The sequence below is a fragment of the Myodes glareolus genome, chromosome 3 (assembly GCF_982192425.1).
Source record: "Myodes glareolus chromosome 3, mMyoGla1.1, whole genome shotgun sequence".
Classification (NCBI taxonomy): domain Eukaryota; kingdom Metazoa; phylum Chordata; class Mammalia; order Rodentia; family Cricetidae; genus Myodes; species Myodes glareolus.
This window is the reverse complement of record NC_142028.1, coordinates 9,088,231-9,160,319: the sequence shown is the minus strand read 5'-3', so window position 1 is coordinate 9,160,319 and position 72,089 is coordinate 9,088,231. Positions and strand designations below refer to the sequence as shown.

The 72,089-nt window shown below is 43.8% G+C and overlaps 1 long non-coding RNA gene across 2 annotated transcripts; it reads left to right on the top strand.

Moving 5' to 3' along the window:
* The first annotated feature begins 17,165 nt into the window (after positions 1-17,165).
* Positions 17,166-61,984, top strand: LOC146895353 (uncharacterized). Of its 2 annotated transcripts, none has more exons than XR_015737397.1 (4): positions 17,166-17,386; positions 26,716-26,898; positions 28,837-28,934; positions 57,003-61,984. It is a non-coding gene; the product is annotated as an uncharacterized LOC146895353 (long non-coding RNA). The 2 variants fall into 2 exon arrangements; XR_015001070.2 differs by lacking the exon at positions 57,003-61,984 and adding an exon at positions 47,446-47,610.
* Positions 61,985-72,089: the final 10,105 nt, after the last annotated feature.

Here is a 72,089-nt window from a genome sequence, read left to right as displayed (position 1 = left end):
CAGTGTGTACACACGGGTGTGTGAGAATGTGCAGTGTCCAGTGTGTACACACGGGTCTGTGAGAATGTGCAGTGTCCAGTGTGTACACACAGGTCTGTGAGAATGTGCAGTGTCCAGTGTGTACACACAGCTCTGTATTAAGTGTTTGTCTTTAATAATGAAACAGAAACATTATCTTTTCTAATTGCTAGAAAGTCAGGGATTAAGCATTCAGTATGTTGCTTGATGAGCTCCATACTTAGTAAACTAAACTTTAAAATATTTCTTCTGGTACGCTATGGGGAAGAACACACAGTTACTAACTCATTACCAGAGTCTGAGGCCCCGAGTCAGCTCCATCAGTTTCCAGGCTGACTCCTGGGCGCCCTGGCCCTTGCCTCCAGCCCAGCACATGGAAGCCGAGGTGGGAGGGTGAGGAACCAAGGTAGTTCACAGTTATTCCAAGTTTAAGGTCAACTTGGGCTATGTGATCCCCATCTCAAAGAAACAAGCAAACAGACATAAAATGAATAGCACTGAAATAACCACTTTAGCTCTGCTTTATAATTTTTTAGATAATAATTTCTAATTTTTAGGTATTGTGATGCTTTTATTCTTATATAAAGTGATACATTGATCATAATTTCTCTGTTCTCAATAACAAAATTATATAGTCTAACTATAAGGCCTTTGTCAATATACTAGAAATCTTACATTGCAATTAAGTATTTCCATAAAAAATGCACAGAGCATAGACTGTACCATTTTAATCATTTAGAGATGCAGCTTAAGGGCAGTAATTCCATTCCCAGTGCTGAGAAACGACCATCTAGTTTCAGGGTTTTTTCCTCACCGCAAGCAGAGATGCTTCAACCATCAAACCACACCGAAGTTCCCCCATTCAGACCTGGCCTGGCCGTCTCTATTCTGCTCTGGGTCTCTGTGAATTAGCCCACGCTCACGCTCGTGGAAGCAGACCCCAGGGGTCAGTTTGTGACTTTCTTTGCACACCCTGTGTCCACTGTTCATCTCATTGCAGCACTGATGAGACTTTCCATGACAGTCGTGGATGAGGTTACAGACATCTATCTACACTCACATAGTCGTGGGTGAGGTTACAGACATCTATCTACACTCACATAGCCGTGGATGAGGTTACAGACATCTATCTACACTCACGTTCTCTGGAGCAGTTTTCCACTGGCGAGCACTTGGGTTATTTCTCCCTTTTGTCTGCTGTGCTTTACTTAATGCACCAATGAGCATTGTTGTTCAGATATGTGAGCCCCTTATTTCTGTGTCCCACAGGAGTGGAACTCCGAGTTCAGAATAGTTCTACTCCCCAGTCTTTGAGTAAGAGCCAAATTGTTTTCCCCAAAGGCTGCAATGGGTTCTAATTCCTCCACTGTTGTCACTCTCTGTTTCTCTGTGTGTTTGGCACAGTCATTCCATCCAGCTTTACTTGTCAATTCCCTGCTGCTGACAGAACACTGTGACCAAGGCCATCAGAAGTTTAGTGCCCACGAAGGCCAGGATAGCACTGTCCCAGGCGGCCAGAACAGGAAACTGAGATTTTCTGTTGTCACCACAAACAGGAGCACAGAGAACAGGATGAGAGCAAGGCAGTCACTTCCCTGGAGCCTCCCCAAACAGTGCCACCCACTGGGCAGCAAGTGTTCAAATGCCTGAGCCTATGTGGGCCATTTCTCAACACCGCATAAGTCTCCGGCGTAAATCTGGTGAGTAATCTTATTGTTAATGAGGCTAATGGTTGAACAAATGACATCATATAACAGAACCAATTTGAGTTTCTGCTTTTTATCAACTGGCGTTTTCGCCCCTCCAGGCAGTTAGAGATGGCACTGTGTAGTTAGCTCTGACTTTGATGTCTATCTTAACACAAAGAACACGGAGAGATGTGGTTGCTCCTTCCATGTATGCAGCCTGTGTATGACTGAGATGGAACCACTGTTAATATGGCCGAATGAAAACAGTGACCAAGGACCTGTGCCCACAGGAAGGTTAGCCAGGAGCCTGCTGATGCGTTCTAAGTTTCGAGTAACAAGCGATTGAATGAGATCAGGAGGCAATTTGAGAAGAAAATAAATTTAACCTTTTTAAAAGTTAGGATGTGGAGAGAAGCTGGTGAAGATGGGGGGTGAAAGAGTTAAATATCACTTGATATTCCTTGCCCTGGACATTGCCAGGTAGGTAGGGAGGGGAGGGTGTCTCAGCGGAAACCAATAAATAGCCGTATTTAACCTTTATTCTAATTGGATATCAAGTGTGACAAGCAAATTCTCCGGAGAATTGTCCTGTTTGTGAATATACTTTAAGATATAAAAATGATCAGGTTATGATTTGAGAAATGAGAGAGTGGCACATGATGAATTGGGGGTGAATTCGTGGAACTTGGGGCCGAGAGGAAGCTCAGGAGTAGGCAAAGTGATGCCAGCAAGATTGTGGGCGCAAAGGACTGAATTCACACCCCTGCCATGGTGAGGCAGTGAGACGTCTCCTATACATCGTGTTTGAACATTTGGTCCACACCTTATGTTACTGTTTTGTGAGGTTGTGGCACCTTTAACAGGTGTGACCTGGCTGGAGGAAGGGACTTACTGAGTGCTGGCCTGAAGGGTATAGCCTGGCCTTACATCTGTGTGCTCTCTTCCCCACTGCTGATAAATTGGTAATGTACCCCCAGCTTCATGATCCTGACAGCTGTGCTGGTGGATGGCTTACTCCCACTCCTTAAGTAAAGCTTAATCCTTCCTCTCTCAAATGGCTTCCACTCAGGTGCCCAGAAAAACCACAACAATACAAAAATTCAGAGTTTTTTCCTGTCTATAATATTCCTTAGAGCTATTTTGAGTGGCAGAAATCCCCAGCATGCAAAGATGGAGTTTGAACCCTTTGCTTGACCCCAGGCAGAGCCACATCCCAAGGGTGAAGAGCTAGTAGCTGTAAGCGGCCCTGGCAGTGCCTGCCCTAACTGGGCTTTGCCAAGATGACGTCCATCCGTTTGCATCCATAAGGAGGGTACCTATCATGTCTAGACTCACTAGTGCTTCCCATGTCAGAGGTAAAAGAAGAAAGAAAAAGAATTTTCCTCTCCTAATCATCCCAGCAAAATACTGAGAAGCAATGAGCTCTTCGATTGGTTAGCTAGCTCACTGCATTCACACCCGAGACAGCGGCCACATTGGAGGGGTCTCAAGGTTCTTACCTGTATAGTGGGCTTTCACAGTGAGGACCTGGTGATGGAACATGAAAGGTGGAGCAACGTTCCTCAATTAAAAACCCTGCTTGTCTATAGAAATGCTTAAACACGGCTTTCCGTGATGCTTTCCTAATCCTAAAATCGATGTCCTAGGCTGGTATAACTGTGTCTCCTTTTCAAACCTTTTGTCTGTTTTAGGGGACATTTGTGTTTGCTGGTAAAGTGAAGCTGTTGAACTCTGGCGAAGAAACGAAATCTGTTTATTTCTGGCACTTTGTGTCGCCAACATCTGTGTTGAGATGGCATGTGATCTTCTTCGCGAACAATCTCAGCTGCTAAACAAGCTCAGATAATAGAATCTTCTTGTCTGTAGTCAGTGTGTTGACAAGGAAACAAAGGGGGAATTGTGGGGTAAACACAGGGCAAGATTACACAAAAGGAGTTGTTAAAAATAATAAAAACACCCAGCAACAAGGGGACGCCTCCGAGGCAGCAGACAACAGACAATAGGGAATACTTTTCCAATTAAATCCTTGGCTATCCATATGGAGTCGCTAAACTTGGGCTTCATTGTTTAAAGTCAGATTTGGAGAGGTGTCCTTAAGCCACCTTCGCGTGCTTCCTCAAGTTGCTAGTTCAAGATGCTGTACCAGCTTCTTCTGAGTTCCCCCTCATGGCTGACTTCTCACGAGCATTCTCAAAACTTCCTCGAAGTAACTCTTTGGCCGCTAATACCTCACAGCCCCAACCGTCTGTCTTGTTAGCAGTGTATTTCAGGAATCTGAAGGTGGCCAAGGCATAGAGCACCTAGGATGCGGCAACCTCGGGGAGCAGAGAAAGAAGACAGGTGCCTCTCTTCTCCCCACACCGAGTCAGCCCTGGCTCATATTCTCTAATCCTTGCGTGTATCCAGAGACCCTGCTTTCTTTGGCTGTCACTTTACTGAGGAGGAAAGTGTCTACAACGACAGACCACAGTCTATGTCCTTACAGGTGATAGGTTTGTCTCTGCAAACAGCAACACACTGCTGTGGCCTGAGCTTCATTGCTGCTGCCGTGGTGACTCCATCCTATGGTCACTGCACAGTGGAGTGTCCAAGGAGAGCAAATGCGTTTTGTTCATTTGTTTTAAGATGAAGATGTTTTGCATGGTCTTTTCAGCTGTTGTCCTTTATTGCTGTAAGCCTTTATAAACTTTATGCTTAGGATAAAGTCAGTGTTAAATCTGCATACTAATTAATCCCCCATAAGTCAGGGAGCAAGGAGAGTGAAAAACCGTTGTCTTAAGCGGTCTTCATGGTGAGTGTCCGTATTTGTGAACACACCTTCTCTACTACTGCCCACCGACTGTAATACGTTATATGTGCACCTTCTCTCCTGTGCTTCTTGGCTCCCTTGGCTTCCAGGAACAATCCTGGCTCTTGTTGTTACCTTTTGATGTCATCTATGATCTCTCAGAGACACATAGATTGAGTGTCCCTTGTGTTGCAGTTGGTTGAGGAGCTGGAGACAGTTCATAGAGCAGAGGTTTGCAGAGAGACCCCCCCCCCCCCCCCGTGAGTAGTTCCCGATGGTGTATCTATCGCTACATGTCAGTTGGAGCGCAGTTAAAGAAGTTATTTAAACCATTAAACTTTAGCTTCTTAATCTAGAAGATGTGGAACATGTATTTCTCTGCCTGCATTGCAGGCTGGGTAGGAAGTAGGAGCCAGACCCACAAACCCCTTGCTAAGTGTGGGAAGACTGCAGGCACAATGGCGTGAGAAATCACAGAATGTCTGGTTGACAGACCCCCTATTAACCTTGGGAGTAAATACAGTTCCAGGGTGCAGGGGCTTAAGGTTGTCTGGGAACGTTGTCATTGTTTCCCTGGTTAAATTCTTATCCTGTTTCAAGGGAAAGGTTGAACCTGCTGTCCATTCTTGGCAAACCCCCAATATCGGCTCCCTAATCTTCCTGTCACCTATATTTCTTAGACGACCATTGTACTGAGAAAGTTTAAACAGTCGGAGGATAACTTGCAATCTCCTAACCCCACACTTGCCAGTCTACCTGTGTGTGTTCCTGCCACCTCTTTTTGGCTCCCCATTAAATCAGGGACAGCAGGGACACCTGTTTGCTGTGGACTGGATTTTTCCTTCATCTCTCCCTCCTAAGGACACTGGCTCTTCAATCGCACCCTCCCGGCTCCACCAGCATCTTCCCCATGCGTCCTGTGGGCCTTCTCCATCATTACGGGAGCATACTGTTGTATCGCGTATCTCACACAGAAGACAGAAGCCTTGGCCAGCTCCCTTCCTACCGAAAACAAGGTACCAGCTCTCCTCTCTGATTGACAGCCAGCCGCTCTTTTGATCATCCCACGTCTGTTTTTATCCCTTTTGGAACCAAGAGTAGTTTAGATGTATGTTTTTAAAGATCTGCCAATTAGATCAAAGTTATTAATTTTACGATTCATAGCTCATATAAAAGTACTGAATGTTTTTCTTTGATCTATCGGTTTTTGAGAAGGATGTGTTGAAATACCCTACGATGAAGGTGGGTATTCCTATTTTTCCAAGTAGCTCTAACAATTTTTGCTTCATATTTTCAGCACATATTTAAAAATCTTGGTCAGTTCAACATTTCATTCTTATAGAACACAAATTTTAGTTCTAATTTTTTTCCTTTAAGACTATAAATACTATTAAGGCTTATATCCCATTATATCCACTCACACATTTTTATAGTTTATTTTAAAACTTTTGTGTTGCTATACATATTTTAATTCTAATCGTACTTCATTGAGATACAATTATGTGCAGCTAATGAGGTATAGCTTGGGTAAGTGATGAATTCTATGTTACATGAGTTTTATAATCCTGATGACAACAAGACACGGCACGATTCTCTGACTTCCCTGATAACAAGACACAGCACGATTGGCCCGTCTGATCAGATTGTAAAGGTGACCTCCAGTGGGCTGAGGCTGAGCCATCACCATCTATATTAAGGATGAAAGGCAGGAGCCATCTTGGCACCTGTGTGCTTTCTAGCCCACTTTGGATCTTAACAAACTCCTTTTGCATAAAAAAATTGATTTGCTAAGTTTATCTGACTTTGGGGTTTTTGAGATATTTCTTTTTTTCTCAGCATTTCTATTTATTCTCCCTCATTCTGTTCTCTCTCTCTCTCTCTCCCTCTCCCTCTCTCTCCCCCCCCCCTCTCTCTCTCTGTGTGTGTGTGTGTGTGTGTGTGTGTGTGGAGGCCAGAGGACAGTCTTGGTTACCAATCCTGCTAAGCCTCCTTCTTTGAGACAAGGTTTCTCACTGGCCTGGTGCTCACTGGGAGGGTGAAGCTGATTGGGTGGGAGTCCCAGACAACTGCCTGCCTCCACCTCCCTAGTGCTGAGATAGAAAACATAGTTCCCTATACCTGGCTTTTATTCCTCTGGGATTGGGCTCAGGTCATTTTGTTCGCTGGGCAAGCACTTTACCTATCCCTCCAGCTCCTCTCTAGAGTTTTCTCCTCCTCCTCTTTCTCCTCTTCCTCTTCCTCTTCTTCTTCCTCTTCCTCTTGTTCTTCTTCTTCTTCTCCTTCTTCTTCTTCTCATTCTCATCCTTCTTCTTCCTTTTCAGGTACATCCTGGGAAGCAGCTTTAGGATGAGTATAAGAAGAATTTCAGGTGTGGGTCAGAACAGTGACTGAAGTTCCTAATGTCAGCTTATTACAGATATTTTATTTTTTTCCCCTAAAACACACAGAAATTTGTTCATTCACAAATCTTACTGTCCTCTGGAAAATGCATCTCCATTCTTCTTTCCTGTCATACTCTCCCACCCTTTTGTCCTGATGAAGTCAATAGGCTTCTGTTGCCTGCCATCAGTGAGAGCCTTTGAAAGAGACCCCAGGAGTGAATCTGGCTTGGCTTCCCAGTTCTGCCTCAGTGACTACAGTGACCTTGCACCAACAATTGGAGCCAAACCTTTCTTCATTTGCATTTGAGGTACTCACACCAGTCTTACCTGAGAGGAGCCAGACAATGACAGGAATTCTAGTATGCCTCATAACGTTCGTTATTAGGATCATGAAGTTGTAGTCCCCGGGTTGGCGCACCAGGTTTACATGCCTTCTGTCTCACACACAGACCTGTTGACATGTGTTAGAACTGTCTAGACCAAATATTAACAGAGCCTAGAGCAAACCAAGTCAGCAAAAAGAAGATTGACGGTTTTATTTCTTCTTCCAGAAGATTTTGAATGCTCAAGAACTGTGTAGATGCGCCTCATTTCTTCCACTAAGTTAACATCAGGGGCCCGTAATTTACCGTAATGATTGCTGTCTGATGCTGTGTATATAAACACGTATATTATCTGCTGATGATAATTTGGTGCATTTTCAAGAGTCATTTTGACTGTACAATTTGTACCTTACACATTTAATTGTGAACTTACTTCCTCATGAGATTTGACACCCGTGTGTCGTCGGCGTCATGTATGTTAAAGTCAGCAAGAAGAGACCTTTCATATGATGGACATTCCTTAGAAGGATGCAAATGCATTTACGAGACTTGGGTCAGCAGTTGCTTGAGAGGGGGACGTGCTCACACTTGCTCACACATGTCATCATTTTCCAAGAGTGGAGGTGCTGGGATCCCATAGACAGTCGGCTTTTCACAAGTACTGAATTTCTCCATCTAACATCATGTATGTATCATTAAAGATTTCTTCTTGTTTGTGTGCATGTGTGTATGTGTGCGTATGTGTGTGTGTGTGTATGTGTGCACGTGTGTCTAAGAAGGGGTCAGAAGCCCTGGAGCTGGAGCTACATGTGGTTGAAGTTGCCCGATGTGGGTTCTGGGAACTGAACTCAGGTCCCCTGGCAGAGCAGCAAGTGTTCTTAACTGCTGAGCCATCTCTCCAGTCCGTATTGTAACCATACTACCTTCCCATTCTTTCTAGGTTTGTACTCACTGTGCAGACGACAGAAATCTAAACCAGGCCGCCAAAGGCCAAGCTGAGCATTCCCCTCTAAGAAACAAAACTGTGTGTCTAAGGCTTTCATTTCCCGCAGCCCAGCAGGCTCGCTTTGTTTTGTGAGAGTGGGCAGTTCACTTTTCTGATGCTAGGGAGCTATGCCAGCCATTTATGTCTTCTCAAAGCAGGTTTTGAAACGGGCAAGAAAAGATAAGACGTAGCTTATCTTTATGGGCAGAAAATGGAGAGTTCTCCGGGGGTGGGGAACAAAGCGAATGAGGTTGGAAGTTCTTGGGTGTCTCCCTCCTCACCTCTCAGCAGAGCCACTTCCCCTGGTGATGCCATTTGTCTTTAAAAAGAAGTTCTGTTCAATAGAGGTGACAAAACCCGTCTGCTGCTGGCTGTTTGGTAATGCTCGGGTTTCGTGTGTGTGCCCCCAAAATGGGACACTGAGAAAGGCAATGATAAGAATTAATCTTCAGAGAGCCTGTGAGAGAAGGAGAAAGATAACACAAGACACACGCTCGATGGAAGTTTCCCTTCCGTGGTTCCTGTTTTACACCTGTCTCTTTACACAAAGGCACGTGAGCTGGACCATTCTTTGCTGAATATTCCTGGACACGGATGCAATGCATGAAGCCAAATGTTAGCTGCTTTATGTAGAAACATTAGAGTTTCTTTCTTCCTGATGGGAGTCCTGAGGGCAGACGCCGCTGCCATTGAAATCTCCATCCATTCTCCTGGGAGCCTGAACTCTGCACTCCAGGCTAGCAAGGAAGAGAGACAGTAGCAGGGATCTACGAGCCTTGGCCAAGCAGTTCTAGCAACTCGCAAAAGTGGCAGTGGAAACTCAGAGAGATCTGAGCAGCCAACAGAGAAAAAAATTAAAAATGGATAATTTCTAGATTCTTCGCTATGATCTTTGTCAATGCGAGGTGCAGCACACTGGAGTTTAACTCTCTGCTAGTAGGATAAAAATAAACGGTTTAACCTTTTAAGTGCTGGTAATTTGAGAGAGGCTTGCCGTTTTTAGTTCGAGCACATGCGCCTCTGGAAAGCTCGGAGGATAGAAATGGCTAACTAAATTTGGAACCTCAAAAAGGTCAGAGTAAATCTGGTGTTATCCCATTCCCCCTTTCTGTGGAATGCATGCTACATATTTCAAAATTGTGAAAAAGATTGTAAAAAGGACAAGTGATGACAAAACTTGAACTGTGAAACATTGTTACAGGAAAAGATAAAAAAAGAACAGAGTGTCTCAGGCTGATGATTTTAGCAGATCTTCAAACTGGAGTACTCATCCATTGTTCCTGGCTCGCCCTGGCGGATGGAAGAGGCCATGGGGCCATCATAGAGTGCTTGGTGCTATTTTCTACTTCCTGGTAAGCTGGGGGCCATGGGTGTTACAAATTTCCACTTCTCTTGCTGCTTGGCAAGACTTAAGCTCCTCCCCCCAGCTCCCAAAGTAGTAACTAACAAAGACTCCTGAATTAGTAACTAACAAAGCTTCCTGACTTAGTAACTAACAATGCCCCCTGACTTAGTAACTAACAATGCCCCCTGACTTAGTAACTAACAATGCCCCCTGACTTAGTAACTAACAATGCCCCCTGACTTAGTAACTAACAATGCCCCCTGACTTAGTAACTAACAATGCCCCCTGACTTAGTAACTAACAATGCCCCCTGAAGCTGTGTCCTTCTCTGAAGTTCTAACTTATAAGGAACATTGAGTTAAAATGACAGCCTGTCCAGACAAAGGTTCTCCCAGCCTGCTTCTTGGGGTAACACTTGCTTTCGTCTGGTACACACGAAAAGAATAGGGGGACACGGTTTCTTAAGTCTTATAATCTCAATAGGCTGCTCAAGCATGAGGAGGTGAGCTAAGTCGAGCAGCCTCTGGTCACGTGTGTAAATCCTCACTTGTTTAAAGACTGTGAGTGAGCGAGGCAGGGGTCACAACTCTGGCCTGGGTTCTGAAGGACAGAGGGGGTGCATCACACTGGTCCCCTAGCTCTTCCTGGGATAAAGTCTACCCTGCCCCAAGCAAGGGGAAGCAAGAGCAGATCCGGGGTGTCTCCTGGAACACACTTGTTCTGCTAGCCCTAGTCTGTCCCTCTGTTCTTGCTGCCGCACGTGTTGGGGTATTTTTTCCTGAGCATTCTGGTCCACTCCTTAGCCCCCTCCCTCCAGGGACTGCACCAGAGCCAATGCTGGCCCACTGTGTGCTTACACATCCCTTTACCGCACCTCACTCCGAGTCCCTTGGAGCTAGGGCTGCTCTTTTATTTAGTTTCCCATGTCATATTCTTAGGAGGACTCCATGCACATGCCCTGGTGTAAATCAGATTATCCGCAAAGGCAAACAGTATCTCCAGAAACTGGGTGACCCAAGTTCATTGCCCTTGTCGTTATGACCGTTTGGCTGTTTATAAAGACTTCTCCGCTCTGCCCCTCCTTAGACTCAACAAAGTTGCTTTCACTTGTCACCACTAGGCCAATGATGGAACTCAAAGAGCCACTGAAGTGCAGCCACAGATAGCCTTCCTGCGTGGGTTCTACTTCATATCTCTCAGTTACTTATCCAAAGTGGATGGAACCCAGCAAATGACAGTGCGATGTCTCTGCACCTGCCGAGCTCCTGCGGTGAGATTTCTTGTCTGCTTCCGATTGCCATCCTTCTCCTCAAGCAAAGGGTGGCTCCTAGAAGCACTCCTTAGCGGCTTAAAAGCCCAGCCATGGAGCTGGATGCTTCCTGTGTGTGGTACAGACATCCAGGCCCCTGACTGATGTTTCCCTGTGGGCAGCTCCCTGTGCCCCCGCGAACTCAGCTGATTCTAGCTGCCTCTCTGTACTTTACCTAATGAGCTGGCAAACTGGTTTTTATCTTAGTGGGTTTTCCTTGGGCTCAGTAAAAGGGATGATTTAATTACCTTTATTATTTTTCAAATGAGAGGTCCCCATGCTGCTTCTTCTGCAGGAGTGCCTTTTGATTTCTACCACAGGTCATTCAAATTGCTTTAGTTTCTTATGCATTTGGCATTACAAAAATTTCTCAGATTCACCTATTTTTTTTAAAATGTAATCTTTGGCAACACAGAATTTTTTTTCCATTTGAAATCAAAGTCAGGAAATGCTGTTGGGATTGCTCACTTCTCAGGAGACTCGGGTAGACGCCAGGCCCGTGGCTGCATGGCTGTCATGGCAATAGGTGTCACTAACCAGTAGACATTGTCATGGCGGTCACTGTAATTCTTTCATTCCCCATTCCAAGGCTCATCCCTATCATCGATTTGGAAGGATGATTATAAAAGAAAATAAAAAAGATTCGTTTTGAAATGAAATTGTGTAGGAGATGTAACCAGGGTGATCAAAGGATTCCAGGCTTATCTGAAGCCATGGCAGGCCAGTCCCTTCCAGTCCTCACAATGCCCACCACTGGAGACTTTGTTGGACAAAGCGCTAACTGCAGTCTTGCCACTACCAAGTGTTCTAGATGTATCTGTGTAGTCTATAATTAATGCACCCGTGGAGTCGCACAAAAGACTTCACACCCTGTCCGTTTTAGGAGAACAGCTGGGACAGAATTCACCTGGCAGATGCTGCCCAGGACAAGCCCAGAAAGACCAGGGCCTATCTAGAAGGCTTAACCCCTTCCAGCATGGACCTGCTACATTGAGATTTCTTTAGGAAAAGCAGTATTTGGCTCTATAAAAGGAATAGAGTCAGATGTGGTGAGGGCTGTAAGGAGGGAAGGGAGCTCGGTGCCTGGTCACTGGTTACATTTGATGGAAAATTAATAACGATGTGGAAGGGGCATGGAAACTACTGAGCTGGGTCACAGGCAAAGGGCACCGAACCTGGGGAACTGGATGAGTTTCTAGAAATAAAAACTGCTTTATCCCAATGCATTTCCTGCCAATTTGTATTTAGAGGTATAATTTTGTGAATTTGCATGGACCATCCAGAGAAATGTAAACCACAGTAAATTCTTAGAGATAAGCTTAGTTGGAGCTTTGATGTCCAGTCTTGGGCTAGGATGTCACAAATGCTGCTCTCCGTGAATTAATTACCTTAGAACCCTTTTTGAGGCACCCAAGATGAATGTCGTGTTGCATCTACCATGTGTAGAGTAGCTCGGGTGTTTCCGTCTTATTCATTCGTATCTGGGCGGCTCTGGCACTGTGGTATGGCTAGTGCGGACTGAAGGCTGGTAGAAACGTCAGCCTCCTGATGTAGGTGGTCAGTGTGATTTCAGAGCCTCTAGTCTTCAAGGGCCACAGCCTTCTCTCTTTGGCGTCTTGGGCTGATGCTGTATTAGCTCTCATTCTCCACCCTGTACTCTGGGGGATCATCAGACCTCAGACTATCGTAGTTCTTGATCAACCTCCCTGCCTAGGACAACATCCTCAGGTCTTCCCGTGCCTATACTGTTCATATATTACAATCTCACCTCAAATGACTCTTTTTTCTCTAGAATGCTTTTCCCAAAACCCTTCATCCCTGACATGCCGCCTTGGGTACTTCTCTCAATCCTGTGATTGAATACCTGACATAGGGGCATCAGAAGCCACTTACAGGATGAAGGGTCCCTCGACCTTGACTCCTCACTTGCAGGTAGCAAGGTGGGAAAGGTAGGGTGCTGGAAACCACTCAGATCATGGTAGCAGGGGTAGAAGGCTGCTCACATCTGGGTGGGTCAGGAATCAGAGAGCAGACAAGAAGCAAAGCCAATGCAAACCTCAAGGCATACACACAGTGACCCACCTTCTCCAGTAAGGCCCCACATCTTAAAGGTCTCCCAAACCCTCAGAATATTGCCACCAGCTGGGAACCAGGTGTCCAAGTTCAAATGTCACCCTTCAAGACTTACTGTTTTCATTCCTTTACCACACTTAACACAGTTGGAGCTTGCTTTACTTGTGTGGGCATTATCTGCTTGCCTGTAAGAAGGCATGTTCTCTGAAGGTGTGTATTTATTTTTATTTTATTTTATTTTTTTATGCTGGCTGTCATTTCCAAGCTCCCATTTAAGATAAAGCTTGCTCTCTTAGAGGCACTAAATAATTACAGAATATAGAAGTATAGAGTAGAGAAGTATAGAGTATAGACTTATAGAATATAGACTACAGAATTAAAGAACAAGGAAATGCCACCCCAGTTCCTGGGAGATAGAATGACATTCAGAGCAGCAAAAGTCTGTTAATGAATGTGTCAGCTCCTCATTAGACATGGGCTACACTTGAGTCTTGACTTTGAAAATTCAAGCAAATTCATAGGGGAGTAGGGCAAGGGATGAGAGAAGAGGGAATGACTAGAAATTTGCAGCGAGGGGGGAACAAACAATAGTAATATAAATGATGGTTACGTTCAACAAGCGTCTCTGGAGCATCTGCTAGGAAATGATTGGAGTCCACACAGCTGACTTAGATGTTTTGCTCCATAGTAGATAGGAATTCTGTTTTTGTACTTAGAATGTAGGTTCCTTCTTCAAAGACGAAGTGTGTGTTCACCTTATCTGTAGGCTCCACCCTGTTCTAGGAGATGAGGAGGCTACCGTGCAGAAGGGCCGGATGGCGCTTTCAGCCTAGCAGAGGAGGCAAAGCCCATAATCCTGAGGTGGAGGCTGACCCAGTGAGTCTGCTCTGCAAGTCTTAGCTTATCTTTGAGTGCAATCCCACCGACTGTCCCACGACTCCCGGGGAGTGGAGAACGTGTTTCTCTTTCCAGGAAGGGAAACGCGTTGCTAAGAAGTGACTTGGTCAAGGCTAATTAGCAACTGAGCCAAGGCAAGAATTCAATTAGGAACGTGTTTGCATTCTAGAGAGTCTAAACTTGGTTCTAAGGAGTGCGGGCATTTAAGAAAAGGCAATTTTTATCTTTCTTAATGAGGCTTAATGTTTTCCCAGACATTTTTGGAGTTCCTCTCAACAGAATCTTCGCCTTGAGTCTCAGGACTAGACTTAGTCCTGCCTCTGCTGGTTTCCGCTGCAGAAGACAGCTGTTTTGGGAAGGACTGTCTGTGAGTCCTTTTCAGTGGCATTGCTTTGCCTTGCTCAGACTGGACTCAGAATTCCAGCCGTTGAGTTCTTATTCTTGGCCTTAGTATATAACGAATAAGATGTTGGTGCTGTCGTCCAGTGACTAGCTGCTAGTGTTATAGGTGCAGATCTGAGTCTGGAGTGCACCTAAGGAGGCCCAGGGGCCTTGTGTCTCATGCGTGGCAGAGTTGGATGAAGAGCTCATGGCTGAAAATGGGAATAGACATTTTTCTTTCTTTCTTTCCTTCTCTTTTTGCCTTAGTGTTTGTTTCTGTCCTGGTATCGTGGCTCTCTTGGCTGTGTGACCTCTAGTTCCTGACCATCCTGACAGTGTTGGATGGGCTCCCTTTCACAGCATAGACTCAAGTTGAAACAATCATCAGTTGTCACCCCCACAATTTCTGTGTCACCATTTCCCAAGCAGCAGGCAGGGCAGAATGTAGGTTGAAGGTTTTGTGGCTGGGTTAGTGTCCCACTGCTGGGATCCTTGCCAGATTATAGAAGATGGCCAGTTTGGGCTTTGTTTCCTCTACTACAGAAAACTTCACTTAGGGTCACTCTCCTAGGTTCCAGCGAATCTCTCCTGTGCTAGGTTTCCGTACTCCCGTCCAGATGCCCGCAAATTCCAAGCATCTCCCCCAGCACTCTCTCTCTCCCCCCACCTGATCCCTCCTGTTACAATCCACCCCCACCCCCAATCTGCCCACAAAATCTATTCTATTTCTTCTTCTGAGGTAGATCTGTGTATCCTCCCTTGATCTCTCCTTGTTACTTAGCTTCTCTGGGTTTGTGTGTTATAACATGGTTGGTTGTAGATGGAAATTTCTGTCCTGCCTTGTCCTGTAACCATTCAGTCCCAAAGAAACACACAGAGGCTTATATTAATTATAAACTGGTTGACTTATTAGCTCACACTTATTATTAACCCATTCTTACAGCTTAAACTAACCCATAATTCTTGTCTATGTTTAGCCACATGGCTTGGTACCTTTTCTCAGTACAGCATTTTCATCTTGCTTGCTCTGAGTCTGGTTGGTGATGGTATCTCTGTCTTCTTCTTCCCAGAATTCTCTCATCTGGTCGCCCTGCCTATACTTCCTGCATGATTATTGGCCAATCAGCATTTTATTAAACCAATATGAGTGGCAAATCTTTACAGTGTACAGAGCATTATCACATAGTAGCTCCCCAGTTTTTCTCTTCCAAATAAAATCCTGAATCTAATCTTCTTTGCTTAGCTTTTTTTCCTGACCATTGTCCATAATAACTTGTAACCAATGCAACCTGGCTAGCTTTTACAAGGCATCTCTCCCTGATGTAGGATTTCTCTCCGTACACGGTGAATATGTTTTATTACTATTGGTTGATAAAGAAGCTGCTTTGACATTTGGCAGGGCCAAAAATGGCTAGGAAGAAAAACTAAACTGAATGCAGGGAGAAAAAAAGGCAGATTCAGGAAGATGACATGTAGCCTCCCAAGAAGCAAGATGTGAGGTAACAAACCATGAGTCTTGTGGTAAAATATAAAATAATAGAAATGGGTTCATTTAAGATGTAAGAGTTAGTTAATAAGAAGCCTGAGCTAATAGGTCAAAGAGTACATAGTTAATATTAAGCCTCAGAGTGGTTATTTTATAAGCAGCTTCAGGAACAGCGAGGTAGAGAGAACCTGGTCCGGGGGACAAGCAGGGCAGAAGATACTTGTAGCTGCACTCCTGGGCTGGGCAGGGGCTACACAGGAAGAGGCACGAAGGCTGCGTTTTGCATCTCTTGAATCCTCACAACATGGTAACCAGGTCCCTTGTAAGGGTAGCTTTGTGAAGGCTGAACTAATAGCTCAGTTGAAAGAGTGCTTGCCCAGCTTGTCAGCATGTCCAGAATCTCAGGGTCCATCTCCAGCACTGCATGAACCAGGTGTGGGGTGCACATCTGTAACCTTAGTACCCAGAACATAGAAGCAGGAGGGTCAGGAAGTCAAGGCTGGACTGGGGTCCTGGATTCTGATGACGATGCCCATGACAGGACTAGCAGCTGATGCCACCAGTGTTGAGATCTGCTGGCCTTGTCTGTCACTTGGGAATCCTGTCCCTTTAAGAGACAAGTCCCGCCCTCTCCCAACCTCCTCTTTTGCAAGTGGATCTCCTGACTCCTCTATCCTTTTTCTGTCTCTCTCCTGAAGAGGTAACTTCTGCTCTTTCTCTCCCCCTTCTCTCTTTCTCTTTCTCCTCCTTCTCTCTTTCTCTCCCCCTCTCTCCCTGCCTCTCTCTTTTTCCTCCTTTCCTTTCCCCTCCATAACCCACTAAATAAACTCTATACCCAAACTCTGTCTGCATGATGTATCTTTCTGTCTCTCAGGGCCTAACACCTTGGGTTGATTTTCCTCAGTGCTGTCTGGCTTTGGGGTCTCCTCCCAGTAGGGTATAATAAATGCCATCTGATTTAGTGTCCTCATCTGCAGATGAGTGGCATCATGGACCTCCCTTCTGGGTTTGTGAGGAGGTCGATTAGACTTCTTCTATGAAAAGTAGAGCTGGGCAATCACAGACATTTAATAATGTGAGCTGGGCTCTCTATTAACCATGTTTCCTTATGTGTCATGTGATGTCACGTGAACCCATTTAATTCTTTTCTTTTCATTTTTTTTTTTAAAGCTTTATGGCTATTGAAAGAAAGTGAGATTTAAGTTTGAATACTGAGTTAGGTGAGAACGAGCAACCGGATTCTGAAGGAAAAAGCCCTCCCCCTCCCGGAATCTCATGCTAGGATTGCCTTCCTTGCTGGATATCACATTACAATACTACAGGCGGCTACTGCATGGAGGAATGAACTAATGACTGTCAAAACCTGCAAGCAGCAAGCTCCCTGTCCACTTGTCTATGAGCATGATTTTCTTTATCTTTCCCCTCCCACATCCCGGAAGGATTCCCATATCATCCAAGACCTTTCAAGCCCATGAGCCACCGCGCCCGGGTTGTACAGGACTGCGGAAGGCTCCCCGTGCTGCGGCAGCCCCTTGACCTCCATAAGCTCTTCCCAGTCACGCCCAGGAGTGGGAGCGATTGAGTTTCAGATATAGATTGGAGCCCTTCCTTACGAACTCCAGCGAAATAGCTCGGAGTTTGGCTCACACTTTCAAATTCTATGCAGATGGCGCTGAACCCCAGCCAAACTGGCGGCAACTTGATTTCCTCTGGTGAGTGCTGGTGGGTGTCCGCAGCTAGGCATTCATTCCCACCTCTTGTCTCCGCTTCTTTTCTCTCCCCTCTCTCTTTCTTTCTTTCTCTCCCACATCAAAAAATCTTCCACATGCATTCTGTATTTTTCCTATCCACACATTTTTTTTTTTTAAAAAAAACCATCCATCTTGCCATAATTAATAGAATCTTAGGTTTCTTTCCTGAAGTTGGGCTTGGGTTAGTTAGCTGTCTTGTTGTGTGGAAATTTCCACACCAGCGGCCGATCCATTGCTTCCCCCTTTGTGGTTCCCCACTGCCAGGAGAAAAAATGTTCGTGAAAGGAGATCTGAGGAGCTTCCCACCGATTTAGAGGAGGCAGAAGAAAGCATGCTTGGCACCAGCTGTGACGGGCACTCTCATATGCTGATGGGGATGATCACATCTCTGTGATTTTGGAGCTCATCCTTAGGAGCTGTAAAATCTAACTGCGTGGAGTGCATTTTTTGAATACTCTTAAAATAAACATAAACCAAGCTTTGATAAAGGGACCACTTCCACTTTTTTTTGGTTGTTGTTGTTGCTTGATTTTTCTGTTACCCTACAGCAGTGTGGCATTTTTGCATACAGTGATATTGTAGGGCCAAGCAAAACATTTCACCCAGTAAACTACATGCAAATGTATTACAGATACAGGTACGGGGTGACTGTATGGAGCACATTCCACAACTATGTCCCCTAGCTAAGATTTCAGTCCTTTCTCTTAACTGCTACACAGGACCTTCCTGCTTGCCCACATCACTTCTTGTTCTGACAGACTGAAGCAAAAGGCTGAGTGAGCCTTAGTTCCAACCTCTGGGATAAAGTGGAGCAGGTCTGAGCTGAAAGATACCCAGAGAGATTGTTGGCATAACCTCTCCCATTCTGCTTGTAATAGTCTTAGGCCAGTCCGAATTAAGCTTGATTTTTGTTGCGTGTCTTCATGCGTCTGGGTGATATACATTCAATTGCCTCTGCCTAGATCGAGACAATAGTCCTTATTATTGAAGACCCAGTGGCAACTACATCTAGCTTTCTGCATTTGAACCTTAGTCCCAACAACTGGATAATTCTATTTTCAGCCTATATCATTATTATTATGTGCCTATATTCTATTATCAATTATATTTATTACTTAAAATATGTTAATACTTTTATTTCTTATCGTATGGCCTCTTGATGACATTTTTTTCACTCTGCAAACTGAAAGATGAGAGTAATCTTTCACTAATATATTCTCCATGCTGTCGACACATTTGACCTTCTCAGGATGGTCATTTTTACATTTACATTTTTACAAATGTAAATTTATAAATTTACAAATTTTTACAATATTTACGTTTTTTCCTGTAATCATCATCAATAATTCTTTGTGTTAGCCTAATTTTAGCATTGGAAATTACATATTTATTGATTGCTTCTGTGTATAAATATAAATACTTGCCTATACATCACTCTACCATGTGTCTACCGACTGTCGTCCTTTACCCCCATCTATCCATTAGTCCTAGCTGTCTTTCACCATCAACTTGGCACAGTCTATAGTCACTTGAGAAGGGGGTCCTGATGAAGGACATGCCCAGATAGGATTGGCCTGAAGAGGTGTCTGCAGAAAATGCTCTTGATTGTTGATGATGAAGGGCTCAGCCCCCTGTAGGCAGCGCCATTCCCTAGACAGGTGGTCCTGGGCTGTGTCAGGAAGCTAGCTAAGCCTGAGCCAGAGAAATCGTGCAGGCGGCATTCTTGCCAGTTCCTGCTTCAACCTCCTCAATGGTGGTTTGTGACCTCCACTGAAAGTGTACGGTGAAGTGATGAAGTAAATTCTCTCTTTCTCTAAGCCATCTTTGTTCAGTGTTTTATCTCATCAACAGAAAGAATCAGAGCATCATGTATCTATCTGGTACAGCAACCAGGTAGACACTGTTCCTTCCTGACCTCCAAGCCTGGACAAGCACTAAGTTACTAGCATCCAGGCAGAGAGACTTTTCTTACATCCCGCTATCATATACATTTTAGTTTGTTGACTCATATCCATTCTTTCTGTCCTGGAATTCTTCACGTTTCCCGAAGCCTATCCTTTTTCTTTCTCTGGCCTTGGTGGTACTGAATTCTTCAGGATTTGCCCACTCTGCTGGAATGGGACTATAGTTTATTCCCCAAGTTTGCTAGTATATATCTTTAGCTAATATTCTGAGGAAGATGAGGTTTATATTTTCGGAGCCCATGCATCTATGTAGATATTAATTGAATACTCTGCTTTTCCTGTGTGATTGTTTAGCTGGACATAGGATTTTAGGTTGAAACTCCTTTTCTTTTCTCATTCATGAGCCTCCCTTGACTGCGCCCTTCCATTGCCACCATGGACATTTTGAGGCATAAATGATTTCCATCTTTTGTAGTTACTTATTATCACCCCACAAATCTTTAGAATTTTTATCTTTCTTCATTGGCTATTCACATTCCTCAAAAATGTAGAGTGGACTTTTTGATAATTCAGAAGGGATATTTAACTATAGAGACAGGCTAAAATAAGTCTGGGAAATGCCTTCCTTTATTTCTTTGATAATCTCCACTGTCTTTTTTCAGTTTTATCTAAGATGCCCAGGTTGTCATTACTGAAGGATTCTAGTTATGCATAAGAAACTTCTCGTGAGGTTTTCGTCTCTCTCTCTCTCTCTGCTCTGTAGCATCCCTTTCCTTCTGAAGTTTTACATTTCTCTAATTAGGTTTCATTTCTGATAGTTCTGCTTTTTCCTTGGTTGAATCATTTTTTTACATTAATTTATTCTATGTGTTTCTGTGAGTGAGCATAGGGATCAGCTGGGACCTCGTGGGCCTCAGTTCTCTCTGTCTGCTGCCTGAGTTCTGGGGATCACACTCATGTGGTCAGGCTTGGAGTAAGTGTCATCACCTGCTGAGCAGTCTCACCAGTATGAGCTACTAAAAACTATCCCAGGGAATTTGCATTCTTAGGTATGACACACAGTTTGAATCTTCTTCTGTGTTTGTTCGCTGTTTCAAGTTTTCTTCCGTTCTCTGAGTTCACGCTGTGCTGTCTTCTGCCCATCTCAGCAGCTGTCTCCTTGTTACCAGTTCTCTTCAGGCTTACTTTAAAGGAAAGACTATGCAGGAAGATGTGGACCTTCTCTACTGTCCGCTCTCTAGATCTTGTCTATACGTGACACTAATAGATAAGTGGAGTGTAGCTATATCTGCATACTTAGGAAGTTCCCCTTTGTCATGAGCAGACTTAGGAAGCCTCTCCTTTGTCATGAGTAGATGTAGGAAGGCCCGCTTTGCTATGAGTAGACAACCAGTGAGCAGGTAAAATGTACAAAATTTCAGAAGAAATGCAATTATGGGCTTGAGAGATGGCTCAGCTGTTAAAGGCTAAGATCACAACAAATATATATTATATTATTATTATAATATATATTATATATATTATTTATATATGTTATATATAAATAATATATATATTATATATATAAATAAAATACAGTTACTTTGGGTATTGGTGCCCTACTTGATCAGTGAGATCCATGAACCCAACAGTCCTCAAACTCCCTAGAGTTGGGATTATAAGCACATATCACCATACCTGTCTTTTTTTATATACGGGTTCTGGGGATCAAACTTAGGTCTTCATGATTGCATTGTAAGCAGTGTACTGATTGGGCCATCTCCATAGACCTTCTACATGTCTGTAAAATGTCTGTGCTCAACTACGTTTCCTTGAGGCATGCTTAGTCAACAGTTCACCTCATAAGCCAGACAAGAGGTGGGAAGATCAACAGGCTAGCATTTATCCAGGGTTTTATAAAATGAAGCTGTTATTACTTACCTAAACCATAAACTTCTCCCTAGATTGAACAAGTCTAATTTCTTTACCATTCACTCACAAAACATATGATCTAAATCTAATTTTTAAACTTTGTGATTTCTCAAGTTTTTGGAACATGATTTTGATTCAGTGTGCAAATGTGGAGATGTTAAGCAGGATGCTATCCTCATAGAGGAAAAAAACGCAATATGGAGCAATTAATTAACTGACATATCTTTATTTATAGTTGTCTCTTTACTTACCTTAATCTAAATTTAGCTTATTTTCATGTAAGAATTACAGTATTTCACCAAATCGCCAACAGTTGTAAAGTTGTATGAACACATCGCACTACAATTTGAAATTGTATAAATACTCAAAGAGGGGAAAGATCTCTGTGGTGGTTTGAATGAGCCATAGGCTCAGGTGTTTGGATACTTGATCCTCGGCTGTTTGGGGGCGTTTAGGTGGTGCAAACTTGCTGGACAATGTAAGTCATCAGGGGTGTGTTTTGAGTGCTCATCACCTCACCCCACTTTGGTGGCTCTTGCTGCTTCATGTTCGTGCTGAAGATGTGATCTCTCAGCTTTCTGCTCCGGCCACCTGCTGACATACCTCCCTTGTCATTACAGACCCTCCTCCCGGAATCCTAAGCCCAAATCAACTCTTACTGTAGCGGTATTTTATTTGTATTTTAGTAAATAAAGCACGTCTGAAGATCAAAGAGTAAAACAACCACACTGGTCAGTCTTACAGACCAGGCAGTGGTCACACGCACCTTTAATCCCAGTAGCCACACTAGTTTGCCATAGAAACCAGGCGATTGTGGTGCACGCCTCTGATCCCAGCACTAGAGAGGAATATAAGACAGGAGGAGACAGCTCTCAGACACAGTCTCATTCTGAGATTCCTGAAGTCAGGATCGCCATTTTCAGACTGAGGTAGAAGAGCCAGTTAGTTGCTGGCTGCTTTGCTTTTCTTGTCCTTCAAGCTAAACCCCAATATCTGTCTCTGGGATTTTAGAAATTGTGCTACATCCTTCCTTTGAAGGTTGACTCACTCATGGCGTTTTGTCTAAGCCACGAAAGCAACTGATCCAGGCTCCACTGCACAGATTCTGTATCTGAGTCAGGTGATACATTTATAGGCAGATCATGTTGGTTAATGGCTTACAAGACCCAGCTCAGCCAAGTTGATTTTAAAGCATATGTCCATGTATCCTTACGATCTTGAAAAGATACTTTAAAAATAGTTTCTATGGATGCATTGATTACAAAAGTCAAGGTAAATTTGTTACCTCCCACTCATGTCTCAAATTACTGGGAGTGCCTTGTAAAATTTCCATATGGCGTTGTTGGGAGATGTAAGAGTTGTTTGGGGAGCTAATTAAACCCACAAGAACTTTTCTGTGACATCAAAGTTCAATTTGTCTCATAAAAGAGGCTTTGAAAACTCTGTTCATGTCTGAGGACTGTGCCAGGATGAGAGGGTTACATGGAACATGTGACCAACCACTACCAGAAATATGACTGCCACTCCTCCGCCTTTACCTGCTTGGAGACTTGTTTTCTACAGTAGTGTTTCCAGAGTTGGTTTCTCTGACCGTGGGAACTATGTCTACCAGCATTTCCGTGAGAATGTGAATGACCAACCAAAGTCACCTGAAGTTACCACCCTCCCATTGTGCGCTAAGTCAGCCAGACTGGAAATCGGTTATTCAGGGATTAGCTTCTGCTTGACTCAGAGGTTATGTGGCAAAAATGGACTCTTTCTAGATCTCTCCAGATCCCCCATGCAATCACGCACACCCCCCCCCCCGTATATACATTAAGTCACCTCAACGTGGCACTTCACACAGCTCATTTCTCCTTCAAAGTCCTCCTTCTTTCTCTCATTTATGCTCTCTGATTTCTCTTTTCCCTCTTGCTGTCTCCGTGGAAGCCTCCCTCTGTCTCTGCTGAAGACATAGCTAATATTTCTGGATGTTTCAATAAAAAAAAACTGTCAAGGTTAACAGTTTGCTTTTATTTGAAATTATAAAAAGCTTCTTGAATTGGGGCTTTCAAAGTGACAAAGTTCTACAGGAATGTCACATATTATTGTTAGCTAACGGGGCCTCACATGACACAGTTCAGCTCGGGTTTGTTTCAAAACATATGTTCATGTTACCACTTAGAATCTGGAAAAACTGGATAGGTCTGAAATAGCTGGTTCATGTAAAATGTTTGACGAGCAGCTCTGATATCTGCAGCTTGATTTCAGTGCTGTGCAGATTCCACAGTTCTTCAAAGATAAAACAGAACAAAGAAGCGGCAACACAGGGCTGTGTATGTTGGGTAACATATCCATGGCTCTTGTTCCGTAATAATTTTGTTAACTGGAAAAATTATACTCTGCTTCCATATGAATTGATAGGCAGAAATGTTTTTAAGGATGAAGAGTATTTCTTTTTATTTTGTAGTATGGAAAGGGTCTTTTTTAAAAATAAGTCTTTTAATCTGTTTTATTTTTGGCAGCTTACTTTAAACTACAGCCAGATCATTTTTCTTAAATTTAGGATAGGTTATAAAATCTGTTGGCTTTATGGCAAGAATAATATTTTTGGAGTATTTATTTTCTTTTTCACATGCTGATTTATTTTAGAAACAGAATCTTTAAAAACGTTGCAATTTAAATATATAGTCCCATGCAATGTCTGTTTGCTTATTTGCTTATTTATTTATTTAGATTTCCCCTCTGGGGCGCTTTGCATTGTTATAGTAGTAAAGAATACATACTTTTTGGTGTTTCTTTGAATCAACAGAATTGCTAGCCTACTAGGGTCTAGAAAAATAATAAAATACTATTGTAAAAATATGATGAAAAGATGTTCTTTTAAATTTTTATTTATATATGTACATGTATGTCTGAGTGTGTGTGTGTGTGTGTGTGTGAAAGAGAGAGAGAGAGAGAGAGAGAGAGAGAGAGAGAGAGAGAGAGAGGCAGAGGCCATGAAGGCCAAGATAACCTAGAACTGGAGTTCCAGGCAATTCTGAACCATCTGACGTGGGTCATAGGAACTGAAAACAACCCCTTTGGAAGAGCATTCTGCACTCTAAACCATTGAGCAATCTCTAGCTCCGTCATTTTATGTAGTTTCATGCTTTACATTTGATAGGGTAAATCACTGGAAAAGTTCCCATAACTGAAGGCCTCTATCTGTGTACTATACTGAAATAGCTCTGTATTTGTTCTGTACCTGAACATTCCCATACGTGCACATTTCAAATACAATTAATTTTTCTAAAAAGTAGAGAAAACATTTGTAGCAAATATAAATAGATATAAAACAAAGTGGCCAACAAAAGAATGAACAAGCTAAAACAGTATTAACAGATGAAAAACCTAGCCTTTCAGGCAAGCACGGCCCAGCTCTTATATTAAAAGCGGTTTTGGAATCATGTCTGTGTGAGCCCCTAGAGACAGGGAACTATGTCTGTGTAGAGAAGGAACAAAATATGTTATAGATTGAATGCTCCAGCCCGAACTTCCTCCTTGGGTATGGCTAACCCACAGAAATCCACAGACCACGGTCTCCTCCCCTGGAAAAGGCTTTGCTAACTGCTCCATGTGCATCAAATGAGAAAATACTCTAGAAATGGCCTGCATAAACCTGAATGTAATGGCACACACTTAATTCCAGCATGCTGGGAGACAGAGGCTGGGAGACAGAGGCAGGTGGATCACTGTGAGTTTGAGGCCATCCTGGTCTACACAGGGAGTTTTAGGCTAATCAACAACTCAGTGAGACTGTCTAAATTACAAAAAACAAAAAAACTTGCTGTAATAACTATAAAGGACAAATATATGCAAAGATGCAAAGTAATGGTAGAGAAACATGTTTAATTAGAACAATGGAGGGTCGAAAAGATAAAGAAAATGATAAGATAATGGAATTAAAGAAAGTAGAGCACTTGAAATTAATTTTGAAGTCATTTTGGTTTGTAGACAGACAGGTTTATATTTCAGTATTTTAGAAACAGCGTGAAAAAGTAGTTCACGAGAGGTTTCCTCACAGAGCTCATCCAGTACATTCCCCTGAGCAAAATGAGTTCTTGTTTTTTCCTGCATTAAGAGGGGAATTTGCTGAAAGTATTCCATCCTTTTCCACAAAAGCCCTGCCCCAGTGTGACCACCAAGGCAAGAAGTGTGATCTCTCCAAGTGTGACCATCACGGCAAGCAGGTGTGATCACTCTGAGTGTGACCATCAAAGCAAGAGGTGTGATCTCTCAGAGTATGACCACCAGGGCTAGCAGGTGTGATCACTCCGAGGGTGACCATCAAGGCAAGTGGGTGTGATTTCTCAGATGCTGACTTTGAACTGTTACTTGACATTTCTCCTTTGTGAATTTCTAAATTAAAAGTCCGTTTGCTGTACTGGGATCACCTACCATGCCTACCACCAGTTGAGAGTTATTGTGGTTTATTTTGCTTGGAAATATGAGAAACTTTAGTGACATGAAATGATTTTGCCCCTCATATCTAAATCTACATTCTGAGTTATTGTGGTATATTGTCAAACTTCCCAGCGGTCTGGTTCCGTCTAGAAAAAGCATCCTTTCTCACAGTTACAAGGTGGACATGGTCGGTTAAGCAGGGAGGAAGATATTAAACCAAAGTTGAAATTTTCTTTACTGAGTTGAAAAGGGGCTGCCTGACTGTCCCATTCCAGGAGAGACACCTGGAGCTCGGTGATCGGGCAGAGTTCATTAACAAACCAGTAGAGGCATGGAGCGGGCTGTCTGGATTATGAAAGGGCTGGCTCTTCCTGTCTCCGTGCTTCATGGACCAGCCCTACTCCACAGCTCTGTGCCATGTGGACCACATTTGTTGCCATGGGCAGCCAGATGTCCGCTATTGCAAGCCCATCCAGCCATGTGGCCCATCCTCACCCACCACTTTGTTTCTGTTGCTCTTTCAACCAGATTTTGTGGCTAATGATATAAACACTTGTGACAAGGGAGGCGGAGGCGGGCCACTGTGCTTTTCCCTGTGGGCATCTCAAGAAAGGCTAATGTGTCTTTCTAAGTTTTCGATCCCTACTGAAGATTTACATGTTTAGAGCAGGCCTGGGAGAGGAAGGCAGATGTACAGAAGGAATGGATTCTGGAGATATGAAACACAGGCCTGGTGTTGGCCGATACTGAGTCCGCGGCTCTTCTGTTAGGGTTTCATGCATCTCTCACCTATCTGGCAGTCAGTCACACTGCCCGCAGTTACATGCTCATGGACTCAATACACTTCTCATTTTCCAGCATGCACTCCAATCTGTGCTCCTCCCCTTTACAGACCAGGGCTCCCTGTTAAGAAAAATCAATTACTTCCCTTGTATCCTAACTCTGCGATGCATGTATTGGACAGTACCTAACCACATAAACACACTAGACCGGAGGATAAGTCCCCCAATGAATGGTTAACTGACCACAGCATCTTCTGTCGCTTCATAGGAGACTGAGAAGGATGTAAAAGACAGAATAAAAGAGATTGGTCCAACCAACCTGGGAAGCAGAGGAAACAGACTGGCCATGAGCAACATCGTATCATCTCACAGGGCCGTAGAGAAAGAGCGTGGTGCTTATACTACACGTGCATCATCTGTTTCTAACCATGGATGTGTGATAGCCATACAGGTACTGCTAACTAGGTGTCGATAACTTCAGCTGAAGGGAGCCAGTCAGTACTGCAGTTCTCATGGGCTCATCCAAGTGACCATAATTCTCTGGAAGCTTCTGAGGCTGGATGTTCTACATAGTCTCAGCCTCTTATCCCTAGTATAAGATGTGCAGCCGTTGTTGCTGACTATTGGCTAATCCACAAAGCTTTCGCTAGATAATGCTGGCCTTGTCACATGATGATGTAAATTTCTCAAGAGCAAGTTCCAGGTGCAAGCGACTTTGAGTATGTTATTTAACTGTCTCATTGGCCTGGGCCAGGCCCAAGGCCAGCTCAAGATCAACATGGGCAGGTTGATTCAAGTCTTGATAAGGACATGTGACTCACAAACCTGTATTATAACAACTTCCAGTAGCCGCTGTGTTGCGTGGTAGTGCATGGACTGTTGGTTGCATTTACTTCTCCTGCAAAGAATTAGCATTTGTAACGATTAAAGTTTTAGTTATAAACTTATTCTGTAGATAGCTTCTTCAAGCTATGTTCCCATAAATGCTTCTGAATGTTTAATGTTACTAGCCATAAGTTTGTGCGGGGTCTCTGCAAATGTTGCAACTGGCTGAGAAATGAGCTGCAAGAAGCAAGAAGGAACCCTGGCTCTGTGTGACTCCGTTGGCCTTGCTGGTTCAGACTTCTAGATTTAAGCCAACTGCCCATTCTCCAAGCATATACTGAGATGATAAATAGAAGTAAAAATTTGGGTCCTTGGCCTTTTAAATATCCACCGTGGTCTTCTAATTGCTTATTGTTAAATTACGGTACTTTATCATCTAATCTAAGTACCAACAGTGTATTTTGGCACTGTTTGCATTTTTGCTTAGCAACCAGTCAAGTGTGGGTTGACATCCAAACAAGGACTAGGGACCAGCAGGCCCACAAACTGCATAACTGAAGGGAGTAAACAATCTTGCAGAAACAGCTTCTAATGACTTTTATTTCGCGCCACGGCAGGGCAGAGGCCTGGGCACAAAATGAACTCCTGCAAACTAGGTACTCTTTCACGTCTCACATTGAAACCTGGCCTTTCGACAACTGTGAAATTTCCTCATTTGCCAAGACTTTGGTGGCCTGAGAGGACAGAGAACCAAGGTTTGCTTAGAGTGTGATGCCCTAGGTGCTCCCACGGTGTTGCCTAGTGACTCCACCAGGAAACACACAGACTGTAAACTTCTATGTATGTAAAGTATGGATCTTTCTCCAAAGCTTCTATGTTTTATAAACAGAGCTCTGCTCTATCAGCCATAGTTTGTATTTGATTTCTGTCTCCCTCCTTTCTTCCCTTGGCAAGTATCACACACTGTCGGCTCAATCTTAGAGGCTCTGAGTGTTCAGCTCCATATGCACCCAGGATTGTTCCTAAACCAACTGATTAGCTGGGCCAGATGTTGTTATGCTTAAAATGTAATCTCAGAGAACATCTGAGGGGCTGGAGGAGTGACTCATCTTTTCAGATTGGTGATACGTGCCTGTATTACCAATTTTGAGGCAATGGTCACTGGTAGATCTCTGGAGCTCTCTGGAGGGCCTGCCTAGCTTGCTACACAATTATTGGCCAATTTAGAGACCCTATCCTTAAAAAACAAAAACACATAAAACAAAAATCCCAGGATGGATAGAGCCTGTGGAATCATACCTAAATTTGACATTTGGCTTCCATAATGTCCACACATGCTCCACATGAACACACATACACATACACACACACACACACACAAAGTTATCTTAGTGTGAATCAACAAACAGTTCAGTGAGCATGTATCTTATCACTAGGAAGGAAAGAGTAGGTTTAATGTAGAAAATAAATGTGCAGTATTGTGGGGAGCACAGGCTGTGATTATTAAAGTAGCCCAGAGTTGTCACCCTCTCATTTCTCGTCCTCTTCTTCAAATTTGTTCCAGATGCTATTTTCTGGATCGCCTAGCCAAAACAAAAGCAAGGTAACATGATCAGATGTGCCATCAGGAGTTTGATGGGAGGACACAGGGATAATCTGGAGGTAAGTTTTGAGACTGGCAACACCACTGTGTCGTGGCCAGTCACGGTGAGGTCACAGCATCCTCCTTGGTGCCAGCTTCCCCTGGTGATGTACAGGGCTCTTAGATCTGGCACCCACTTTTCCAAACATTGCCTATTTCATCACTGGTAATCACTGGACATTGTAGACACCCTCACTTCTTTAAGGTCGGGGGACTTTATGTCAGTTTGTCAGTGCATCTTGATGTATTGTGACAAGTGGACCATTAAATGGACAGGCCTCAGTTTTAAACACAATAGATGGCTAGAGAATATTTCGGCTGTGCATTTCCTTATGCTTTTTCCAAGACTCTTCCATATGTTGGCAGTTGCTCATGTCAAGTGAGTGAGCGCTGAGGAGGAGGCATGGACTTAGACCGAAGCTGGAGTTGTAACACACAACTCTTTTGAATGATGCTGCCTTCTGGCTTAATTATAATATGCGATGAACAGACACAAACCTATCTGTTTGTGATCACTTTGTTTTGCATTGAAGGAGAAACAGGTACATGGAAGTGACTTGCCTGAAAGAGTAACCCTGAAAGATAAGTGTTTTATTTTTTAAAGGAGCGACTCACATCAGAGAAATGGATTATTTTCTCACCGTCATCCAGAGTGTATTTGTTGGAGTTCTCTCGAGGAAAAGAATGGGTAAAATGGCTCTATGGAAAGGGAATTCATTATACTGGCTTACAGGATATGGTCCTGGAAGCCCAACAATGGTGGTCTTACACTGTACATACAGTCCTGGAGCCTGGTTGTCTCAGTCCAGGCGGCTGAATGTCCCAGTCTGCCATGGAACATTCTTAAGTAGCTGTTGGTTTTCAGTTTGCTTTTGATATCTAACCATGGTGGTTCTCATACCAGCAAAAAAGGTAGCAACCACGGGGCACGTGGTCTTGCCGGCAAGAGTGAAGGCAGGCAGGCAAACAGGAAAGCTTCCGCCTCCCATCTCCCTTCTATCTGGTTTGCCATTAGAAGATACTGCCTGGGTGTAAGGTGGGTCTTCCACTTTTCTGATCTAATTAAGAAAGTCTCTCACAGAAGTGTCCAGTAGCTTGCCTTTTAGTTGATTCAAGTTGACAACCAAGATTAAACATCACAGCAAGTCAGAAGTTGATCTTATGCCGTTTTTCCATTGCCCAATTTTATAAGTTTCTGAGATAGCACTTCCAGCACAGGCTGTCTGGGGTACCCCAAAACCTTTTGGTCTTTTTGCTGGCTGTCCTTGGACCACACGCACCAACCTGAAGCTTCTCAGGCATGAACTGCTGGAACCTTCCGAGTTGAATCTCCCTTCCCACCCTGTTTCTTTTCTACCATCTGAGGCCTCCTTGACTCATTTCTTAATCCAGTGTGTGTTAGGGTTTCTATTGCTGTGAGAAAGCGACATGACCAAAAGGTTCTTTGGGAGGAAAGGCTTTGTTTCAGCACACAACTTTCAGGTCACAGTCTATCAGTGAATGAAGTCAGGTCAGGAACCTGGCTGGATGTAGGAACTTACACAAAGTCTATGGAAGAACACTGCTCACTGGCTTGGTTCCATAGCTTGCACAGTCTGCTGTTGTATATATGCCAGGACTACCTGCCCAGGAATGACACCACCCACGGTGGGCAAGGCCCTTCCACACCAATCATCAACCAAGAAAATGCCCAACAGTCTCGCCTAAAGGCCAATCTTATGGAGACATTTTCTCAATTGTGGTTCCCTTTTCTCAGATGACTTTAGCTTGTCTTGAAAAAAGTCTAACCAACACAGTTTCAATTCAAATAATGTAGAGTGTAAGGTTGTATTTTCATATTGTCTTGAAAAGGACTATATTAAATGTTCCTGGTACCCTCTGAACCATTTGCACTAGATCAAGAAACCTAAAGTCCTGAAGAAGCTACATAGAGCCTTGTATCACCTAGCAACAGGAAGGAGTTTTGAGAAATGGATCGTTGGTTGCTTTTCTTGCTGTGGGTGTTGCAGCATCAACAGACAAAACCTAGAGTTTTGTTCTGTATTTCTCTCACTGCTGTGACCAAGAAGCTTGAGGAAGGATGGGCTTATTTTGGCTCACAGTTTGAAGATACACTCAATCATGGTGGGGAAGGCTAGAGCTTGAGACCACTGCTCACAACGCATCCATGGTCAGGAAGCAGGGAGGGCAGGCCCTGGGGCTAGGTTATCAAAGCGCAAGAACTGCCTCCAAGTGATTCACTTCCTGCCACAATGTGCTACCTCCAAAGGGTTGTTCAATGTCCTCAAAATCACTACCTTCTGGAGACCGAGTGCTCAAACACACCAACCTATGGAGGTTTGTATTTTGCAGGCAAACCATAACAATCCGTGTGGCACCCTCCCTGGCTGTGGTCTCACCTTTTTTCCTTCCTTCCTTCCTTCCTTCCTTCCTTCCTTCCTTCCTTCCTTCCTTCCTTCTTTCCTTTCTTTCTTCCTTCCTTCCCGCCCTCCTTCTTTGTTCCCTCCCTCCCTCCCTCCTTCTTTGTTCCCTCCCTCCCTCCCTCCTTCTTTGTTCCCTCCCTCCCTCCCTCCCTCCCTCCCTCCCTCCCTCCCTCCCTCCTTTCTTTCTTTCTTTCTTTCTTTCTTTCTTTCTTTCTTGTTGTTATCAATCAAACCTAGGGACCTAGGCACACTAGACTAGCTCTCTGTTACTGAATTACACCCCTAGTCATGACTACATCTCCTAGTTTTGTTGTTTTAAGACAAGGTGTCTAGCATAGGCTAGCCTCAGACTCTACGTGTAGTCAAGGATGACTTTGAACTTCTGATCCTCTCCCTCTAATTCTGGAGTGGTGGGCTTACAGTCATGAACTCTCTCACCTGGGTACCAAACATGACTCTTGATTGCATCATGAGGCTATACCCAGGGCTGGGACTATGAAGGTAAATATGAGAGTAAAGTTGTTCCCCAAATATTCTTCTTAGTAAGCATAAGGGCTTGTGTGTGTCTCTGTGTGTGTGTGTCTACACGTATATCTCATTGCTTCTACTGTGAAAACTTTAACTTTAGATCAGACCATCAGAAGATGAGAGAGATCCAATTCTAACTTTTTCCTCTTTTATTCACAGAACTGAAATAAAATTAGTGTTGCAAACCAAAGCTTTATTTTAGGAATGGCTTCTTTACATCCTATGTGAAATAGATTAAACAGAACGATCAGAAAGCTCTCCTTTGAGGTCAATACTAGGTTTGCCCAGTGGTCAGCTTCGCAAGCTATCTCACTCTTGTTTTAATGGGCACATAAAGATCATTACATTAAAATTAATTCTCACCGGGGTGTCCAATATCCTACCCCCAGTTGAGATTTTAGGAAAGTACGGTATTCAGAGGTTGAGAGGAAACCCAAAGAAATCATTATATCTGGTTAGAGTTAAGAGATTTGCGCGCAGGAAAAGTAATTGAAGGGTAGATGTTTTGCATAATGAAACGGATGAGAAACTGCGCAAGCTGCTCTATTAATGAGCCTCCTGTAAAGCCAAGGAGCTATGGAAGCGGGGAGTGAATGCAGGAAGACAAATCTCTGATCTCAACTTTTAACAACCAACTTTAATCACACCGTTCGACGCGCTGAGTTCTTAGGGCCCCGGGACGGTGAGGGCAATCTGGAAGAATCAAAGAAGCCACTGTCAGATGAATTGTAAAGTAACCAACTTGGAGTTAGGATCAGGAAAACTTAGTTGTACTTTGGGTTCTAGGAAAATCCCACATGTATGAAGGCTGCAGCAGGATTATCTGCTAGATGTTCCTTAATTCTATATTTAAGAGGTAAAATCATGTTGTTTTAAGCATGGGTCAGAGTTCAGGGGGCACCTGCTGGCATTTCTAGATTGTGTCCCCCGTGTCTCCCTTGGAGCAGGAACACATGGGTGGTGGTGGAAATAGAGAGGTTATTAAAACTGTGGAAGCGGGTGTGAGAGCTGGGAACTGTTAGAAGTTCTAATGTTTGCAACCATGGCTCATGACTTTTTATGGGCCATCTTCATGGTAGCTACCTGATTCCACATCGTTAGATCACAGACTTGTCTTGAGCTTGTTCTATTTTCTTTCATGGGGCTTGCAGTGCTGGTTTGTGTGAAGGGCCAAGGCTGGAAGGATTGCCAGGAGTTTAAGGATAACTTGGGCTGCATAGTAAGTTTTAGGACAGTCTGAGATGTAATGTTGAGACTGTAAACTGAAGTACATAAATCCCAACAAATACACCCCACAAACCCACCAAAGTACCAACAGTAGCAAAAACAAAAACCTGCAGAGGGCAGTTATTTCTGGAAAGGTCTATCCTGTATTGAGATGAAGCAAAAGTGTGGTGATGTTTGCCTTTAATCCCAGCACTCAGGAAGTAGAGGCAGAAAGATCTCTATGAGTTGGAGTCCAACATGATCTGTGTAGCAAGTTCCAGGACAGCATAGGGAATCTCTGTCTAACCCTCTCCTTAAAAAGAAAATAAATTAATGAATATTAGATAATACCAGAGGCTTTTACATATGCAACACAAGAAATAGACTAGTGCATAGTCACCCTTAAAGTTTGCTTGAATCATTCCCTGTCCAACAAATATTTCAGCAATAACATCTTCAGGTGTTTAAGGACGGAAAACCGTCCATACTTCTGTGTTCTTGATAGGTGTATGGTGTACTTTTATCTGGCTTTCTCAAGATCTATTGCCCAGTTCTATAAACTTCCTGGAGAGATTTCCAGCTGCCTGCTTCAGTCCCACTATTGTGTGCTGTCTTCTAGGACGACAGAGTCTGCTAATGTAAGCTGAACTGCAGACTCAGCAGCTTGGGACTCAGGCATGGAGCCTGGGAACATTGCTTTGGAGCAGTGTTATTCTCTTGCTTATTCTCTGAGAAGCTAAGAACCGACGATAGAGCTTGTGGTTCTCAGCCCTGGCCATACCACTAGCATCCCCCAGGAGAACTATTCACATAGGGCAGGCACAGCCTGGGGAGAGGTGATGTGGGATTTCCCTCTATATGTTATGGATATCTTTTATTGCTATTGGTTCATAAAGAAGCTGCTTCAGCCTTTAGCAGTGCAGAATATAGCCAGGCTGGAAGAGATATGTAGAGAGAGTAGGTGGGGTCAGAGAGATGCATTGTAGCTGCCGAAGGAGACGGACGACAGATCCTTACCAGTAAGCCCCAGTCTTGTGCCGATGCACAGATTAATAGAAATGGGTTAGTTTAAGATGTAAGAGTTAGTTAATAAGAACCCTGAGCTAATAGGCCAAGCAGAGTTGTTATTAATACAGTTTCTGTGTGATTATTTGGGTCTGAGCAGTTGGGGAAACAAGCAAGCAGTCTCGGCCTACAGTGGGGTCCCGTGCCTGATGAAGTCAGACATTGTGAAATGAGGGTTCCTCTGGGTTCTCAAAGGATGATAGCTCTTGAAGGACACATATGATCCTGAATTTATATTTTAAATATTAGCAAGTGTGTCTGATTTCCTTTTGTGTGAAAAATGAGAAGTAAACCCTCAGTTGGAGACATTTCTCTCTCACAGTGGTTTTCAAAGGATTCTTGAAGCCCAAACAAGAGCTGAAGAGATGACTTCCCTTCAGGTTGCAGAGGACCTTGGTTTGGGTCCCAAGACCCAAAATGACGGAGCCAGAGACAGCACAAAGCTTTTGTCCCATTTTCCGCTGTCTGCCCAGCACTTGCTCTGGAGACTGCTTGCTTGATTCCCCAACTGCTCAGACCCGAATAATCACACAGAAACTGTATTAATAACAACTTTGCTTGGCCTATTAGCTCAGGGTTCTTAGATGCTTAAAAATACTTGGTGAATTGATAAATTTGTTTTCACTTTGGCTTTGAATGTATAATATGAAATTCATCTGTAATGGATAAGTTAAGAAGGACAATAGAAAGAGGATACACTTGACAAAATTTCAACAAACCCGCCTTTCTCTGTGACCTGGCAGAATTTGGTAAACGCTGCGTTTTTAGGCAAATTCTGGTTTGGGCAATGAGTCTCTCATTGTGATTTACATCTTCTGCCCTTCAGGTTGTGCATAGGGAGACAATTCTCCCACACACAGATGGGTAAGGTGATGTGACAGTCACGAGCCCTGCTGGTGTCTAAGAGGAGGGTGTCAGAACCGAAGAATGGCACAGATAGAACCAGGAGTGAACCTATAACGTATGCTGGGATGGGTTTCAAAGAATAAAATTTAAATCTATATTTATAATTTCTGCTTACAGTATAATAATAAAAAATCTAGTAGGTTCTTCCATTTAGCTTTGGGAGATTACAACATAACCATAAGTTTTACTTTGATTTTAGGTCAAATGGCTTCCCTCATTTGTGCCAATCTAGACCAAGCTCAGCCCTGCATTTTGTTACCTCTGCATTAAGCATAGAACTTAATGAACAAATGGATACATAATGTGTCCAGGAAGTTTTGCTTCTTTTAGTCGCGAGATCAACAAAGCATTATGTCTATTTAAGGTAAAATCAGGGGTCAGCACCAATCTGATGGCTCAGCCATATTCTTCTCTTGATATTCACCTCTCGCAAGAAATCCTGAGTTGATCCACAGGTCCAATAGCATCTTCTCAAGCCTAGGAAACTGATTGATCTACATAAATTTTAAACTTATGACATTTCTTCTCAATGTCTTATCTAAATGAATACATGCAACATATTTATTATAATTTTTCTGTTTTATTTATAGAAGAGAGAGAAAAAGAGAAAAACATCTATTGTGTCTATTAGAAATTAAGTTTCTACTCTTTTTCTTTTTGATTTCTGCCAAGCTCCCTATAGGATTAATTAGTTAATAATAGATATTTTGGAATCTTTTCTGAATTTTATTCTGTCACTATGTAAGTAAATCTATTACCTGCCTTCACGAATTGGTATTTTAAAACAGTCCTTCAATGGTTTGACATTTTTGGAGTCTCATGCTATCAAATCACTATTAACTCGAGACAAAGGGCACTAATTTCTCATTGTGCAGAATATAAATATGCCTCCTGAATAGGACTTTATTTTTGAACCTTAAAAGACAGCAAACATTTTCCCTGGCATAACACCACCTGGGTCATGTGCAATGTCAACTAGATTCCATTTTTAGAGAGCTCATCTCCCCAGCCTGTAATTATCATACAAGCAAACCTGGACATGAAAACTCACGGAGTGCGAGTGTAGATGGATATGGGAAGCTGAGGTGAGACCTTGTGTTTGTGACAATATACAAATGTAGTTTTCATTAGATAATCATTTCAGTTAATCTTTGTTTCATACCCAGAGGGTCCTTATGAGAAATTCCAGGATCCCACTCCGGAACAGAGAGAGGATAGAGATGGGAGATGCCATCGGTGTGAATGCAGAGAAAGAGTAAAAGCACCATAATGTGTCTGAAAGTACAGTAGAGACTGTTTGTTTTTAAGCCATTGACTTTTAATTATGTGTGTCTGCCCATGTGGGCATATGCAGGGGCCTGTAGGTGCTCGAAGTGAGCATTGGATTGCCCCATAGCTGCAATAATAGGTGTTCATGACCCACGTCATGTGGGCGCTAGGAGAACTCAGGTCCTCTGCAAGAGCAGTGTGTGCTCTTAATTCCGAGCCATCTCTCCAGCCCAGGCTTATATCTTTAGGATGAAGAGAAACACCTTTTCTTCTGGTCAGGAGAGGTCCTGCATGGGAGACGAGCAATTCTAGTCAACTTAGAAGAGAGAAAGGGAGAGGGGAATCAAGAACTGGGCAGCTAAGCAGCCTACCAATATTTAGGAGTCTGACAAAGCATGCTGTGCCCTCCAGCAGCCACCCAACTCTCCTGCTTGTGTTCTCATACCTGTTCTTTAATCGGAAAGAAACAACACAAACGAGTGTTATCTTGCTGAGTGCTTACAGGGCGTGTTTTCCAGCCTGGACAGCCTTATTGAAAACACACATATTCAGATTGCATGACTCTAACTATGAACTCAACACCTGCCCATCATCCGAGTCACAGGAAAATTTGAAATATATGGACTATCTGATGATTTCCCAGGGCCACGGCATTTTTATCTTTTTATTCAAAGTGCTTGGTTGCGTCTCCCAGTATTCAAATAGGGGGCTATTTTAGTCTGTTAACAAAAGCATGTTGTCCCCTCCTCCCCCAGTTCTGTAAAATAGTTGACAATCATTTTTGTTTGGGCTGGTGGAAAGAACCCATTTGTCAGCATCCCACACTGTCTGTGGAAAGGTGAAGGGGAATAAATGGCTTATGCAGTTACTGGACCCCCGACAAGCTACCAACTGAGGGAGCCTGTACTCCATAGATAGTCTCTCCTGGACCACGGAGCTTGTTGAGACGTGAACCTGCTGTACTAAATCATACGGTCACCTCTGCGCCTGTTCAACAAGCACACTTGAAAAGGGTCACCTGAGCTTTACAGGGACCTGCAATTTGTGGGACCCAGAAAGAGATGAATTAGAAAAGTCCAGTCTCCCTGCTGTCGAGATCAAATCCATTGTCCAAATGGTGTTTTGTTAACTTCGTACATAGGCTCCTCTTTAACAACGAGGGGACACAGCTGTCCTTTAGATCCAGGAGTGAAAGAGCCAGGTCTGAATGGGAAATGTGGGCTCTGCTGAAAATGAAACATTTGCTTTGCTGAAGGACTCAGGGCTCAGCCCCGCCTGTGAAGCTTCTATCGGAGCACAAACAGGGAGGGGAGAAAGGGAGAAAGCTACAAGATTTGTTTGAAGTTTAGCATATGCACGTACACACACGCTTGTACACACACACACACACACACACAGGCCAACACGTGAGAAACATGAATTTAATTCATCTTTCTACATTATTTATCAGCCAAGACAAAAGAGGGACTTGTCCACTCTGAATCACCCCGATTTTTGTAATTCTCTAGACAATATAGTTGCTTCTGGCTTCCCCATCCAAGGAAGGATTGAGTGTTTATCCAGAGGCATAGCTTCCTGGTACAAAGGGATCTGCTTTCTAATAGATTGAGAATCGACATCTGATATTTCTGAAGTCCCACGGGGACCTAAACAAAGGGCAGGAACCACAAAGTGCTGCCCGGAGAAAGATTCTCTTTGTGTTCTGAGCAGTGACTCTTAACTCGGTCCCTGCCGGTCGGTAGCCTCGGTGTGAGTATGGGTTTTGTTCCCAGAGTGACTGAAAAGAGGAGAGATGGGAAAATAAAAGAGCAATTTCTTCAGGCAAAGTCAGCCTTCAGCTAAACTCATCATTTGGGCTGATAGAGAGGCTTCAGGACCGCTCCACTCCCTGCCCTCCCCTGTTTTTATTTCATTCTTGTTCTGATAAGATATTTTACTCACTAGAGCAAACCATCCTGGTGGTGGCTACTATCGGAGGCTAGTTTGGGGATGTGTTTTTATATGAAGTTACTGATATGTTACTATCAAAGGTAAAACATATTAGAACTCCACATAAAGAAATAATTAATTAAATAAATATGCGCCTGCTCGGCTGAGAAGTGACTCTTTCAGACATGGTTTTAAACCCTGCCTGTGTACTTGGGGTGCTTTTGTGAGGGCACAGGAATGAGTGAAGATTCACGAAGGAAGACTAGATATATGCGTCTTCCCTTCTCCGTCTGTTACCCAGCGAGAACCAGTAATGAGAGACGTTTTGGAAGAATTCTTATTTTACGAAAGCCTGTACCTCCTCCTTCACCATTTTTTTGCTATCATATTGCAGTCACCATTCTCCTTCTAATTTTTGTTATCTTTTCTAACACCATTTTCTCTCCAAACATTTGTTTTATGACAGAAGAAATTTTTTTCTGTTTACTTTATGACTTATTTTAAATGAAGTCAGGGGTACGCAGATAATATGCAGGATACAGATTTGGTGGCCATGTATGGATTTCCCTGTAAGCCGCCCCAACGGACTGCTGTACGGACAAAATCTAATCACTTAGCGTGTGTGGAAGAGCGGGCGTCAGAAGATTTCTCATATTTTGCAGACTGACTCAGGCTCCTCGTGTTTTATCCTCAGTAATGTATGCATTTTCCAGCTGGCAGAGGCGACAGTCGCTCCGCGGTTTGGGCATTTGTCACCCTGCATTCAGCCAAGCAGGAGAAGCCCCTGTGTCGCAGGCTCCTTGCACTGCGGGCGTAGCATCTGTGAAGGAGGGGCTGACAGCTGATGATCCAAATTGCAGAAACGATCCAGGACAAACTATGAATGTCTGGGCAGTGCCCAAAGATCTGAGCTGAAATGACTTTGTCCTTGGAGCCTCTCAGGTTTGGGGAACTCCTAGGGGCCACGGGCTTTCTCCTTCCACAAGGCTGCATAGGCTTCTCACCCCACAGCTTCTACCCAGCTACCCTTCTGGCTAGCCCAGTGCCAATTTCGCTTTCCTTGGACTGGAATGAAGAGGAAGTGGTTCAAGTTTTAGCTTACAAACCCTGGAGGCAATTGGAGCCTTCTTTGAAATGTAAAGCAGTCTTCTATCAAGCACTGCTTAGGGCTTCGTCCAGCTATCAAAGTGAAAGATGATTTTGATAGACCCTTACAAATCCCCGTAATCTATGGTAAGTAGCAGCTAGGACTCTGTGTCTGCGTGTGCACATAGCAGGAGAGGCAAGGGGATAATTTATCCAACTTCTAGGGTAATGAAGTGTTAACAAAAACCACACGGAGCTATTATGACAACCACAGGCCGCAGACTGCTAAGAGCGTAAACTCTCCAAAGACCTACCTAGTTTTAAGGAATCCTTCACGGTGCAGCTGACCTGGAGGCATTTGCTAAACACAAGGTGGTGCTGCTGAAGGAGTGAGATTCATTAGGCCTAATGAACAGTGCTGAACGTATTGTCTCTACCATCTAACCCACTGACATTGATGTATATGTACTTTAACTCATTCGTCCCAACTTTATTAGGTACATATGTCTACAGCAGACACGAATGAAACATTCTACAACTAGGCTCCAAGCCAAAAACTAATTTATTCTTTAATGTGGTAGTGATTACTTGGTGGTTCCTTGAGCAGAGATGACAGGTCTGAGCTAATGGAGTTGTACTGTAAGTTAATATAAATCATGACAGAGCAATTAATTACAGAGACCGCAGCAAATCCCTGTGTTAGTTTCCCCGTCACCAGAAGGATTTAATAATGTTCATTTTGCTAAGTTCCAGTGACATTTACAAGTCTGCAACCATTTTTAATCAAGTCAATATCACTGGCTGCTAAATTTCGTTGTGCTTTGCTTGCGAGTCCGGGAAAACACGGATGCCGCTCCCACCTTCTGTTCCGATGAATCCCATTGAATGCCCACACCCCCTCCGCCTTTGTAATTGGGATACAGGAAAAGTTCACACCTAGAGAACCCTGGCTTGTCAGCAGGCAAGCTAGCAGGTGGAGGAGGCCATCTTTGACGTAGGGATCTCATGGGGGTCATTGTATCTAATGGCCTTCATCAGTTTCCCTTAATTAGCCTTTAACCAACAACAGCAAACAAGACTTCATCCTTTCACATTTTTGTAGACCTTTGGAAATGTGGTGGTGTGCGGGGGTGGGGGTACTTCAGACCTGTTCATATTCCATCCCAGGCAACTTCTTATCTGTGTCGTCTTTGGATATTTAGAACTGAAATCCCTAAAAACAAAATAAGAGGAAATTAGTTGCTTAGTATACCATGGCAGTCTGAAAAGTTCTCAATCAGGAATTGATCTCACTATAGATTTTTGGGCTGAGATGACCCGCTGTGCCCGGATAGAGTGTAGCTAGATCAATAGCCAGCTCTTGTGTGTTTGTCTGTATGTTTGTTGTTCTTTCTACAAAATCTCTTTGTTTGAAGAGAGTTCAGCCCTACAGCCCTGTGCCTCATACCTCAGTGGCTTTCTGTGCCTCACTCTACATTGCTGGCACACGATGGACTATTTTTATTTGGTTGCTTTTGACAGGGTCTGTGATGATCCGGAATGTGTGAGGGAAGGATTCTTTCTGGAGAGAGCTCTGTACTGCACTCCCCTCTGTGTTACGTCCCTCCAATGCTCAGCCCTTGGCGCTTCCTGAGCGAGCATCTCTGGTTCTCATCTTTCTTCCCAGATTGTAAATGCCTTTGAGTCAGGGACCTTGCTTCATCTGCCTCTCTCTCTATCCCGTCGATACCTAGCAAGGGTGTTTTCACGTGATATTGTTCAATGAGTGTGCGGTGACAGAACCAACATATGCTACCCAGATGGGAGGGTAAGGAGAGTGTAAAACTCAAATTAGTTCATCAAAAATAGCTTGCAAGAGAATCGGCTGGCTAACCTGTAAGCCATGCGGACCTAGCGCTCGGAGTGAGGCACCAGCTTGACGGAGGGCGGCAGGAAGCCTGCACAGTGGCTCCTGGGGGGCCAACCTCTTGATCTCACATTTGTAGTTTGTGCTGAAGAACTGTGTAATCGAGCTACCAAAAAAAAAAAATCTCATTATGTGTTAAGTAAGTTGGTGATCTTGTATTGAGCCAAGTGTATTGTTATTCAGGGGCAAATGTGTCTGTGGACTGCAGACTGGATATCCTCATATTCCTCTATAGGGACTCTAGGTTAGTTTCATCCCCAGTCCTGGGCACTGCAGTGAGTGTGGAAATGTATTGGGGTGTGTGTGAGTGTGTGTGAATGTGTATGTGACGGTGTGTGTATGAGTGTGTATGCAGAGTGTGTGTGTTCATGCAGGTGTCTGGTGTCTTCCTTGACACTTTGCCTTACTGACTTGAGGTCATGGCTCCTAGTGTTGCAGAAGCTTGTCACTTCAGCTAGGCTGGCCAGCCAGGGAGCTCTTGGGTTTCGTCCACTCCGTATATGCAATTCTGGGGCTATAGGCACACACGGCTGTATCTGATTTTGTTCCTGCATACTGGAGATTTGAACTCTGGTCTTTATGCTTACAGAGCTAGTGCTCACACGCAGTCTTACACGGCACCACGCACACTGGCTCTGGGATCTGCTGTTCACAGAGCCTGTGACTCCAACCTGATGGTTCGCTCTATTTTATGTGCTCGTCCACCACCTCCTGACCCTGTTTGCCCTGCCTATGTGCTCCTCGTCTTCCTTATTCGAGGAAGACGTCACATTCCCCCTTGGAAACGAACACCAGCTTAACCGGTTCATTTTGTAAAAGAATTTAAGATATGAACGCACACCTAACGCACAATGCTTTTTGCTCTCTTCAGGAAGTGTTTGTGTGTTCTAGTGTCTTCACTGAGATGAAATCGTCATCTTTGCCGAATATATTTAGAAGATGTCTTGTCTTGGATAAAGATTCTACCCCCACTGGCATGTCTGTGCCTGTGTCCCTCCTCCCCCGGAAGCCACTCGCTAATCTTTCAGTTCCCATGGGTTTGTTATTTCTGACACATCACATAACAAAGTCGCACAATATATGGTCTTTTGTGTCAGAATTCCGTCACTGCTCTTGGCCCTTCATACTGTTCTGTGTTCTGTCGTGGATGGGCACTTTATTGCTTTCTGATGGCTGAATAAGTTCTCGTTGGGAGGCAGTACTGTGTCTCCTGCACCCAGTCTTCAGTTGATGGACAACGGGACTTGCTTATGTACGTGAGGGTTCACATTCCTGCACGTGCTTTAAATGGAGCGATCTTTTATATTATCTTGGGTGTATACCTCGAAGTAGGATTTCTGGATCAGACCGGAATTCTATGTTTAACATTTTGAGGGCCTGCCAAACTGCTTTCCAAAGTGGCAGTACCATTTCACAGTCCCACCTTGGATGTGATTTTTAAAAATTCAAACTTTGTTTAATGAAATTATCTTAGACTTTATATGATTTAGACTCCGAAACTAGGCACCTTGAAACTTCCCTGGGGGTAGCCAGGCTTCATTGTGTACCCCATATGGGTGTCACTACTTCCCTATATGACTGACTCTATAATTAGGGTGATGAGGTTGGGTTGCTAATTCCCACATAGTGGGAATGTCCTCCTTTGGAAGGTAGGCATCCACTCGTTCTCACGGCCACACCCACAGAACAGATTTGAAAGAATACACAGATTCCTAGGCAGGCCTTCAGGTGTGAATCTCCTTCCCATTCCATGAAGTGAGCTGTTCAGTGGCATTCTCTAGCAAGTGTATTAATAACATCCGTCCTTCTGCTGAGGATTTCCATCTCCCTGCAAGGCCATGTGAGGAGTCTCTGATGTACACTCTACACGTAGTTTGAATGGCATTTTATTTTTAAAATGCAATATCACTAGATTTGGCAAACACCATAGAAAAGCCAGTTGTGGGGACAATACCTGGCTTCTTCCCCTTTGATAGGTACATCGAATAGATCTACAAATTGAGTGCCTCAACAGATATGAGAGCTAGCAGCCTTCAGTACGTGGTTGGCTTGCTGTTGTTCTTATAGATGCTGCAGGGATCTATATTTTCTTCCTTCTTTCACAGTCTCGCCTTTTCTATGTAATGAACACACCCCACAGCAGTGGTCCTCAGCTCACCATCGTCTGCAGGACTGGAACTCAGGTCATGGGCTGAGAACACTACCGCATCCACGTTAAATCAAAAATTAAATATCCAAAGGCGGGACTGGCTTATGGAGCTGTCTTCATGGCTCTGTAGCTAGTTAGCCAGTCCCTCCTGTTTGTTATTTGTTTTTGTTTAATTAGATGATAATTTGGTCTGTCATGATTCCCCTCCCTGTCCTTGACCTGTGGCCTATTCCCTAGGGAGGAGCCAGATTGAGGGACATTTTTGTGAGCCTGTTTGTCTCAGTAGGGAACTAACATAGACAGGAAGAGTGGGCGCAAAAGATGTCTAAGAAGGGAGCAAAGTCTTTGATTATTGAGGATGAAGATCTCGGGGTTCTGCCAGAGTCTTTTTTATCAGAATGGTGCTAATGATAATGATTTAGAGATTTTTTTTTGTAGCTGATTTGTTTCTTTCCTCCCAGCCAATTGCATTCTGCTTCCCCTGCTCGGGGTAGTCTTTCCACGCTCCCTCCAATGTTTCTGCAATTAGGACATGTTTCTCCCTCCAATAATCCATGTACTACTGTGTTTTGAAAGTGTTGAGCTAGTGAATTACATCTTAATGGGAAAAAATTTCTCTTAATATAGGACCTATCAGGTCCATGAATAATTAATGCCAATTTGTAGCTCAGGGATATCTCAGAGGAATCAATATAGTAAATTAGCATTTCCCAACTCCAACACCAAAATCTTTTTAGGTATAATCAAACCTTAGAAAGGCCTGTATCTTTACCAAACAAAACCAGACAACAACACCACCCTCACAAGCAATAACATAGTTTTTACTGCATTTTGTATTTGCTGTATTAAAATAGAGCCCTTTTAGTAAGTGTTTTAAAAGATAGGAGCCTCATAGACAACCAATGTTTTGAAAGAGCCAAGAATTAAATTACTAAAAAGGTGCAACCCTTTTTTCATGGACGAGACTCTGGGCTAGCCGAGAGAAAAAAAAGGTGTAAAAATCAACAATATAAATGTTCTAGAACAAATCCTCTTGCTTCTGCCTTACCCTGTTCTTAAAGAGGTGGAGACAATTTTCTTTCTTTCTTTCTTTCTTTCTTTCTTTCTTTCTTTCTTTCTTTCTTTCTTTCCTCTCTCTCTCTCTTTCTCTCTCTCTCTCTCTCTCTCTCTCTCTCTCTCTCTCTCTCTGTTACTTATTTATTTTGAAAGAGGGTCTTATTATGTAGCCCTGGTTCATCTGGAATTCATTATCTAGACCAGGCTGGAGTGGGGATCACATGGTCCACCTGTCTCTGCCTCCTGAGTGCCGGGATTAAAGGTGTGCCTCACTATTCCACTGAGATGGTTGTTTGAAGCATATGTGTCCGTGTCAGAAGCCTGCCCAGGTTTGGGGTGTCTCTAACTTATCTTCAGGAGAGTCTTCCTTTGTGTCTCAAGTGCTGGCACAGCCGCACATGGCTCTATCTTTCTCTGTAAAATATCAGACAGGGATGTAGGTCCAATTGACATGTTCTGTTCCGACAAATCTAAATCTCCCATTTGCCCTGCTCCCTTTTCCTCAGCCCTAACCCTGCCGTCTCTGTCTAGCCCCTCCTTTTGAGCAATCTCATCCATCAGGAGAACTGTCAATTGGGTGCTTCTGAGGCCTGGGGCTTGTAGAAGATCCTCTGAGGACAGCATGCAACTGTCAGATGTAATTACCAAGTTCCCCAAGCCCTGGAGTTAGAGAGGAATTCTGTCCTGGGGTAGGTGGAGAAAACAAGAGGAGCCTGCAGTTCCTAGGAGTCAGATTTCTTATCTTATTGTCATCCTTCACTCTTGAAAAATCTGTGACATACCGTGGAGAGGTATACCGCGGAGAGGTGTAATATCGGGGGGGGTGTACCATGGAGAGGCGTACTGTGGGGAGGTGTACCATGGAGAGGTGTACTGTGGGGAGGTGTACTGTGGAGAGGTATACTGTGGAGGGGTGTACTGTGGAGACGTGTACCGTGGAGAGGTGTACTGTGGGGAGGTGTACTGTTGGGGGTGTACTGTGGAGACGTGTACTGTGGAGAGGTGTACTGTGGGGAGGTGTACTGTCGGGGGTGTACCATGGAGAGTTGTATTGTGGGGAGGTGTACCGTGGAGAGGTGTACCATGGAGAGGTGTACCATGGAGAGGTATACTGTGGAGGGGTGTACTGTGGAGAGGCGTACTGTGGAGAGGTGTACTGTGGAGAAGTGTACCGTGGGGAGGTGCACCGTGGGGAGTTGTACCGTGGGGAGGTGCACTGTGGGGAGGTGTACCGTGGAGAGGTGTACCATGGAGAGGTGTACCATGGAGAGGTATACTGTGGAGGGGTGTACTGTGGAGAGGTGTACTGTGGAGGGGTGTACCGTAGAGAGGTATATTGTAGAGAGGTGTACTGTGGAGAGGTGTACTGTGGAGAAGTGTACCGTGGGGAGGAGTACCATGGGGAAGTGTACCGTGGGGAGGTGTACCGTGGGGAGGTGTACCATGGAGAGGTGTACCATGGAGAGGTGTACCGTGGAGAGGTATACTGTGGAGGGATGTACTGTGGAGAGGTGTACCGTGGGGAGGTGTACCATGGAGAGGTGTACCATGGAGAGGTATACTGTGGAGGGATGTACTGTGGAGAGGTGTACCATGGAGAGGTGTACCATGGAGAGGTATACTGTGGAGGGATGTACTGTGGAGAGGTGTACTATGGAGGGGTGTACCGTGGAGAGGTGTATTGTCAAGAGGTGTACCGTGGAGAGGTGTACTGTGGAGGGGTGTACCGTGGAGAGGTGTATTGTCAAGAGGTGTACCGTGGAGAGGTGTACTGTGGAGGGGTGTACCGTGGAGAGGTGTATTGTAGAGAGGTGTACTGTGGAGAGGTGTACTGTGGAGAGGCCCAGGTGTACTGAGGTAGGGGTGAACCTTACAGTTGCCTGTCTGACTGTAAGAATCCTTCTGCCTTCCGTGCAGAAAAGCTTGAGAACAAATTGACCCACTCCCTCATTAGAGGAGCTATTGAAAATCCCTGGCTGGGGACAGTGGTTCACAAGCAAGCTATCAAAGGCTTTTCTGAGGTGGTGCTTAACTGTATCCTCAGAACAGAGTTGGCACTGGCTGCATAGAGAAGGGGTGAGAGCTATTCTCAGATGAGAGCAGGAAGTAGGAGCAGTGTCAAGGCAGGGACGGCACTCAGTCTGGGACTCTGGGCCTAACTGCTTGTTTCCTTCGCAAGTCTGAATTAAGATAGAAGCTGGAGAAACTCCCATGCTAGAAACAGATTTCTCTGCAGGCCTCAGAGTAAGCAATGGCCACCCAGAGCTTCAAATCCTGGGAGGCCTCGACTGCCTCTGCTGAAAAGAACAGAGCTTTGGTGTATCTCCTGTCGTTGGCTCAGAGGAGTCTCAGGTAGTCACTTGCCTTAGCTTAGCTCACACATTGTCATGGCTACTGTGAACATCCCTGCTGCTTTTCACTGCCAGCCTGTCCCAGGGACACACTCTTGCTTGTCTGTTTCCTAGTCTGTTGATAAGTGACAGAGTGATATCTTAAAACCAATAACGTGGTTCATCCCATTCCCTCCCCAGCAGACAGTTCTTTGGCTAGAACCAGTTGCTTTGGACTGTTCAAGCAGAATGCGTCAGAGTGATGCAGAAGCAATAAAAAATGGTTGGTGACCATTTGGGGACAGGAAACAGAAAGGTCAAGGCCCCACCGAGACCAAAATAGCACCATGTAATTTTTTATATACAAATCCTAAGACAATATCAACTGCACCCGATGACAGCAGGTGGGCCAGGGATTGTCTGAAAGGGTGGGAGGTGGAGTTGGGAGGATGATAGGCAGGGTTTGCAAAGAGTATGGGAGAGCTAACTTTGGGGGCGATACATATGTCTGTTATCTTGATTTTAGTGATATATGCATGCCAATTATGCCTGTGGAAGGCATAAATATCAGCAATGAAAATAACCAAGCACTAATTATCCCGTCTCAAAGCCATTTTTCTTCCCTCCTTGCTCCCTGGATTTTTACTCAGGGGATTTTGTCTTTCTTTTTGCTCACAGGATCCATCTTCTTCATGGGAACAGCTTCTGCTCTTTGGTGAGCACTTTCAGCTGAACTGGCAGCCCCAGTGCTTAACCTGTACCCCCTTCTGTGATGCTCAGGAAGACTTCTGGTGTAGGTACTGTCATTAGCTTCAGAGGAAACTGAGGCAGAGGCACAGGTCAGATACAAGGAGTAGGTGTAGAGTCAAAGTTCAGACCCCTATGCTGTCTGGTCTTTCTAGATAAGAACCAAACCCAAATGCGCTATGAATATACCTCAGGCTCTGGCTGCTGTAGCCCTGGAGCTGGTCCTCATGCTGTCGGTTTGCCAGCTAGACCACTGCTTCCTTTTGAAGCATCAGTTCCCCACAGCACAGACTTTCTGCCTGTGTGTTTAGATTCTGTTGACCTGATTGACCTTGTGGACTTTGGGACTATGGCTTAAGGACTCCCACATGAGGTCATGTGACACCCTCTCTGCTTAAACTCTCCACAGCTGTCAGAGTCTTCCAGTAGATGAACTCTTTGGACCAGAAAGGGGTGGCTCCACCTTCTCCTAGGACACACATCAAAGGCTTCTCAGGAAATCAGGTGACAAGGTAGACAGACGACAAAATGAAGGGGCCAGAAAGGAGACTGGCAGAAATTCAGGTGGCGTCTAGGCCCAGACCGAATGGCAAAGCTAACCTTAGCCCCAAGGTCTGGAGAGCAGTAAGGCTGTCCCAAGTCCCGGCTGTGTGCTGGGTGAGCAGAACTGACAGGAAGACAGCACAGGGTTGAAAGAGGATTTACTGAAAAGCTCTTGAAATGTCCTTCAAGAGGCAAGCTGTCCGGCGAAGCACTGAGGAACTGACAGCCTGTGGCCCCGGGCCAGCTTCTCTAGGGTTGACAGGAACTGCCAGGAGCCCCTGAAAAGCAGGGCTTACAGTCTTGTCACAATTCTCTCTCTCTCTCTCTCTCTCTCTCTCCTCTCCTCTCCTCTCCTCTCCTCTCCTAAAAGATAAAAAGAACATTGGCAATCAAAACTATATGAAGGCGTTTTCTCAGGCTGTGAATGGCCCTTCTTTTCAGATACAGAGAGAAATGTAACTTTCCTTCTCTTCCAGACTTCCAGCTATTTCCTGTCCTTGTGAACAAATGTCTCAGGAAAATTGAATAGTATGCTTCACCTTTCCACGGCAGCATGCATGTACTCATCCATCCTTCCTTGCACGCATGCATACATGCACCCTCCCATTCACTCGTCCATCCTTCCATGCAGGCATGCATGAACACATTCATCCTTCTATGCATGCATGCATGTGTGCATGTACCCCTATATCCTTCTACACACACATGCACGCACTTATCCATCCTTCCATGCACACATGCATGCATGCACTCATCCATCCTTCCATGTATGCATGTATGTATGCACCCATTGATCCTTCCATGCATGCGTGCACGCATACATGAACACATCCATCCAGATGCCAACTGAGCACATGATAAATTTCACAACCCACTTCAGTAGTGGAATATCTCAAGAACTATTATCACCTATTACCTGACTGAATCTACAGCTGAAGAAAGGAGAGGGTTCAATAAGGCTGATGGTAAGCTCACGAACTGAAGAAAGGCCACTTCAAAGCAGGAGTTGGTGGTTGAAGAGAAAAGAGGAAGGGGAAATGGATGCGGTGCCCACATAAGCTTCTCAAAGCAGCTAGTAGAGTCAACTGGAACACCACCCTCTTTTTCTTGTAACTGGAGAGTCTTGATTGCTGGAGTTTGGAGACTAGAACGTCTTGAATTTTGCCAGGTTTGTTTTCTGGAAGCTCTCTCTGTGTATCTACTTAGAGAAAACACACAGAACAATATGATTTAAGCAGAAAGAAAACTCAACAGGTTTTCAAAGATAGCTTTAAAGTGGTTGCCTGAGAGTAGTCAACACGAGGGACTTGTGATCCAAGGAACTTGAGTGTCTTCCAGAAGAGTGACGGAGGGCGAATGGGAGATCAGCAGCCTTGGGAAAATGGGTGCGCTCCTTCATTGAGTTATTTTCTTGGATCGGCTCATCCCCATTTGTACCAGGTGTTGAAGGGTAGATAATTTTAGATTTTGAGGATTCAGACCAGCAAAGCACATTTAGCTTGTGGGTGCTGGACCTATATGCTGATTTGTTACATACCACATGGTTCACGTGGCCTTGTTGTCAAGGTCAGGGCACATTTCTAAGCTGTTTTCCTTCAGAATAAGCTGTTTTCCTTCAGAATAAGCTGCTCCCTTGGTTTTCAGTAAAACAGTGGTTATGAAAGCAGAGCCTGGCAGCAGGACACTTTCCTGCTGAGTGTTTGTGAGGCGTCCAGGAGATCTGGTGACAATGGGTGAGTGACAGCTATGGCTTGATGGATATAGAATGAAAGACTGCTATGTGTGTGTCCAAAACAATATTTACATTAGCAAATGAGCTGTTTGTATGGAAATTATTATTGTTCCCTGAAATAAAATTTACCTTTTTTGTTGGGAAATATGTGTCTATATCGGTTACTTTGATGTTGCTGTGATAAGACACCACGACCAAAACAACTCTTAGAAGAAAGTGTTTATTTTGGCTTACAATTCCAGAGGGCCAGCGTCCTTCATGACCATGACGGCATGGCACCAGGCAGCAGGTATAGCAGCCCAAGTGGGTTGCTGTGCGTTCCCTTCTGGAACTAAAAACAGGAAGTGAAAGTGAACAGGATATGTACAGTCTTTAAAGTTTCAAAGTCCACCTCCAGTGACAAACTTCCTGCAACAAGGACTTGCTTCCTATCACTCCCATCCCCCCACACCGTGCCACCAGCTAGGGACCCAGTGTTCAAACATCTGGAGCCAGCAGCAGACATTCTTATTCGTACAGCTCTGGGGGCTCTCTGTATTGTTCCCTTCAGGAGGCAATGCTCTAGGCTCTCCAAGGTTGTCACATCTTGAAGATTTATTTGAATCTATACTGCACGGAGCTGGAAGCTCACCCTGACAGGAAAATGAGGAGCAAGCCGTGTGGCATGCCTTGGCAGCCATGCTGGAGTGGAAACTATTCAAAGCTGAAGCAAGTCTGGCACGGGCTGAAGGAAAGGCAGCAGCTATTCCCTGACAGATGATTGGTCCAGGAAAGTCCTGGGTCCTCTGTCCGAGGTCTAGAGGATCGGTACCAGACCCAGACAGGAGGAAGTATCCTGGAACCACGTCTGCTTCCTGAGCATGGAGAGAATGACAGCCACACAGGCCAAGTTAGAAAAGGAACCCCAGCGTCGTGCCCTTTCCATCACGGCGTTCCTCATCCAGAACCCTTCGTGTGGCAGGGCCAAATGCCAAGAGAAGGAAGGGCACATCAGAAGTCTTAAAACCTGGGGCCTTGGCGAAGACTACACACAAGGCAGGCAGAAACAGGGTAGGAGAGGCCCCTCTGTAGCGGCAAGGACTTAAAGCTGCTTTATGATGGTCCCTAGGAAGTATAAATGCTTTCCTTCATATATGTGCTTGTTTGGTGAAAAGTTACTGTTTTGTTTTGTTTCGGTAAGGCTATGGTTTTGCCTTGAACCCTCGAGGGAGTTGCCCAAGCCCTCCACCAACGGCTGTTAATACTGCCTTCTGGGATTGAAGATAACATTGGGCCACAGTTTGTAACAGCAATAACCCCTTTCAGGTAGCAACAACAGAACTCCAGATCCTTCAGACACACACACACACAACCAAATGGACAAACAGAATGGTTTGGAGTAGTGGGAAGGTGCAGTGGTCAAAGATCACGTGCAGCCCTGATGACTGGAGTCTGATGCTTGGAACCCATGGTGGGAGGAGAGAGCTGACTCCCCAGAGTTCTTCTTTGACCCCCATACATGCACCTACATACAGATTGCTCCTCCTTCTACACACACACACACACACACACACACACACACACACACATGCACACACGCATGCGCACAGGGAATAAATATCTAAAAAATGGAAACAAGGATTGTCCTAAGCTCCTGTGCCTGTTCTTGGGGAACAGAGAATGTATGAGTTTCTGAAGGGCCACAGCTGTGACTATTGCAGGTATTTCCCGACTGACACACAAGGGCACACACAGTGACTTCCTGCTGTCCCCCGAGAGTGAAGCTGAAGTAAAATTGATTATTCATGAGACTGGGAGGACCTCACAAGGATGAGCTCATGGGACAGTCATGGAATGGACACCGCGGGAGGTCTAGGACAGACCCCAGCACCCCCTTTCAGGGAAGGAGCTCCGTCTAGGACGCAGAAGTGTGTAGTTGCCCACCCTCAGAATTGTGGGATGGGGATGTATGATATTGCCATATGATATTGTTGTTGATTACTTCAGAACAAAGAACAGGCTTTCACCTTTGAGTTCTCCATGCCTAGCATGGTACCTGGCCTGTCAGATAACCACCAGGTCCCTGTGTTGACTGAGACCAAGAGGAGGAATGGATGCTATAAGGACTGCTATCCCTAAGGCAGGAAGAAAGGAAAGAGCCTTGTGACAAGAAAATAGTTGGGGGACACTTCTGAGAGAGTGGCATGCTGTCTACAGGTCCAGAGTCTTTCAGGAGGGGGCCACTTCAGTTTTGGGGTGTCCTGAACGGGTAGTATAGGGATGCTGGTACCCGTATTAAGATGAGTCACCTAATTCATACGGCCTGCTTTAGCACTGGACAGAGCCCCCTGGACATCTAGAAACTGTGTTTAAGCTCTGATCTGATACCACAGAGACTTCATAGAAACTATGTCATTATAGAAACAACCTTGACCTTTCCCCCTCTTCAAATGCCTGCCTCACCTGCATTCTGTCCAAATGTGCCATTCTGTACTCTCCTTCCGGTTCTTTTAGGTAGACAGCCAGACTGGGCTGAGAGTGGATTGAATTTCCATCAACAATCTAATCGCGGGCCCAGGAGGGATGCTACATGAATACAAGACCATGCCACAGCCCATGTTTCCTTTAGACCAATCTCCACCCTTACACCAGGACCTCTCCTGTGAAGGGGAGAGCAATCAAGAGATTGAAGTCAAAATCTAGACAGATTAATTTGGAGGAGCAAAGAGGGAGCCTGAGGCCACTGGGTCTTCCTTTGTGGCACAAACTTACCAGTTCCTCTTACTTTCTTCTTTATGGTCTGAAAGATGGTATAGGCTGTTTATGTATTTGTTCTAACTTGGATATTTTTAGGAATATCTTTTCCATATTTTTTCTACCTAGGGTAGCATCTGCTCCTTCCCCTTCCATTCCCTCTTCCCACTTCCATGGATTTCATTCTACAGTGCCAAGGAGCCAATGATAATCAACGCAGTGTAGACTAAGAACACACACTGAGAATGCCGTAAGCATTCCAAACCACCAGGGTCTCAGATGCAAGCCTGGAGCTTGCTAGCCAGCTTCCCCTGGTGATCATGTGACTCTCCTCAAACTTGTTGGGGTTGCAGGGGTTGCTATACCCATGGGGATGATTCTAGGTCCTAGAGATCCAAACTGTGGTCCAAATGCTTGTAGTGTGTTACTGCCTAGCCTTCTCTCCCCACCCCATCTGCCAGACTTCTTTTGTGATGCAAATCAACAGATTTACAAGTTCTTGAGCTTAGGATGTGGACATTGGTCTTTGTTTATCTGGTTTCTATAACAAATTATCTTGAGCTGGATGATTTTTGGACTTAATTTATGTGTGTGAGTGTTTTGCTGTAAGTATGCATGCGTACCTGGTGCCTACACATGTCAGAAGAAAGTATTAGAGCCTCTGGAACTGGAGTTACAGATGGTTGTGAGCCACCATGTGGGCGCTGGGAACTGCATCTGGACTCTGCAAGAGCAGCCAGCGCTCTTAACTATAGAGCCTTCTCTTTAACCTTGAACTGGGTCAGCTTTTTGTTTTTTGTTTCTGTTTTTTCCTTTTCTGTTTTTCAAGACAAGGTTTCTCTGTGTAACAGCTCTGACTGTCCTAGAACTCTCTCTGTTTTTTAGGCTAGCTTCAAACTCAGATCTGCCTGCCTATGCCTCCAGAATGCTGGAATTAAAGGTGTGCGCCACCACCACCATCACCTGGTTGAGATGGGTAATTTTATAAACGACAAAAACTGATTGTTCTGGGAGTCTATGATGAACACAGACAGATCGTGTATCTGGTGAGGGTTCTCCATTTCTGCAAGCTTACATGATGGAAGGGACATGGGGCATATAGTCCATATGTGTGTGTGTGTGTGTGTGTGTGTGTGTATAAAACAATTTTTAAATTTAAATATATTTTGAACATATTCTTCCTCTCTGCCAAGTCCTTCCAGATCTTCTCCCCCTCCCTACACACCCAACTTTAAGTTCTTCAAATCAACCAAAAACTCATCACAATGACAAAACCTTCTAAAACCAAGAAAACAAAAATAAAACCCCTCCCCCAAACAAAACAAAAAACCTACCAAACTGCAATCAAATAAAAGTACACACACACACAAAAATTGTGGAATCTGTTATATGTTGGTCAACTTCTGGACCAACTCCAGTCAACCACTGGAGTGGTTGACATGCCCAGTGTTACCCCATTGCCCCCGAAAGGTAAAATGACAATTTCGTTGTTTGACCTTTACCCCAGTGACTAGGTTTTCATTCATTCATTCAGTTTTTAAAAATATAACAAAATAGAATATAATAAAATAAAACAAATGTATTTATTAATGATAAACTAACAAAAGGGAAAGAGCCCAGCAAAAGGCACAAGAATCAGAGGCTGCTCAGTCAGACACTCCGGAGTCCCATAAACATTAGCCTGGAAGCCTTTGTACACACGAGGAGGACCTGGTGCAGGCTGTGCAGGCCCCAGGTTTGCTGTGAGTCTTGCTCATGTTGATTTAGAGAGCCTTGTTTTCCTGGTATCCACTGTCCCTCTGGCTCACACAGTCTTTCCACTTCTTGGTTTCCCGGCGCTCTGAGGGGGGGGGGGGCTTTGATGGAGACATCCATTTAGGGCTGAGTGTTCCAAGGTCTCTCACTCTCTGTGTCTGTGAGCCTGTGGGTCTCTGCTGCCATCTGCCACAGGAGGAAGTTTCTCTGATGCTGGCTGAGGACAGCACTGACCTGAGTGTAGAAGAATCCATTAGGAGTCGTTTCATCACTACCCCCTCCCCTAGCATACCATGAACCCTCTTGTTCCCATTTGTCTCCTGTACTGCTCAGCCATGGGTTACCAGTGACAATGTGTCTGCCATTTCCCTGATATGTCCCCACTCACCCTCTTCCCCTATAAAATTCCCATACCCTCTCGGCCCCGCCCTTCTTTGATCACACCGTACTATGCTCTGTCATTTTGTGACTTTTTGCAACTTCCAGCCGATTTATTTATTTATTTATTTATTTTTGATCTTGTTTCATTCTGTGGTATGATGTCAGACATACTATAAAGAAATTACACCGGGAGGTATTTCTGAAACATATTTGAGATTTATTTTTATTTTATGCATGTGGGTGTTTTACTTGAATGCACACCTGTACACGACATTTGTGCAGAGCCTGGGAGAGCAGAGGAGGGTGTTGGAGACCTTGGAACTGCATGCCAGATGGTTGTGAGCCGCCACCTGTGGGCGCTGGATGCCACGTGGGTGCTGGGCATCGGCGCTACAGTGAAGTCAGCTTCAGAGCGTGGGTGAGCGCTGCCAGAAAGAGCTCAGGTTCCTTAGGCGTTTGGTTTTGCATTAGTTTGCAGCTATGCAGTGCACTTAGGAAAGTTTCACCAGTGCTATATTTCTCTTGTAGTCCATCGTTTAGTTCAGGCCTCACATGCAGTCCTGAGCCACAGTATAGGAAGCTGTGCTGCTGTGTGAAGCCTGCTCTGGCTTCTCCTCGTCTGCCTGTGAATCCTTTTCTGTAAGTGTGTGTGTCCCAAGGGGATGTACCTAAGCTTGGAACTCAATCTACTCAGTACCATGGGTCTGGGTCTGTGTCAGTTGTGTGGTGGTGGAAGTGGAGGATGTTAGGCATCTCAGATGCCCTGCTCTCCACGTCCATTCTTCTTTGGGGTAAGTCTAGTGAAGACTTGGCCTCCTGTATTGTGCAGAATCCTGGTCTATCCTGGTGTTCCTATGGATTTAAGTTGTTAACTTCTGCCCCCTTGGCTCCTCTTGAATTTGATTAGGAGTTAGGTAAGGCTTCACGCAAAGGAAAGGACATCTGAACTTGGCTTTGAAGAATTAGTAGAACTTTTCCGGGGTGACAGAAAAATTGTCTCTGGTAAGAAGGATAATTACTGGTGGCATGTTCCCCCTTGTCTTCATGGTAGTTAGGGAAATTTAGACCTCAACTCCTATGTATTTGCTCATCATGTTTAAGGCTCCAAGTAAATATGATTAACTAGATATAATGCAACTTTATGAATCCTTTTTTAATGTGCAAAGTAAATATTTTTAAACAGGAGAGCTTGATTTATTTATATTTTTAATTAAATGAAAATTACAGATAAAAGATGTTATACAAGTCAGCTTCTTAGGAAAGGAGAATATTGCATTGTAATTAAAAGGAAGCCTCAAATTATAATTAGGTTCGCAATTTAATTATGACTAGAATGCACCATCCTTATGCGCACTGACACCTCACTGATACATAACCTTTAAAGCATATTTATTATATTTCCTCCAAGATCTTAATCTGTGGACTAAATAAAGCTCTTAGGTTCCTAAGAAGTATTATAATTCATTACAATGTTTATTTGCTTTGCTGGAAAAATATTACATTTTAGAAGTCCTGTTTTGACCATGGATGAGTCTTCATACAATGGCGAGCCCCAAACAGTGTAATACTCTGTAGCAGAGGTGCCTTCTGCGAGGGCAGTGTCCTTGGTTAGGATGCTCACGCTTCAGTGTGTATCTGGTGCTTACTTCCAGTTGAAAGAACTCCAGAGCTCCAGCATTAATTTAGAAATTACCTATATCCAGAAACAAAATTCCTATTATAGAATATCAGTATTCTATCCATGAATGAGATTTTAAAAAGACTTGGGCTGCTCTATGTATATTCCAAATTTATAAATTATTTTTAATGTTTAAATATTTTTAAGATGGAGTCTTTATGTATTTGCATCCTTAATTAGGTGAGATGACAGATTATATATTTATATTGGTATGTACGAAGCTGCTTGGTGGAGTTTACTCTGCTGTGAGCCTGGTCAAGTACATTCACTATAATTAACTTCCAGGGGCAGCATTTGACACTTCCTGCAGATTAGGAAACAATAACTTTCATAGTAAAAATGATTTAGTTGTAGTATAATGTGTTCTACTAGAAATGTTTCAGATAAAGATTCCCAATATGCAATTTCTGTTAACTTGATTTGCAAAGTATTGTGTGATTAAAAACTATTTGAAGAATTGCTGCTTTAGCTTATTATGACACAGAACCCACTTGACATAAATGAAGTTTTCCCCTTCATCTGTAACAGTCTGAGTTCCTAGTCTGGAGATTTTCATTTTAAAATGTTTGTTAGTTACACAATTGAAATGTATATGCCGACAGACAGCGTATGAGATAAGCTTTTCCTAGATCTTAAATAGTGTGTGTTGGCTCTAATTTACTACAGGTATTACACCGATCAACCTTCATGGCAATGCAAATAGAACACACGCCTTCATAAACGCCAGAAGAACAAAGTGACAGGGCCTGATCATCTAAAACCAGCTCATTTTCATCCTACTGAGTTTGAACTGGCGTTCTTCACTTAGCCCCTCCTAACTGAACCAATTTTCACCAGACAACTTCTCCTAGATGAACTGAATGTCGACAAATGGCCGGCCTCCGTGGTCCTCTGTACAGGCAAAACTCTCATTGAAGTCCTCATTGCTTTTGAAGGAACTTCAAAGGTCCATTGAAATCCAAAACTTTCCTTGAAGTTAAGTCAAGTTTTGCCTGTTTTAGGGCCTGCAGGATTTCATCCCGAAAAGCCTCAGTGGTTAACAAGGAGACGACATGTTAGCCTGGTTGGATCGTCACAAGTGGGATTCGGTCTGACAATTTTGGCTCCATCAGGGGGTTTAAAGCATATTCAGCCGCAGAAATGATAAAAGGATTCCCCTACCTGGTTTTGTAACACAATGGCTGAAAGACCAGCAGGTATTTCCAAGCAGATTTCAGTGTATATCCCAACCTGCTGCACCAGCTGGGTCTTCAGCGGCTGGAACTGCCCCACTGTGGAAGCATTTAATCCCCCGTCAAAGTCATTGAGAGTGCCAATCCAGGTGGCTATGCAAATTGGCCATGTCCTTAACCGCTAAGGTAATTTGAGTCCCTCTGGGCGAGTCCTGCTCATAATGACAGCCAACACCCATGTAGCATGTTTCAGTTCACAGGGCACTTTCATGTACACTGACACAATTAGTGCCGTGACATCCCAAGAGATGAAGCAAAGCACGTTCAAAGGAGCGGATGACTTTGGCAGCGTTATACAGGTTGTAAGTGGTGAGCTGGGATTTGAACCCAGACACAGCGGCACAGTGGGCTTTCCATTCTGCTACAAGTAGCTGTAGTATAGACAATTATTCATTCATAGATCTCAGCTCACAGGACACGAGCTCCTTTGTCTTCCTCATTGGGGCTATTGCGTTTGAAAACAGGACAGCGGGACCAGCTGAGGGACTCGCTGTAGGCAAATGACAGACAGAATAGGTAGTAGTGGGAGATGTTTCCTCTGTCAAGGTTGTGCTGCATGATCAGCTGCCGGAACGAGGCCTGCCATTTTTCAGGACTTTATCCTCAGTCTTTAATGAAAACACATCCATTATAAAGTAGAAAAAAGTGCACTGGGTAAATATCTTTGCTATTTCTACTTCGTTATAACTGACTCAGACGTATTAGCTTTATTTTATATCTAAGCATTGTTAATTTTATACCTAGTATTACAGAAGAGGAGATCAAAAGAGAAAACACCACTCTGGAGTTCCACCTTCATCTCTGGGGAAGGACTTGGGCTCTTATTTGGATGCAGCGGTGTTGAGTGCATTTGGTTCACCCCTGACCTCGGCATGAGCACATTAGCTATTTTCTGTTGCTGGTTAAGACCTCAGGATGAAAGGCGGCTTACCAGAGGAAATGTTTATCATGACTGATGGTTGCAGGGGAGAGTCCATAGTGTGAGGAGGGCATAGTGATGGGGCAGGAAGTTGGAAGTTTATCACAAAGGAAGCCAAGAGAAGGAAATGGAAGTAGAGTAAGATATAAACTTGTGAAGTTCCTCCAGTGATCTTCTTCCTCTAGCCTTCTTTAGTAGGCTAGCCTACTAAAGGTTCCATAGCCTTACCTCAAAATACCACCAACTGAGGACCAAAGGTTCAAATATATGAGCCTTGAGAGACATTTTTCATTTCATCCAGTCCAATGCAGGTGTGTGTGTGTTTAATTTGGGGGACTGAATGTGGCTCAAAGAAGTGAGCATGGATACCAAATTGCTAGGTGATTAACTTTGTGTGTCATCTTGACTGAATGATAAGGACATGCAGGTGTTTGATAAAGTGGTTTTGGATGTATCTCTGGAAGACATTTTTATTTGAGTTGATAAAGTGAGTACTGACAAACACCCCACCATGTAGTTGGATATACTCAATCCACCAAAGTTCTGAATATAACAAAAATACATGGAGTCAGCAAACTTATTATCTTGTTTTAGTTTATGTCCTATTTTTCCTCTCTTTCCTTGAACTGGGACTTTTTGTATTCCTCTTTAAGGCAGTGATGTCCTGCTTCTAGGTACCGTGGGCGTGGATCAGTACTTACACAATTGATCACCCTATCGTCAGGTGTAGCTGGACTTTCTTTGCACTGTCAGACCACAAATAATGACACAGAGACTTCATATTAATTATAAAAGTTTGCCCTTAGCTTAGGCTTGTTCTCAATCAGCTCTTAAAACTTAAATTGACCTGCTTATACTCATTCATGTTCTGCCATTTCTCTGTGTCTGATTGGCAAATCTTGCCTTTCTTCCTACCCGGAGTTCTACTCTCTTCCCAGAAGTCCTGCCTAGTCTCTCCAGCCTATCTGTTGATCATTCAGTTTTTTATTAAACTAATTAGGAGGTGCCTTGTCCAAGACACACCTTCACAGTTTGAAAAAAAAATTCTGCACTTCCTTCTTTTGGTCTAAATAAAAAGGAAAGGTTTTAACTCTAACACAGTAAAACTGTATACAATAAGAACAATTGTCAAATAAAGATTGTTTTCACCATGTCCATTTGTATTTGACAACTATGGAGATAGTATTTTATTACCTGTACTATCTTGGTGAGTTCAGAGTTTTGTACCTAGATCACTATCTATCATAACTTGTATTACTAACCTAAAAAATATCATTTTGAATATTAAAACCTTTTCTTAGATAAACACTTAAGCTTTTATGCCTCTCAGGTTTTATAAACTTTACATCTCTTTTGTAAGTTTCTTTCCTAAATTTGATAGCAAAGAAAACAGTATAACTATCTAGTCTTCAACCTCCATCTGAGATCTGAGGATAAAATATTCCATGAGTAAACAGGAAGTGCTGAGCAAGCAAATTCCAAAACTATAGAAATGACAGCGACAGCTGGCTACCTGGACAGTCACCCAAGGTTCCTCTGTAATGTTGGGGTATCTGTCTCCAGCCTACAGGTCTAGAATATCTGACAGATGTTTCTGTGAAGAAGGAATTTTGAAGGACCACCTTGTCTTGGAAAAGTTTAGCATTTGCTTTCTTTTATGCCCTGCTAGTCCAATTTTGACAGCATATTGTCAGCAGTCAAATCTAGGGCAATTTCTTGCCCAGTGGCTAAATTTGTCACAATGAAAACAAATTCCATATGGAGATTCTTTGATGCGAAGCCACCATCTTTTCTGAAGTATATTGGTGCTACCAGGAGAAGATACAGTTTACTGTCATGAAAAACTGTTATGTTATTGAAACATCTTAAATGTTATATTCTGTAGGTCTCAGAAGTATTCGAAGACCACCTATCCCCCTAAATTACATGAAGCTAAATAAAGCTTATTTTTGTTTACAAAATAAACCCTTACTACAAGTTTGATTGCTATTTTAATTATCCTAAACAGTTTGTAATAGTAGCATTTAAGGAACGGAACTTTACTTTACAATTTTAAATGACTTGCATAAGTATAACACCTTATAGTAAGTTGTAACAAAAATAACCTTAAATTTCTATGAATATACAAACATCAATACTGATATAAAATATTAGTATTTTGAGACTAGTAGTTGCTTTTTAGTTTAAAAGTAGATTCAATAATCTACCCTTTTTATTCTGTTATTCCTAAATCTCCCCTTTTTTTTTTTCTTTTCAGAAAGAGATTCCTGAATCTAACCTCCTTTGTTTAGTTTTCTCCCTGGCCATGACCAATAACAACTTGCAACTGATACTCTAAATGATGATAAACATTCACAATCCATTGAAAGACCAAAAACCACCCACCCCAGCTCTTGAGAATATGGGCATTGTGCTCTCTAGACTGCTTCCCTCTGTCTGAGGGTAAAATAATCTTTAGGAGACCCTGAAAAAAATGGGATTATGATCAAGTCCTGGGAGTGCTATCTGTATCATTTGTTGTCCAATATCTGTGTGATGGGAAAGTGCAGAGCTGGTCTTAAGTCTTGGCTGGAGTAGTCTGTGAGGCTGAGCCATTTCAGCTAGCTGCTTTCAAGTTGTGCTGGAGGCAGAGTTTTGATGAAACTGCAACTGAGGCACTTTGAGAGGCTGGGTCATGTGGGCTACATGTCTACATTGATTTCTGGTCCTTTATTTCTGAAAACATACAAACTTTTAAAGGTAACATAGAGATATGCATTAACACAAACATGGAATGTATGACATGCACAAATCATCTTAAGATGATTCTCTGCTCTATGCTTGCATGGATAAAAGACATCTGTCAACTTTATAAGTCAGTTTGGATTACATAACAAACTGTAATATAAATCTCCATCCATGCCATATGAAAGGATGGCATGTAATGGTAACTCATGAAGACTCTTTAGCCAACAAGATTTATCCTGTCTCATCCAGTCTCAGAGCTAGTCCCATGTAGACGGATCAACATACATGTCACCTGTCTTGCAGCTTTTCTTGGTTTCTTCCTTCATGTCTACAGCCATGATTTTCAGGAGGTCTCTCCCAGTCAATTCTGATCTTTATTAATTTTGAAGAATCCATAGTGTTTGGCTTTCTGTGGAAACAAAAACATGACCTTTCTTCCAATGCAACATATTTTCTGACTTCCGTTCTGAAGTTAAAATATATAGGCTGATTTAATTTAGTGTTTTCCATAATCCAATGTCCCTCAGCAACTCTTATGTTTTGTTCATTAGTCTTTAAAAATTTTAAAGTTAATAAAGCACTATATATAAGGTCCAGATACTCTATATTTCCCACCCTTACTTGGCTTATTCTTTATATATTACTTTACTCTCTGTTTAAAGACTTCATTATTTTCAAACTGCTCTATATGACTGTCTATATCCATTTCCCTTTCTTTTCTTAACATCTAAACACATTTTCAAGCATACTGTACCTGTTCAGAGATTTTTGTTCGATTTTTGTCTTGACCTGACTTTCTCTGCACCTGCAGCCTTGTCTGGCCATGTGAGCCAAACCTTACATGTCTAGGTCATCTGCTACATGGCTCACTTTTCGCATGGCATGGGCAGCTGGCTCTGCCCACCTCAGGTCAGTCCAGCAGGCCACCCCACTGGTTCTGGACTGCTGCTGCTGTTTGGTCTCCCATGAGATCCTAGTCTCATGTCTCTTGGTATGGGCAGGGAGTTGTGCCTACCTGCCCCAGCTCTGGAAAGTTGTTGGGCCCATGCTGGTGCTGTCGGCATTTCTATCTAGTACTGAGTAGCATACCAGATGCTCAAGTGCTTGGTTACACAGCAGGGCCTCTTAAAGGATCACATATCTCTGTGTGCTGCAAGCATTGGGACTGCCTGAGAGATTGTGGTTACTGGGAAGCAGTGAATGCACCTCTGTGTTCAGAACTTTCTTCAGACTTTTTAAGGCCTTGTTTGGGCACTAAATATAGCCTGACTTTCTCTGTACTACCAGTTCCCAAATCATGGCGCAGAGACGTAGTAATTATAAAAACTTGACCTGAGCTTAGGCTTGTTCCCAACTACCTCTTAAAACTTGAACTGTTTATATTCAGCTACATTCTGACGTGTGGCCCATTATCTCTGCTCAGCACTGTGCATCCCATTTCCTCCATGTCTGGTTGGCGAATCTTGCCTCTCTTCCTCCCACAGTCTCTCTTTCTCCCTGGAAGTCCCGTCCATTCTCTCCTGCCAAGTTATTGGTCATGCAATCATTTTAATCAGAAGCTGCCTTGTCAGAGACATATCTTTACAGTGTACAACAAGACTATCACACAAGAGTCAGGCATGTAAACTCGAGCTGAGTTATACAGCTAACATGTTTGGTTCCCTAGTTTAGAGTTGGTACATCCTGGGGTCTCCATGATGTGAATATCCTCTTTCCCTTCCTCTCTTTTTCTAATAGATGATAGATAAATTAATAATAGATAGATAGATAGATGAAAGAAAGATAGATGATGGATAGATAGATAGATAGATAGATAGATAGATAGATAGATGAATGTTTAGATAGGTAGGTAGACAGATACATAGATAAATGATGGATGGATGGATAGATAGATAGATAGACAGATAGATAGACAGATAGATAGATAGGGCTGTATCCTATTGTTCTGCCTATTTAGAAAACTCTAACCTGCAGATTTTGAAGTGTGAGTTTGTATGAATCCTCTAAACTGGAAAGTCTGGCCCCTGCAGAAGTCATCTAATTTGCCTATGTTAGTTTGGCTTTTTAAAGTCACCTCATTGGTTCTGGTTTTAGCCATTTGCACAACCCTCCCTCCATCCCTCCAAAGATACATGGGGAAAAATAAGCTGTGCCTTTAAGGAGGGCCCGTCCCTCTCCACTCCTCTTGTACTGCATCTGCCAGGGGAAAGCTCATTGTGCAGACCCAGGCTGTGGAGACAGGTGGAGCAGACTGCAGCCTTGCCTGCGATTTGGATCCAAGCTCAGCCAATCCCAGCAGAGGCCAGCGAGTTCCTGCAGAGTCCTGAGGAGCTGCAGCCAACAGGCAGACCCAGGAACAGGAAAGAAACTCTGCTGCTGACAGGTCCTCGAGGCTTGGGGGGCAGTCATTGTGTCCTAACATCTCAGCGCAACTCAGCCGCTTAAAGCATTAAGAAATCATTGCTGTTTAAATGAAACATATTTGTGGGATGGATGCAGCTGGTGGGCTGGTAGCCTCCGCTTTCTGAGGAGGATGGCATTCAGATGCCTGGGAAGGAAAGCTACGCTAGATGTTGGATGAATATTCAAAACAAAAGGCTGCGATTTTATGAATTAGCACATCAATAATCTCTGTTCTTTTGTTCAGGATGATGCCTAAAGTAACGCCTATCATGAGTTAAAGATGGGAGTGTGCTGGGAGCTTGTCCTCGTTTGCTGGCATTCCAGGCTCAGCCTTTACGTGTCAGCATTATTTTTTCACACAAGTGGACCCAATCCTTAGCGAAGGATTTGCTTTCCATCATCCATGTTTGTGACAGTCAAAAGTTTTCAGGATTTCCTGAGAACACCTGGAAGAAGTTTTCATATTTAGCTCTTCATCCCTGGGAAAACAAACTTTGATTGGCCTTCATTTTCCACACTTCACCCTCCTTAACTGGAAAAGACCAATCTTAATTATTGAGAGGCATATCTCATACTTCTTCAGTCTCAGGGAAGGCAGTAATTCATTTTGCAGAGCAAATATCATCTGGGGAATTAAAGAAGATTTATTTCTCGGTGGAATCCAGGAGGAGACGCGCAGAAGGTGACATGCAGCAGAGAGTATGCTGGTAATCTCTCATTGCTGAGCTGTCAGCTTGTGGGGCCCCAGTCGGAGTGGGGGGTGGAGTGGATGAAAGAGGGTAACAGAACATCTTCGAGAACCGCGGGCCTCCCCTCCAAGCAAAGCTTCGAGGACTTTCAGATGTAAGCAAGAACACTGTTGAGTCTGGATTCAGCTGGGATCCTTCAATAGAGCCACTTCATGGTTCTAAGTGAATAGTGCGTGCAATAGCAGAGAGAGGCCTGGACAGCATGCCTCCGCATGCTACACTCTGCACAGATCTCTCTTAGCCTCTCAGGTGATGCAGCCTGGTCTATTCATGGCATTAATCTCAGGACAGTGGACTGAGTCTGTTGGTAAGGCAGGTTTACAGGCCCTTAGACCCCTTACTGGCTTCATGTGGTGACTTAAATCATTGCTCCATTTTGATTGTGCTCTGTGCCCCAAAGGAGAAATGCGGGGAACTGTGAAGCTGTATTGTAGTCAACTAGACCACAGCACTGAGGAAAAAATCACATGAATAAGTAATGCTCAAAATGATACGAGAAGGGCAGATGGGTGGAGCAGGATTGTATAAGAGGAGGCCGCTTGTTTGTTCCTGGCCACCTGGCTAGCTTAGACCCCAAATAATCACACAGAAACTGTATTAGTTAAAACACTGCTTGGCCTGTTAGCTCTAACTTCTTATTGACTAACCCTTACATCTTAATTTAACCCATTTCTAGTAATCTGTGCATCACCACAAGGTCGTGGCCTACCAGAAAAGTTTCAACACGTCTGTCTCTGGCAGCAGCGACTCCATGGCTTTTCTCTGACTTCGCCCTTCTTTCTCCTAGCATTCAGCCTAGCCTTTCCTGCCTATCTAAGTTCTGCCTTGCTAGAGGTCCAAAGCAGTTTCTTTATTCATTAATGATAATCACAGCACACAGAGGGGACTCCCACATCAGGGCTGAGAAAAGGAAGAAGTTATATAAGCTATGTGAGACTGACAGACAGACAAGAGAAAGACCATGCAAGAATATGAGAATGTGAGTCCCTGTTATTGATTTTCAAGGAGTTACACACTTGGAGGAAAGTGTTCCTCCAGGTGTTTCTGGCACGCTCGTCACCTCCCAGTTTGAAGCAATGAGCTATTCCACGAACAGAAAAGAACTTTTGAAGAGGTTAAACATCGCTGGACAAACTGTGAAGTAAAATCAATACGCATTATGGTTAAGAGCCTGGGGATGAATACCAAACAGACCCGTTTTAAATCAGAGTTCTCTACTGAGTGGCTTTGTGACCTGGGACAACACACACGCTTCTCTTCCCCAACACTCTCCCTTTTCATCTACAAGACAAGAAAAAGATCAGTGCCCATTTCGGATGGCTACAGCAAGGACAAATTCGGACAGTGCAGGCAGACGCGCTGTGATCACTCACAGGCTGCAGCTGGGCACAAATTTAAGCTGAGATTTCTAACCGTGGCCACTCTCTGGATAGAGTGAATGGGAGCTGAGATAATATCAAATGCTGTTAATAACATTAAATCTGGAAAAGTTTAGTCTTGTATGCCACTTCCTGATGAGGAGCCATAATCCATCCTAGCATTCATTTTCTTTGCTGTGCATTCATCGGGTAGGGTAGCTGTTAATGAAGTGCCACAAGCTGTCTGGATTGTCACCAGAGATGTCTAGTTCTTCTGCTTTTGAATCGGGACGTCCATTCAAGGTGCCAGCAGGGCCTGCTTTATTCAGGCTTATGCGTTGGCAGCCCTGGGCTCTCCACGGTTCTCTGTTTCAGTACCTCCACTTCCGCCAGCACTGCTGTCCCTGAGTCTGTCTCTTTTTGTAAGGACTCCCGCCATATTGGATTAAGTCTACCCTAGGAACCTCATTAATTTGACTAAATTTGCAAAAACCTTAACAGATTCCTGGGTACTGGGAATGAGGACTGGGCCTTTGAGAGACATAATTCCAGGTGGGTGAGTGGTTGCACGAGAGAACCTGTTCCGCAGTTGTTGGAGGATTCACTGTACAGATGCTGAGATCAGAAGATCAGTCTACCTGATGTTTAGAGTTCTCAGGCTATCTGGAGTTTATAGCATCAGTGATCAAAATAGGGTTCCGATAAGAGTTTTTTCATAAGTTATAAATGTCCCTCTTTCTGTCTTGTCTCCTTCCTTCCCTCCCTTTTCCCTTCCCTCCCTCCATCCTCCTTCCCTTCCTCACTCTCTCTCTTAATTCTTCCCTTCCTTCCTTCCTTCCTTTCTTCATTCCTTCCTTCCTTCCTTCCTTCCTTCCTTCCTTCCTTCCTTCCTTCCTTCCTTCCTTCTTTTCATCCTTCTTTCCTTCCTCCTCCTCCGTTTGAGACCCTCATCCCAGGCTGCCCTTCAACTTGCTGTGTATCTGAGGATGACTCTGAACTTTTTATCCTCCTGCCTCCACCTCCCGAGTGTTGGGATTATAGGTATGAACCTCCATGCCCAGTTTATGGGGGGTGGGGATGGAAGTCAGGGCTTCCTGCATGCTGGGAAAGCACCACCCACTAAGCTACCTTCCCAGCACCAAAACTGTTTTTAAAGCCAAATTTTAATAAAACATGAGTAAATAGAATGTTACGTTTCTTTATTTTAAGAAAACATTGACATAGAGAATGTAAATTCATACTAGATGTGAGTCATGCTTGAGATCAGTGGCCAAGGGCAAACATACCAACCACAGGGCCATCTTCCAAGTTCCTAAGCAAGCCTCCCACTCAACCCCCTTCTGGTAGGTCAGTTTCTTTGAGGCTTCTTCTGTTATGCCCTTAGTCAGGATTTTTTGGACTGGAAGCTGTAGGCATTGATCATTGTCCTGGAAGCTACTGCAAGTCACTGGCTTTTAGGAGGAGATTTATTAAGGAATACTGAAAGGCAAGTTGTGTATGAGCGTTTGAGACAGGGCCTCATGGAGCCCACTGAGATTGTCCTCAATGTAGCTGAGAATGTCCTTGAACTTATGATCTTCCTGCCTCTACCTTCTTAATGCCTAATGCTGGTAGTCTAGGTTTGTGCTAGTGTTCCCAGTGTATGCAAAGTCAAAACCCAGGACTTCATGCCTACTAACAAGCAGTACTCTATCAACAGAGCTATGCTGCTAGTTGGTGCTAGTGTTTGAGTATTTTGAACATATTAATGGTCGTGGTAGTACTTTTGGAGGTTGCCAATCACTTGATGCCAATCACACTGTAGGTAAGTGGAAGGGCAGTCCCTGGAAAGTGAGGACTTAGGGGCTCTGAGCTGGTGATGCAGGCTCTGAGGGTTCACCAGCGGCCACCCGCACAACTGTAGCTTAGCATTCAGTAAGGCTGTGTATCTGCTAAGGAGTCATGGCAATGCTACAAGTTTCCGGAAGCAGGACTCAGACAGAGATGACACTGAGAATTAATTATCTGTGACAAAGCTTGTCAATGGGTTTATATGACTGAATGTGGAGGTTGCAAAAAGAATTTTTTTTGATAATAAACAAAAGGTTTCTGAATGAGCCATGGCCAACAATTACTTGAAATTCAAATGTGCAATGAATCCAAAGAGTTTCTGGCCAGGATTGCCTGTACTGAATCACGTGGCTCCATCACTACAGCCTTGGTTCTGAGCAGACAGCTTGAGTAGTGTTCATTGCCTGTGCTAATGAGTGCGGCCCCAGACCTTAGGCTCAGACTCAAGACTATTGTATATCACAAATTAAGGGATTTATTATACATATAGTATTTCTGCTATTATAGAAACATAAGGATTTGGTTATAGAAAATAGAGGCTTTCAGTATTTCCCTACCATCTTTCACCAGTATGTAAGCATCAAATTAATATACAATTGGATTTTACTTGCTAGACAAACAAGAACAGCCATCACATTAGTATGCAAATCTGGTTTTTATCTATCACAAATGACAAAATTCTGTATATGCCAAGGAATTGTTTCAAAATAAACTTGTGAGTTTTTATAAGTGGCTGTTTGATTTTTATACCCATCTTATTTACTTGTGTGCCTGGATTATACATTTTTCTGGAAAGGGATTGGAAGTGGAAGTTTCCTGAAGCCCTGATCTGGGAAGTAGCTTGAGTTCTTCCTCAGATATGCAAGCCTCTTTAGTTCACAAGTGGCAAGGCCAATTCTCTAGATGAAAGCTCATTCCTGCCTTGAAAGTGGAAGTCAGTCCAGGACAGACCAAACATTTGTATGACACTAAAGGTGACAGAGTTCAGTGCCCTTGAACCCCAGCCACCAACACGCTAAGGAGACACATACTGCAACAGGCTTTTACTGGGTCCAGTGTCCTTCACAGACCCCAGACTGTCCATTGACTGAAGTCACTCCCCACTCTCCCAACCCCTGCTCTCTGGTCTTCCCCATCTCCATTTAGGGCTTCGGTCTCTTTTGGGAAGGAGAGGGAAGCTTTCTCTTTATCTGGCTGTAGAAATATTCAGTAGTCATGAAATTAACTCTGTTCACCACACCTGCCTGACCAGAGTGCGCAAGCTCCTGCTAACCCCTGTTTCCCTATCCTCTCCATCTTTGGTTCATATGAGACATAACGTGCCATCTTGTTGGTGTGTGTGTACCCACCTGCACAGGCTTCCAAGGGCATGGGGTCAGTACCTGGAGGTGCACGACTTGCCGAAGTCATGTTTGGGGTTTGCTCTCTGTGGAATCTTCTCAGTTCTTGTTAGAACTCTACTGGAGACAGATACAGAACCAGGTAAGATTCCAAGCACCATGTTTGCAGTTCCTTTCACCAACCGTGGCGTTCCTTTCCCAGTGTGCCCTTCACGTCAGGGGCTTGTTTACCTCCAATTTCAAAGGTTAATGCCACCAAGGACTGCCCTTGGGAGGAACCATGGTAATAAACGTTTAATCACAGAAAGTACAGGTCCTGATAAATGGCCCAGTAAAGACTAGACTTTCATGAAAGATATTGAAAGTAGCATGAATTCTGTTACTATGTCTATGTTGAGCTGGGGTGTCCCAAGTCTCCAGATTGCTAGAACAGTGTTTCTGGATATAGAGAATAAAAATACAAATTGCCAAAGATAACTCCGAAGATAAGCAATCAATAGAGTTTGGAAAAAAAAGATACGAGTTTGTCCCAAACATACTAACCAAACATTTTCTGTTAATCTGAAATTAAAATGTAACAAGATGTCTTATGATTTATCTGACGACTCCAGATTCATCTGGAATAACTCCCAGATCAGAAGACAGATGACTTACTGATGTCAGTAGGAAGCTTGACAGCAGAGGACAGACTATTTGAAAATGATGATGGTTTTAAAAAGCTGTTCCAGTCATGAGAAGAGAGGAAATGACTTTAACACAGTGCAGGAACTCGGCATGCCCTACCCACCCTGCTATTGCTCTGTCTTTATTTTCCCTTCAGCTTCTATTTCACAGTTTCCTTCTCCAGTCTTCCCTTCCTGTTACTCTTAGATATATTAAAATAAGTGGTACTCACATAAGAGGGACTGTGAACAGTAGAAGAGGGACCATTTGTTCAACATCCTTTGATTTGAAGGAGCTAGCTGCTACAGCTGAAGTTGGTGGAAGAACAGAATAGAAAGACAGAAGGTGAAATTGGGGCAAGAAACTAAATACTTTGCTTTGCAAACTTAAGAACCCTGTCAACGACTCAAAAATCTACAACCTGTTCCTGACACAGAGCCCTTTATTTGCAAGCTTTGGTATCTGGGAGAGCCGTTGTCCTGATGATATAGGGTGACTCCTCTTAAATTCCTTTCCCATGTGTTTAAGTATATGTTCTGGGAAGATTCACAGTAGCAGGTTTCCAAATAGATTTTCAACGGTCTTCAGTGTTGGTCGTCTCTCTCCACACGCCCTACTCTTCTCTGCTGTCCCTCACCTAACCAAGTCAACCCTTGCTGTTCCATTATTTCCTTTCCCTCCTCATTCCATCTTCATTTGACTTCCCATTCCTTTGCCCCATTACCCATGGCCTCTTACTAGTTTCCTGGCTTCTGTGGGTACACCGATTTAGACACACATATCCAAAGATTCACAGTTAGCACCCACTTATGAAAGAGAACATGTTGCGTTTGTCTTTTTAGGTAGAGGTAATACTTTATGATTTCTTCTAGTGTCATCCATTTACCTACAAATTTCATAACTTGTCTCCTTTTTACAGCTAAATAATGTTCCATTGTGTATATGTACCACATTTTCATTATCCATTCATCATTTGATAGGGGAGTTCAACCAATCACATTCTGTCCGTGGGGCGTGTTGCCCTAAGGCAAAAGTTTACCTATAAACCTGGCAGGTGCACTTCCCCTCCCTCTCTCTGGCCTGGATCCAGCGTTCTGGATGGTTGGGATTCTGGTGTAAGTTTTCCCTTTTTTTATTAAAAGCTAAATCTTTTATATAGTATTAGTCTGTTTATTCTATCGATCGACCATGCCCGCTACAATCGTTGGTAGACAACCTAGGCTGTTCCCTTTTCCTTGCTACTGTGAATAGGGTGACAGTGAACAAACTGCTTTGCTCATCCTCCCATCCACCCATCCACCCACCTATCCATCCATCCATCCATCCATCCATCCATCCATCCATCCATCCACCCATCCACCCATCCACCCACTCATCCACCCACCCATCCATCCATCCATCCACCTACCCACCTGCCCACCCACCCACCCATCTATCCATCCATACATCCATACATCCACCCACCCATCCACCTACCCACTCATTCATCCATCCTCCCATTCACCCACCCACCCACCCACCCATCCATCCACCCATCCATCCATCCATGCATCCATCCACCCACCCATCCACCCATTCATCCATCTATCCATCCATCCATCCATCCACCCATCCATCTATCCACCCACACATCCATCCATCCATCCATCCATCCATCCATCCATCCATCCATCCATCCACCTCTCTATCTATATGATTGTGGATGGACAAGTTTTCTGTAGTAGGAATAGAGTCTTTTGAAATATTCCCAGAAGTGGTAAAGCCAGATCATATGGTAGATTTATTTCTATCTTTTGAGGAACCTCCACACTGATTTACACAGTGACTGCACCAGTTTTCACTCCCACCAACAGTGAATAAGTGTCCCTCTTTCCCAACATTTTTGCCAACTTTGGCTGTCATTTTTTTTTAAATCTTAGTCATTCTGACTTGGATAAGATAAAATCTCAAAGTAATTTTCATTTGCATTTCCATGATGGATAAAGATGCTAGACATTTAAAAAATGTTTGTCAACCATTTCTGTTTCTTCTTTTGAGGACTTTGTTTAGTGCCACACTCCAATTTTTAACTGTATTATTTTCTTGGTGTAACTGAAGACATTTCCTTGTCCTGCCTGGTCCTTTTGGATTGATTTCTCTCTCATCCACCAGATCCCACAGCCACTTATGAAGTAATAGTTCAGAGGCTTAATATTAATTATAATTGTTTGACTGATGGCTCAGGCTTCTTATTGGCTAGTTCTAAATATCAATTAACCCATTTCTAGTAATCTGCATATTGCAATTGCTCAGTGGCTTACTTGGTAATGCTCTGGCATCTTACACCTCCTGCAGCTGCTAATGTCTCCCCAACTCTGCATTTTTCCTATTCGTCTCTCTGCTTGGATTTCTGGCCTAGCTATTTTCTGCCAGGCCATAGGCCAAAGCAACTTCTTTCTTAACAAATGGTGATACATTCACAGCATACAGAGGGGCAGTGAACTCTGCCATCTTCAGTGTTATACAAATGTTTAGTTTGTCATGAACTGACTT